Source organism: Pelmatolapia mariae, linkage group LG7 (genome assembly GCF_036321145.2).
Source record: "Pelmatolapia mariae isolate MD_Pm_ZW linkage group LG7, Pm_UMD_F_2, whole genome shotgun sequence".
In the NCBI taxonomy this organism is placed as follows: domain Eukaryota; kingdom Metazoa; phylum Chordata; class Actinopteri; order Cichliformes; family Cichlidae; genus Pelmatolapia; species Pelmatolapia mariae.
The window spans coordinates 62,009,836-62,071,504 of record NC_086233.1 but is presented as its reverse complement, the minus strand read 5'-3'; the positions used below and the strand labels follow the sequence as shown (position 1 = coordinate 62,071,504).

Sequence of the window (61,669 nt, the reverse complement as noted above, 5' to 3'; positions counted from 1 at the left end):
TGTATAATATAATACAGATACATAAAAATACACTCCAAAAATAGAAGAGTCCTTGAAATGAACAAATGTACAAAATATTAATAAAAAAATATATAAAATGGAGGCAACTTTGCCTATGGTACAATATATACAATGTATGAAAAGATCTTTACTGCAGATACTACTATGGCTCTGCAGATTTTTTTCTTTTCTTTTAACCTATGTGGCCTCACCTTGAGGTTGGCAAATCACTTTTGGTGGTCAACTCTCTCAAGCAGTTTAACAGTTTCTGTTTTGCCTGTCACTGTTCCCTGTCTGTTTTCTTACCTGGTTCTTCCTGACCTTTCACTTTCTCCTCACTTTCCCCTCTTTCCTCTCTCCCTCTTTGGACTGACAATCATACATAAATAGATTGTATTCAATTAGATGAAAAAAATACATTAATATGAAAAGAAAATACTATTAAGATCACTAATAAAAAAGTCCTCTCTCAGTGTACTTTCAAACAAAAGGCAAATAACCAAACCACATGTACATCTAATAAAAGATATGAAACACTGATCCAACATTATCCTTTATTGACGGATCATTTGTTCTTACACTTTTACCTGAATGTGGCTCCTGGGTTTAATATCAGCACAAATGACAAAATAAGCAGCTTCTATCGTTCCATTTCAAACAGGACAGTGGTAACAACAGTAGGCTACGGAAAAATTTTAAGTTTTAGATTTTAAATAGGCTGTATACATTTCAATGGGAGTAATAGGACAACGAAATGTCGCTGATTTCACTACAGAGCAGGACGGATTGTAGGGTAGCAAACATCGTCGGAAAACACGTCTTCAACACTGCAGGTTACCTGGATGTAATTTTTTTCAGCTAACAAGAAACATGGTCTGACTCCTACCTAACTATATAAAGAGTAACTGAAGGTTAAATGCAGCTAATATGTCTTGTTTTAAGCCAGGCACCAGGTATCACAGAGAGAAGTAAAGCAAGTGTGTAAGTTCATCTCTGAATGTTTGTAAAGCATTCCAGCGTTAAGCTTAACAACCGATATATGGAGACTGCCTCTTCTCTCTCCCTCCCTCTCCTGCTGCTACTTCAATCATGAAACTGATTAATGATCAGCTGATCGGCTTTTCTGTCGCGAGTCCGTCTCTCTTGTTTGTTTATCGCCCACTTTGTGCCAGAAAGAGGAAACCAGCGGCTGAACAACAGCAGCACGTTTAACCTTGATAAGCTGTTGTTAGAATTTATTTAATATTACTTTCTACACCAGGATCCTTTTCTACGTAGCTGACGGCTGGTAACTGTGCAGGGGCGGATCTAGCAAAGTTTAGCCAGGGGGGCCGATAGGGCATGAACAGGGAAAAGGGGGGCACAAAGACATACTTTTCTTTCTTATTCTCTTTCTTAATCTGATGTAAAATGTATAGAAGTCCATTACTGTATATAGTAACTATTAAGTCTAATATACCCTAGTAAGCTATAGTACTTTTTCCTTTGGGAAGGCACCATATGTGCAGTCTGCAGTTCTGTTGAAGAAAGATGTTGAATCTATTTAATTATTCTTGAAAAATAATTGATTTCTGTGCAATTTGTGTTCACACTGTATCAAATTAAAGTTGATTGCGTTGATTAAGCATCATGAGGTGGTGGGTGATTCCCTATTTTTTCTTTTTTGCTTGGAGTTTGCAACCCTATTAGTTAGGTTGCTTACTCTTTAAAATACCAGAATAGGGAGGATAGAGTAGGTTTAAGTTTATTAGATTGATCAGTATTGCTGAACTATGAAATATTTTGGGTGCAGTGTATTTTTTGCATACAGGTATAACAGAATAGCTTTAGTGTTTTTTTTTTTAAACTTGAGTTTGAACTTATACAAAATGCAGCAAGATATTAAAAAAACAGTTTTATTGATTAAAAAACACACTTTATCGGATTCATATCGGTATCGGCCGATATCCAAATTTATGATATCGGTATCGGACATAAAAAAGTGGTATCGTGCCATCTCTAGTAATTTGGTTACCAGTCTGGCAGGTATGATGGTATCGAAACCCGGTTCTTGTTGAGAACCGGTTCCCACTGTTTCAATTCCTTGGAATTGGTTGCCATTTTTGCAAACGATTCCCTTATCGATTCCAGTCGCCCCAAAAGACGTCACCGCGTTGCGGCGCGTCATTTACCTGACAGGAAACATGGCGGCTCAAACGCTAAAAAGTTTGGTCATACTTTACGAGAACGGATGACAACAGGGCAACTTGCAATACTTGCAAAGTAGATATTTCATTTAAGGGAGGAAACACTACGAATATGCAAAAGCATTTGCTCACAAAACACGCGATGAATGTCGTGTTTTTAATTCCGCTCCGGACTCGTGAATCTCAACCCAGCAGCAGCGGTAACGTTTGCACGTCCTCTCCCGTTAATGCGGCAGGTAAATAATCAACTAACAGTGCATATTATGTTAGCGCGATCTGCCTTATTGCAAAACCTGCCATTACTGTGCATTTAGGTGACCATGATGAGAGAGACAGACAGAGTCTGGCTGGCTCAGATGCTGGCAGTTTTCGCTGCAGTCTACCGGTAGCGTCTCCTTTCAGGCCAGAATGTCACCGAGCAGTGACTAAGTTTGTGGTTAAAGGCATTTGTCTACGGTGGCCCTGAAGTGCAAATCACACCAACAAATTGCTAAACACAACAACAAAATTGAGAGGCCCTGAAGTGCAAATCACACCAACAAATTGCTAAACACAACAACAAAATTGAGAGGCCCTGAAGTGCAAATCACACCAACAAATTGCTAAACACAACAACAAAATTGAGAAACACAAAAACAAATGGAGAATCACAAAACAAAATTGAGAAGCACAAAAACAAAACTGAGAATCAGAAAATCAAATTAAGAAGCACAAAAACAAAATTGAGAAGCACAAAAACAAAACTGAGAATCACAAAATCAAATTAAGAAGCACAAAAACAAAATTGAGAAGCACAAAAACAAAACTGAGAATCACAAAATCAAATTAAGAAGCACAAAAACAAAACTGAGAATCACAAAATCAAATTAAGAAGCACAAAAACAAAATTGAGAAGCACAAAAACAAAACTGAGAATCACAAAATCAAATTAAGAAGCACAAAAACAAAACTGAGAAGCACAAAAACAAAACTGAGAATCACAAAATCAAATTAAGAAGCACAAAAACAAAATTTAGAAGCACAAAAACAAAACTGAAAATCACAAAATCAAATTAAGAAGCACAAAAACAAAACTGAGAATCACAAAATCAAATTAAGAAGCACAAAAACAAAATTGAGAAGCACAAAAACAAAACTGAAAATCACAAAATCAAATTAAGAAGCACAAAAACAAAAGAAGAATCACAAAAACAAATTGAGAATCACAAAAACAAAATTGAGAATCACAAAAACAAAACTGAGAATCACAAAATCAAATTAAGAAGCACAAAAACAAAATTGAGAATCACAAAAACAAAACTGAGAATCACAAAATCAAATTAAGAAGCACAAAAACAAAACTGAAAATCACAAAATCAAATTAAGAAGCACAAAACAAAACTGAGAATCACAAAATCAAATTAAGAAGCACAAAAACAAAAGAAGAATCACAAAAACAAATTGAGAAGCACAATTACATTAAGAAAACCGGAAAGGGTAGGTACCAGTCGGCAACAGGAGACATCACTGATTGGATGTCCGCGCTGTTCGTCTTTAGAACCGGAAGTTACTCTGCCTGTAGCGCATTTCGTTTGAAGAAGAATGGCGGAATGTTTTGTCCTAGCTGTGGGAAAAAGCTGGTTGAGGAGTCACCGAACTTTTGCAGCGACTGTGGCGAGAGGCTTTATCACGCATCTTGCATCGGAGACACTTCACTCCCATTGAGTAAGTTAATAAGCATAATAAAATGTTTGTTATTTATTGATTTATTAGCCTAGCGTTAGCTGTTTCCAGACCATAGCAGACCAGAGGGCTGTTCCACTAAGCGAGCTCAGAAAATCGAGGCTCATTTGAAAATGCACGCAGCTGTCAAAATGACTGCTCAAGACCTTTCTAGTAGTGAAGGTTTGAGGGCAGTTCTAGTGTTAACAAACCTCGCAGCTAGGGTGCCACGGACCAGACTTGTCCACAAGCATATTGCATAATGAATGAGCAGAAAGACTGCAGGTTAGCCTCATTCCTGGAACCGAATTTGGGGCAATCGAGCCTGGATTTTCAGAGTGAGCCTGGCTTTTGGGATTAGCTTGCTTCGTGGAACAGTCCTCTGAGCATTTCCACAACTGAAACGATAATAAATTAGTTCATTTATTATGTTTGGTTAACTTTAGGAACTAACACTATTATGTGTCTATACATTAAAACTTACTGGTGTAGAATTGTATTGGTCAATAGTATCAGTTACAATGTCATTCCTTGGTAGAAATTTTCTAGTGAGATTATTCAGTGTTGTCCTTATTTGCGTGTTGTGTGGACAATGGAATGTCACATGAATGAATGTCTTTAATGTGTGACATTGTAGTACATTTTTCCTTTGTTTCCCTTTAGCATCACAGACTACCTCAAACTGCCCGACTCCAACCTTCAGCACCTTCTTAGAATACAGAAAAAAGAAAAATGAAGAGAGGCAAAGGTTTTCTGAAGGGAGGAAGGGCTTAAAGAAAAAGGAAAAACGAAAGGTTCAGGTAGTTTGGCTAGCTCTGTCTGAAAACAAGTTGAGGTTAATTTTCTAATGACATTCTTTTGTTATTCCTTAGGGGAGTTGTGTAAAAATGTTCAGTGTAGTAAAGCTATCCAGAATAAGAACAATTGTTTACGAGTAATTGTACATTTAGGTTGTCAGGAAGATCCCTCTTTTGCAGTTAATAAATATTCAAGTTTGAATAGATCTGCTTAGAGTCATATTAGTATCTACTTGGCCCATTGTTCATGTCTTTTTCCTTACAGATAAATGTCGGCTTGATGACCATTAAAAAGGGTGGTTTGAAGCCATACCGTGGAAAAACTATTTTCCTAACAACAGACCCTGACGCTACTGCCACAAGTCTGCTCAATCAAGCTGTTAAAAAAATGAAGGACTTTAACAAAGATCTAAAAGATGGACCTTTCCTTCTTCTGTATCCGGATGGCACTGAGGTCATTACTGTCCCTGGAACACAAAGACCATTTACACTTGAGGCTTATAAGGCTGAAGTTGGCAAGCCTTATCAAAGAATCACTGTTTTCATCTGCTTGAAGAGTGACTTTGAAGATGGTAAGCTGCTAATGTTTGTTTGGATTTTGACACACATTCCCTTAGTTTCAACAACTGCTAATTTTGAAATTGTGAAATGATAACATTACGCATAAAGCACCCAAGTCAATAGCATACCTACATTAAAATGGTGAATGGCCTGTATTTGATATAGCACCTTCTAGGGTTCTACAACCCCCCCAAGACACTTCACAACAAAACCAGTCATTCACCCACACACATTCACACACTGCTGGTGATTAGCTACAATGTGGACACAACTGTCCTGGGACTCACTGACTGAAGCAAGGCTGCTGTACACAGATGCCACCTATCCCTCCCACTACCACCACCTGGCATGGAGGGTGAAGTGTCTTGCCCAAGGACACAACGACTGTGACAGACTGAGCAGGGCTCAAACCTTCAACCTTTTGATTACAGGGCGGGCTTTTAACTCCTCTGCCACCATTGTGCCCTAAATTAGCTTGTATATGTTATGTTTCTTCCTGGAAACATGAAATTCAGCCATTTTTGGATCTACTGAGTCATGAGTTTTCAATGCTAACTTTATGCCTTTCGTATTAATCTATTATTGATGATCAAATAAAGTTTCATACATTAATATGAATTTAGTTAGCTTAGCTTGATTTGTTTTCATGTTTTGTAGTTGGAGAAAACTCAGACTTGTCTGACTCTGACCCAGAGATTGTTATTAAAAGGCCCTCTGAGTTTGATCTTGCTGATACACTGGTAAGTACAATTTAAAATTTTTATAGAGTTTTCTTGTTGTTTAGCCACCACCATTTGCCTCAGTTCAGTAAAACAGTTAATAGTTATATGTGAAATACATTTTGTGTGTGTGTGTGTGTGTGTGCGTGCTCGCGTGCGTGTGTTTGTTTGTTTGTTTGTTTCAGCCATGGGAACTTCAACATGAAAGCAGTCCTTTTCAGAAAGCGGCAGAATATGAGTAAGTGATATTTTAAGAACATGTAATCTTTTACTGTTTTTTGCCTACACTTTGTATTAATGAGATATACACTTTTGTCATTCATTCTGTATATGGTTTTTGGAACATGGACTACAATACTTGTATTGCTTGTTTATTAATCAAGATGCTTAAATATTTTCAAAGTGTCAATTAATATTTTCACAGTACACAACAAAAATGCTTTTCTTTGTTCTCTAAGGAAGGGTGCTGGGGATCTTGTGCTTGCTAATGAAGTACAACAGGTAAAAAACTATTTTATTAGTAAAACAGTGCAGCAGACAATCTCCACCGCCTTTACTTTGCAATTAGATAACGATTCACTGTTTGCTTATTACATTCATTGTTATTATACAATGCATTTCACATCCTCAATTTTCATACTATCAATAGATTATAACATCCACCTCTTAAAGGTACAATAAGTCATACCGGTACATGAAATAATCACAAAGCAGTCTAATGTCTCAATCATGTTGGAATTATTGAGATTTAAATTTATAATCTGAATACGTACTTCCTGGCCACATTATTTTATAGAAGAGAAGGTCTAACTTTAGGCCTACAAGGTCTTGACAGGAAATACAGGCTTGTGCAGAGTATGCTTTGCAAAAGTGAAACTGAAAGCAGAGTCTGAGTGCAAGTATTTTGAGCAGGTTATTTTATTATGCATTTATATCTTTGATTAAGCTTTGATTAAGTTTTTAAGTTTTAAGAGTTAAGCAGTCTCGTTTATATTTTGAGTAACATCATTTGAGTGTGACATTTAGTCTAGAGATTACACATACAGTTTCAGTTGTGTACGTGCTGGCCTTCTGTCTAGTGGAAAGGTTACAAGGTCTAGCTGGGGAGCTGAGAGGTGAAACAAAGTGCAAGCAGAGGCTGACACATACACACACACACACACATCGTAGATAGACTCAGTTATATAGGTAAAAGTTAATCTTATGTTTTGCTTGCAACTGCAAAATTGTGCGTGCATATGTGACTGTTTGATGAAGAAGCAGGTGCAGGATGTTCCAGAGACAAGCGACAGCGAAGGCGAGCTGAGGGGAAGCACCTGGATGGAGACGCAACGATGTTCTTTTTAAACTATGTTAAAAGTCATTGTGGTTTTGGACTGACGTATGTTTTACTGAATCTGCTTGGCAACAGAAGGGGGGCTGTACTGTTTCACCCCTATAAATATTGGGTTCTGACTATTGTAAGAGAGTTCAACACTGAATCTGTACAGTGTTGGCTCCACGCTGCGTGTATTCATTAAAATGTCGTCTAATTGCACCCGGCAGGATCAGTGGTCATTATTTTGGTCTACCTCCTCAATTTCTGAACCCTTAACATTTGGGGGCTCGTCCGGTGAAAGGGGGAATTTTGGAGGTGTAGACGGAGAGATCCGGGGTCTGTGGTGATTAGACGGGCAGACGCTAGTCAGTGGTGAAAGTGAGGAGGCATTCCCCGGGGCATTTAAAGGTAAGACACTGCCTGTTGAAATATATTTCCAAAAGGTGTCACATTGGGCATGTCAAATTAAAGCCTAATCACTGAAATTACTGGTGAATGTCTGTTTTGATTTTGGTGAAAATCTCATGAGAATTGAAATTGAAATAAGGATAATGAAAGTGATAAAGTACAGTACTGAGGTTTGAAAGCAGTTGGACTGCTAAGTGTATTTAGAGTGTTAGGGAATTTGGTCATTGTGTGGGTTAGAGTCCCATTGGTCATACAATCCTGAAGAAGTTTCTCGGAGGTGACGCTCCCTGCTGGATAGAGAAATTTATCCTTCACCTAGCGGCGACTAGGGATCGTTTCGGGCAACATCCGAGGAGTACTGGGGAATCTCCGAAATTGTTGGGGATTGTCCTCAATCTTAATTCTGGTTCGGATTTATAGATTGTTGTTCAAATTACTCTAAATTGTTCTAGGACGACAGCGGCGTCTGTTAAGAAGCGCATTTTCTCCTTGGTAACGCTTGCGCCTGGGCAGGACGCTGACCCTTGACCTACCGGCGAGTAGGGATAGTACCGTCGACAGCGGGGAAGGAATGTTGGGAACCTTCAAAACTGCTAGGAGTTAAAGTCTCCTATTTCTGCGCTTTTTTGGGTACTGGTAAATTAAGTTAGGGCTAGAAATCTGGACGGAGCAGTTAAAGTCTGTTCTGGTGAAGTGGATGCAAAAAAGTCTGGGACTTGATCGGTTGGACCGTTAGGTTATATTGTCGAAATTTGTTAGGAACCACGAGGCCTAAAATCTGTGCAGTTGTAATTATAAGACGTCTCTGTAATATAAACTATGAGATCTTTGTCTGACAGGAGTCTCTGTGTCAGCAGTGCACTGCCGGATGTGCACTGATGGTGTGTGTGTGAGAATGCAAATGAGGAGCCGTGACGTGCAGGAACATGGTTGCTTTCGGTTTTGTGTGTTATCTAGCTTGATAACTATTGTTTGTAGATGTTTTCAAAAGCCTGTGACTGAGATGTTGCTCACCAGAATTGTATAAATAGAGTGTGAATTGATTACTGTAGATGTATAGGAGTTGACTGACTTTTGATAGATATATATAGATTGAGTGCATTGTACAGTACCTAAGACCAATATATTATTTTAAAGTAGTAACCTATCTTGAGCCACAAATGCTGGTGTGTTTTATTTTTTCAGTTATGTGTGTGCTGTGAGAATGATTAGAGGTTTAAATTGTTTTTCTTTGACTTGCTTTTATGATTATGAAAAGCATGTCTAAAATACTCCTAGGAGAGTGTATTTTGAGTGATTTTAACTGTGTGAATGATGTAAGTATTTGAGTGACTGTGCGTGATTTGTATAAAATAAGTAAATAGGTAATAATAACACTCAGGAGGTTGATAGTAGAGTGAGTGAAAAAGTGGAAGTTTGAGAGAAAAGGCAGTGTGTGTGAGACGATTCATGATGTCTGAAAGAGGTTAGAATATTTAAAAGTGTGCAGGAAATAAAGGTGTATTTTAGATTAAGATTTAGTAGAATTAAAGAGGGTCTGTAGACTATAAATACGATGAAAAACAAAAGAGTTAGATTAGTCTGAAGAAACAGGAAATATGGCTCTGTGTGCCTGTGTGTGTGCGTAACCGGGGCTGCATGCCCATAAAAGGAACGGAGTGTGTGAAGAGAGAACCCAGAGAGAGAGACGAGTTAAACTCTGGGTGGAGAAAGCACAGAAAAGAAAAGAAATGAAAAGGATATTAATTGTATGCTTTAGTGTGTTAATACAGGTGGAGTTCTCTCAACCTGGAACCCTGAGTACAGCAGCAAAAGCATAGATCAACACAATTGGGAAAACAGGCCAGTTTTTTGGCTAAAAGTTGATAGCTTCACCTGTCACTTTGTCCGGACTCTGAGAAGAAGCTCAAAGGCCAGTTAATCTCCTGATGAAGACCGATAGAACATCGTGGATCAACAGCAGACAAAAGGAACCGAACCATTAACACTGACGACACCAGCATCAGCATATAAGAAATTCACCTGATGACAACATGTACTGTGAATTACAGGCTGGGCAGTTGAACAGTGGGATAAAGAACTGTGGAAAAGCATTGGGCACTGAGTGTCATGTTTGCCATGCTTGAAGTAATTTTGGAAGAGAAGACTGAAAAGATGACTGGAGAAGAACAACAGAGCAAATGAAATTGACGGACGACTCCAGGAGTAGAATGAGAAAAACCACGGGATAAAACATGCACGGGGAAACTGGAGGTTGGTAAAGAGCAGTGTGACTGGACTGGGGGGCACTGAGTCGAAGGCACTGAACGTGATATTTTGCCAGACTGGAACTTAACTTAAAAGAAGAATACTGAAACATCAAAACAGAGAAGAAACAGACTGTGTTTGTTGGAGCTTTGAAGCCCGGACAGGACGTCGCCTCAGAAGCTTTTCTCCCCCAGCGTAGCTGCTAATTATCACATGGCCAGATTTATAGTGGTAATGTGAAGAGAGGGACCGGTGTCAGGTGAAGCAGGACAAGTTTGACTGCGAGAATACAGGATATGATTGGGTTGAAATTGAAGGCTGGACTTGTGATGGTTTAGGGAGGTCCACCACGTCACAACAAACAGGTAAATAATAGAAAAGGTAAAATAATGAAAGTAAATAACTGACAACTATATTAATGAATAGAAAACACACATGCACAAATTGTTACATGTGAAATTATTTTTGGAGAGAAGCAGAAGTGAGATAGTTTGACTCCAGAACTCAGAGAAAAGACGCATGAATTAAACCTGATTATAACGTAAGATGCAATGAAGAAACAGCTTACACTGCATTTACATGACCACATAACGCAAGGAAGAACACGCTTACATACATGACATAAGTTGGTATTTCTGACTAGAGGAAGAGAAATGGGTCGTTTAGGTACCCGTGATAATAATGAAAACGTCTCAGTTTTGTTATTTTCAGGAGCAAAGCAGACCTGGACCAATTCTCCACAGCAGCGGTCGGGAGAAATTATAGGTTAACATCAATGGATATGTTAAGGCAAGTTTCTGGTTGAATTGTTCACAGCATGATGTGTCCAGGAACCTGAAAGCAAGCCCTAACTCCTGGCTGAAGACCAGGAGGGCTGTTATTTAAGGTGGGAAATCGAAAAGTTTGGGCTAGTAATTCGGGGAAGGAGAAAACTGACTGTTTAACTGGAGAATTGTGAAGGAGTCTGAAATACTGCAAAGCAACATATGCAAAACCATACATACAAACAGAAAATGCATTAATCTTAAGAAGACAAAGACAAGCTCGTGAAGATTAACTGATTAATGCAAAGATAGTGATTAAACTTGGCTAAAGTACACAAACATATGCAATTTAATCAGCTTGCTAATTGTATGAGTGATAGAATGGTGTGAATGTTTAATAAATAGACTTAAAGCTTGAAGTTGACTCAAAAGAAGTTAGATGACAAGGGAGTGAGCGAAGACACTTCCTGTGTGCGTGTGTGTCGGAGGCTTTCAGTTCAGGAAACAGAGCGGTGACTGTGGAGGATCATTTGGTGAAATATATAAGGGTAAAGTAACAGGATAATTGATTACGGTGGTCAGGTCTGTTCAGGGGGGCAGATTTGGACAGGAAATTTATAATTTAGTGATGATACGTTGTTGTAAAGGGGACTATTGTTGTGTGGAAAACGGTGCAGCTTTTGACGGGGTTTTCGGTGTGTTGAACGGGTGACATTTGGGATTGGTTAAGATTTGTGAGGTTGCTGTTTTTATTTTAATAGAAGGAGTTTTAATAAACATGGACATGTCGAAAAGGGCCCATAGTTTTTGTAGTAGTGCACTTAGAAAAAACCTGTCAGGTGATTTTGTTTTGTACTTTGATGAGCTAATAAGCAGCTCTCTTTTTCTCATTTTTTGTTCTGAAGCAGGCCTGGAAGAGGGTGAGCAGCGCTGACAAAATTCTCGGGAGAACAAAATATAAGGTGGGCTTCTCCGGATTATAATTGGCTGAGGAGAGGGCTCCTTCTGGAGACCTGATTGGTTGTGAGTCTTTGTCTAAAAGGATTGTAGCGATTCAATCCAGACAAAAGCATAAAGGACTATTTTCCTAAAAAGGACAACGAAATAAAACAAATGATTGAGCTCATTTTGCTGATGTGGAGTATCTGATTATTTGGAGGCTCGAGATCAGCAAACATCATGTGTGAATGCGTGTGAGTGAATGTGAGTGACTGGACCAAGGTGGGGGTGAATAAATGTGGACAAACAATTTACCATGCCAGGAAGAGAAATGGGATGTTTTGTTTTGCTTTTGTCATAAGCAGGACGAGTGGAAGACTTAATTCTGGGGATGCTGACTTTTGAGTTGCTTTGAGGGAATTTCTGTTCTACTGACTGGGGTTAGATTTTGGTATTACATTATATTGTTGGGTGAAGGCTTGATGCTATAGGGGAAACATCTTTTGATATAACTCATGTTACCATTAACAGAAGAAACACGTTTCATATTTTGCTGCTATTTCTGCTGCTATTTTTTATAATCTATTTGTTTGATGATTGTGCTGTTTTGGGGTTTCTTTCTTATAACACAGATTGGATCATAAAGGGGGAGAGTTGGTTATGAAATGTAAAGTACAGGTTTTTGTTTCCAGGAAGTTCCAAGGATCCAGACTTTGCATGGAGCAAGGAGTTTGAGAAGATTTGACATAATGATTAAATTGATTTTATACAAGGCGAACTCCTAACTCTTGAGCCACGATCACCCTGACATTTTTATGTCGTCTAATTGCACCCGGCAGGATCAGTGGTCATTATTTTGGTCTACCTCCTCAATTTCTGAACCCTTAACAGAAGGAAGGTTACATTGAAACTAACTGTGTATGACTCGTCTTTGTCATCTAGAATCTTCTGGCGCTGATCCGTAGCCATGAAACTCATGGAACGGGAGGAGGGAGAGTCACTCGTTTGTTTATAAAGATAGACTGCAGTACACAAATTTGACCACAGGATGTTCTTCTTATTTCATTCTTACTTATTGTACCTTTAGATAATCTATTGGGATAGGGAACCTAAGGTACATCCATCTACTTCCGGACCATGGGTCCCCTACTGCTAAAAAAATAGGAGTCTATGAGCCAATAAAAATTATTTTCTGATCCCGTTTGATGTGTGCCATGGATTTAAAATATGATGTCCGTGAAGTATATAAACACATTTTGATGCCAAAAAGTGCTTAAGCGACAGGTGGCAAAGGTTATTTTAGGTTTTGTTTGAAAAGACGTGGCGAAATGTAAATGTTCGTCTCACAAAATTGACATCATCGAACCAGACACAGAGAAGAGGAAAAGCTTAGTTTTGTTTAGCGAGCTTCGAATCCTTCTTCCAGGATGATGTGGAGAAAACCACTATAAATCTGGCCATGTGATAATTAGCAGCTACGCTGGGGGAGAAAAGCTTCTGAGGCGACGTCATATTTGCGACATCTGACTTGTAGTCATTTTAATGACGAATTTTTACAAGCTAACAAATCTCAAATTACATTACAGACATAGTCGAAACACAATTATTTATTATTTAAATTGAAGTACAACATATGTGTGATTCAGAGAGTAAGGCAAAGCAGACCAGAAAATAACTTTTATAGCTCCATTCACTTCCATTCATTTTTCTTTTGTTCAGGGACCCATGAGCAGACCAGAAGGGGAGGAGACTTAGGCTCCCTATATTAAAATAATTATCAATTGGTCAAATATGAATTTTCATTCATCCTCATTTCTGTATTTCCAGGTCATAGATTTGGAAGAAGAAAACGATACAGGCACTACTGAATGCCTCACTGTCGAGAGCTCCTGTTACAGGTGCGTTGTATCTTGAGTAATTATTCCAGAGGGTTGCACAAAATATATACACACAATTATTGTAAATGTATGTAGTTTGACTCTTTTACATTAGATTCTTCAGAAAAAAAAATAGTAGAATCGTTCTATAAAACTGGAACTGCATGTTTATGCATTTGTCTTTTTGCATCTACTCTTTGTGTACATGTTTTCACTCTGCAGAAACTACACACAGCTGTTTGATCCGATTGTGATTGATGATGAAGATCCTACTCCTAACGAAGCCAAAGCTGAGCCCCCAGAAGAACCTGTGTTAGTAATTTAAACATTTGAATCCAATTAACCGCCATCTTGTTCTGTACAAGACATCATGCAATCATGAGAGAAGTATATACACCTTTAAAAAAAAAGTTTCCCTTTTTTTTAGAGACACCAATTTGCAGGCACATGAAATTATTGCAAATTTGGCACTGGAACTTGACCACAAGAAGGTCAGCAGGTTCAGTATATCAAGGTCAGCTGTATGGGATGGAGCTGTTAGAGGATTTCGACGCAGCACATACTCTGACAACTACGACATGTTCATCAAGTTTAATGATGATGCTGGCAGCTTTGAAGAAGGTTTGGATACAAGTGGCCCGAGGCGTGAATTCCTCACACTTCTTATGGGCAGTCCGAGAAATCGCCCCATCTTTGATGGACCTCCAGAGAGCCGTTATCTTGTATATAATTCAAGAGGTGGATGTTTTCTCCGTAATTATTACAATGGAAATTTTAATAAAAATTGGCTTATTTTTTTCATTAGCATATTTAATAGCAATTAACCATGATAATTATGTGCCCTGTCTAACAGCTGCCAGGCAAGATGAGTACTTTTTAGCAGGAAAGATGATCGCTGTATCCATTGTGCATGGGGGACCAGCACTACATTTCCTCTCCAAGAACCTGGTCAACCACATCACAGGGAATCAGAGTTTCAGCGCCACTGTAGAAGATGTGCAAGATGAGGAGATCACAAAAGTTCTACATCAGGTAGAAAATTACCTAGGCTCAGGGAATGGGTTTACTTAGAAGACACTTGGGGCCAGTTTAAAAGATTTAATCAGGATAAAAGTTGTCCGGGTTGGATCATATCTTGAAAGTAGGTTCAAGGTAGATTCTGTAATCTGAAAGGACAGATTTCCACCTCCCAACAACACAAGTGAAATAACAAATTGATTATTTTTTTAATCCAATGTTTGAATGAATCGTAAAAGTAGTGAAAATTATATTTTTGTTTTTCTTACAGTAAACCTTTTTTTTTTTTTATAGGTCCTGAAAGCTGAATCAGAGGAGTCTTTGCATGATCTTATTTTGCAAAACAGCACAATCTTCCAAACTGCTGGATGCCTCAGAAACGTCAAGCCTTGTGAGAAACAAGCATTTGTGGAGGAGTACCTCAGATGGTACATCTTTGAAAGAAACCAAAGTGTCATTCAACGGTAAACTCATTACTCCTTTTAAATTCAGGATGGCCAGTTGCTCATCACAGCAGCCACTGACATTTTCAGACCTTCAGATGTATATGAAAAAACTGATTCAGTAGCATCCGTGTGATCTGATGAACAACAAGTTAATTCCTGAGCCACTGTCGCACGCTATTAACCTTTTGACACTAGAACTCTAATTTAGTATACATTTATTGTTCACAATGACCCATAATAATCATAGTCATGCAACATGATTAATTTTTCAGTTATTTATAAAAAGAGGTGATCCCTTGTTTGACACACTTGTTTATTCCAGTGTGAAAGCACTATTTTTTTTTAAATGCTGAAATCCCAATGAGCTCTTCTTTTTTTGCTGTCACAGTTAATTTCTGAGCACTATGAATTGTTTTTGTGTATGAGTGATTCTATGCATTTGAAATCTGTCCAAATTTATAATGAAAGATCTAGTAGGTAAAGACATTTAAACACAATTTAGAAGACTGCAATAGTTATAGCTATAAACCAATTATTAATTATTTGTCTATCCTTTGCAGATTTAAAGATGGACTGGAAAATCTGAATTTTTTTAAGTGCACTGCAACAACATTCCAGTGTGCTGGCCCCACTCCTATGCTTCTCTGCCAAGGCCCTGACTGCTTCAGAACTGGAGAGCATGTTCAGACCAGATCTCAGCCCAGCAGGAAGCAACAAGCGGCATAAGGAGGTCCTAACACTTGGCTTTTGGGCAGATTATCTCCTTGATTGTGAAGGTTTGAATGGCCGTTTTTATTTGTTTATAGTTTTATGAAAGGAGAGGTAAGGAAATAAATTTTCTGTAATGTACTACAGTGTTTACTTTCTTCTTTCAGAGAAGGCAACAGCAGTGTGTCTGGAAGATTTGATGATGTTTGCCACAGGGCTGAGGGCAGTTCCACCGGCAGGAATGGCACCACCACCATGCATCCAGTTTTTAAGTGATTCGCCTTTTCCAGTTGCAAACACCTGTGCAAATACTCTGAAGCTACCCATCTGTGACTCATACAGCATCTTTAAGGCCAACATGGACTTTGGAATTCAAAATGCTCCAGGATTTGGATGTTCTTAAATCAGCAAGGTCATCAAGTTACAGTTACTGAGTTACCCTGTTAGTTCAGCTGCCGTTGGCACACTACTTAACACATTCATGTGACAAGCAACTTCCATATTGTTAAACATTTAGTTGTTTTAGTTGTTTTTTCTGAATATTGTGTATGTTGGAAAAGTGACAGAAATGCTGGACACTATTTGTAAATGGTTTTATTAAAGAAAATTTTAAATGTTTCCTTGTGGTTAAATGTTAATATTTAAATCCATGCCAGTTGCTGTATATTATGAACAATATTATATTCAATTTAGCAAGAGGGAAAGGAAACACTACTAACATTAAAAAATGAAGGAAAAACAGAAGGGCTGGAGCACTCAAGTAAGTCCAAAGGTTTTATTAGGTGCAAAAAAAGGAAAGAAACTAACGTTTCGACACCGTGTGTGTCTTCGTCAGAGTAACTCTGACAAATGTCATTACAAACTGAAGTTCAGTTGGTATCTAAAACCCAGCTATGTCCTTCAGTGCCAAATACAGTTCTGTGGCCGATTCCCAGTCTTGTGGCTGCTGCAGTGTGTTTTGTTGTACAGCCTGTTGTAAATATTCCTCAATGTTTGGATCACCACACAATCCAACCGGTAGCCCCTCCTCGGGAAACACATCCAGTTCCCTCTCCTCAACAGCAAATCCACAGTCTCTTGAACCATATCTGCAAAATGAAAATAGAACAGTGAAGGATTTTTTGCTGACAATATGGAACTATATAAATCAACGCATGCAGTGACATGTTATAAACTGCTCTATCATACTTATGTGTAAAATTATGAATATATATTAACCAACTTAAGCAATAACACCTTGCATTTAGTTTGATGCAAAAGGTTAATTAATTTTGTTAAGAACTCAAATACCTGTGAGGCAAGAGATAGAGTTCTTTTGGAATCCCCCCTGGACACGATGCAAGTCTGCTTGACCGGATCCTGTGTTTGTTCCAGAGGTCTTTGCATTCATCCAGGTCTTTCTGTAGAACCCCTCTGAAGCAGAATCTCAGCAAGCATTGGTGTTCGTGGCTTCCATTTAAGTTTCCAGAGTCTCTTAGGTCTCCAAAAAAGTCCATCCAAAACTGAGACCTGGGTATATAATTAATATTTAAGAATCAATTTAGCTTTGTTCTTGGTCATTTTATAGGGTTTGTTACATTTTGGTCCCATTTAAAACATGCCACAAATGGATGTCAAACAAAGTAATGCATATTAGTTTTCCATAAATATTGTAGCGACCCTGCAGTAATGTTCTTGTTAAAAATGCTGTATTCTTTTCACTCTGTTCTGTGTGTTGATTGTGAGGAGTGGAGAGTTTGGTCTGAGTTTTTCATTTTGTATTGGCGTCATTAAATCTAGGCAAGCATGCTCATTTCGGCACAACAGCTGACAGTGACCATTTTGAGTTGGTATCACACCAAGACTCTTTACACAGTTTATATAATTGTGAGCTATAACAGCCGGGTTGTTGTTTGTTGCTCCACACACAAGCCACATCAGTCTTCTTGAAAAGCCATCTATACATCCTGACAGGGCCAAGCCAAAGGGTTTCAGTTTATCATAGCCATCTACATGCCATATGTAATTGGGCCCCATGGAGTGATACGTGCGTCTTGTGAACCTCCTTCGAGTTCTCAAAGCGATTCCTTGAGGATTTAGTTGTCTCAGCAGCCTCATAACTACATCACGCTTGACACGCAGCTTGTGTTTTTGTTTGAGAACTTGCCACATGGTCCGATATCCAAACAATTGTCCTGGTCCTCGAAGCTCGGACAAAATGGCACGCCTCACCTCAGGAAGTGGAGAATAGTTGCCTCGTCTGTACAGTCCAGATTCTTTTAAATGCGTTTTCAGTGTACGCATACTAATTGAAATGTCACGATTACACTTGAGCATATCCAGTATCACCTCGTATGTATGTCCTGAATCAAAATATTCTCGAATAGCGACAGCTATGTTTGGGTCACCGCTAATGTTCATGTTTGAAAAAAATGCGCTACAGGCAGAGTAACTTCCGGTTCCAAAGACGAACAGCGCGGACGTCCAATCAGTGATGTCTCCTGTTGCCGACTGGTACCTACCCTTTCCGGTTTTCTTAATGTAATTGTGCTTCTCAATTTGTTTTTGTGATTCTTCTTTTGTTTTTGTGCTTCTTAATTTGATTTTGTGATTTTCAGTTTTGTTTTTGTGATTTTCAGTTTTGTTTTTGTGCTTCTCAATTTTGTTTTTGTGCTTCTTAATTTGATTTTGTGATTCTCAGTTTTGTTTTTGTGCTTCTCAGTTCTGTTTTTGTGCTTCTTAATTTGATTTTGTGATTTTCAGTTTTGTTTTTGTGCTTCTCAATTTTGTTGTTGTGTTTAGCAATTTGTTGGTGTGATTTGCACTTCAGGGCCACCGTATTTGCCACACCAGATGCCCCCGATTTTCGGTAAGTGAATGTGTTTAATTGTAGGCAGGGACATTACTGGATATTCTTGTGTAATTGCTACAGAATAATTTATGTTATACTTTGTTATTGCTACAGAAGAATATTTATTTTATTATTTTACATTTACAATTCTTTCCCCGGGGACCCTGTGACACCCCATTGAAGAGCCATAGGCTGTGGATCTCTTAAGATCTCACTGTTGGGTTTGTAAGGCCATGTTACTCCTAAATTTCTATCTTGTTCAAAGAGAAGATATAAAACAAAGTTCTAAGCTAATCGACCTTAGTGTTCTCCTTTTTTAAAAAGAATCGATAAGAGAATCGATAAAGAATCGAATCGTTAAACAGAATCGAAAGTGGAATCAGAATCGTGAAAATCTTATCAATACCCATCCCTAGGTATGATGGTGTTAAAAGCTGAGCTAAATCGCTAAAGAGAAGCCTGATATAACTGTCCATTTGTTCTAAGTGAATTAATTGTTGTATGGAGGGTTATGGCTATGGCATCCTGTGTTGGTCTATTCTTCCTGTATGCGAACTGGTAGAGATCAAATGTGGCTGGGAATCCTCAAATGATGTGAGTTCTGACCAGTTTCTCAAGACACTTCGAGATGACTGGAGTAAGACCCACTGGCTGGAAATCACTTAGGCACTGGATGGTAGTTTTCTTTGAAATGGGGATGATGGTAGAGGACTTCAGGCAGGGTGGAATGGTGGGCTCTGTTAGGCACAGGTTGAATATTTTTGTAAAGACCCCTGTGAGCTGGTCTGCACAGTTCTTTAGCACCGTGCCAGAGACGTCGTTGGTTCCCCTTAGTACACACCTCACATCATGCTCCTCAACAGTGGCTGATAATTGCCTGGTGGATGTGATGTAGCTGCTTCTGGTGTTTTCTGTTTGAATCGGGCGTAGAAGCAGTTCAACTTCTCTACGTCCACAGCGTTGGTTCTGGGTTTGTAGTTGGTGATGCTATGGACTCCCCTCCACACCTGCCTTGAGTTGTTACTGTGGTGGTGATCCTCAGTTTTGTTTTTGTAGTCCAGCTTAGCCCGTCTGATGGCCCTGTTCAGGTTTACCCTAGCTGCACTGTACAGTTCCACATATTGAGACCTATAGGCAACGTTTTATATTTGTTCTTTTGGTTCAAGTGGGTTGCTAAATTTTTTTGAAATGTAATTTTTATAGATCATACGTCTGTTATCAGTTGAGGGATTGCTAATCCAAGGACTGAAACTGATATGTTTACATTTTTTTCAAATACTGGAATACTTAGAAATAAAATGAACTTATGAAAGAGGCTAATGTTTATTTTTAAACTCAGTATAGGTTCACCCCAGAATAGACTGTGCTGCAGTTGCAGAAAGAATTCATTTATTTATTTATTTTAAGTAAAGGATTGTACTAGAAGCAGGCTTTATTGGTCCGGAAACTATCTGGATGCATGCTCAATCATCCAGGTAAGGAAATCCAGAAAGTTGATTCTGTTCATCTGAATGTAATGATTTCAGTGTGAGAAACATTTCTTGACTCATCTTCTTTAGTCACTTGAGACTGATCATCAAGTTCAGGCAGCAAGCCAAGGAGATACAAGGATGCCCACCCATGCCTTTTATCACTGTGGGCAAACAGAGTCCAGTTGCTCTTCAGAAGACGGAACTCAAGATGTGTGTTGAAGTTGACAGATCGCATTACACATGTTGGGTTTTGAGACTCCTCATGTTGCCAGGTTAGCTTAGATATAGATGGTTTTTAGTGTCTTTTCCCTCTCATAGATAGACAATGGTACCAAGCTGTATATTAGCTTATGAATCTGCAGATTTTTGTGAGGATTTCTGTGTTTTGTATTTGCAACCACATAGTTGCATTTTGTAGTTCTATTTTTACGTCCTCACATGGTCCACTTTAATGTGTCGAACATCCTTTGTGCATGCAGTGAGTGATGATTACATTCAGTGGCATTCAGTTTTCTTTTATTACCTGTTATAATGTAACAGGTAGTTCAATTGAGTTCAATTCCACCATCAGGACGGGGTCTTTCTGTGTGGAGTTTGCATGTTCTCCCCATGTTTGCATGGGTTCCCTCTGCATACTCTGACTTCCTCCCAAAGTCAATCAATACTTTATTTATGTAGCGCATTTAAAAGACCAGAGGTACTCCAAAGTGCCTCTCAATAATAAAATATGAAATAAAATTAATTAAATATGGGTACAGATACACAGAGTACAAATGCATTTCCAGACAAAACAAAGCACTAGTTAACCCGTGAGTACTATGTTAAAGGAAATATTTCACACTTAGTGTAAAACTTGGGTAAAATCAACACAGAAATATCAACTGGAAAACCCAGTAACACAATAGGTTAAAATTACATACAAATGCAATAAAAACACAAAGTGTACATCCAATAAATCATTAATTAATCTAAAATGCAAGATCAAATGAATAAGTTTTCAATCATGTTTTAAAAGACTAAATAGATTCTGAGGCGCGCCAATATCAGCTGGAAGACTGTTCCAGAGGTTCGGTGCAGCAGTGGCAAAGGCACCATCACCTCTGGTTTTCAGCCGGGACCTAGGTTGCAGACATGCAGTTTGTGGGGATAGGTTAATTGATTCATCCCAGAAACGATGTGGGCTTCATAGATAATTGGCAAACCTTCTGGAGGAAACCTGGTCTTGCTAGGAGAGACGGCATCCATCCCACTTTGGATGGAGCAGCTCTCATTTCTAGAAATATGGACAAATTTATTAAACCCCCCAAAATATGACTATCCAGAGTTGGGACCAGGAAGCAGAGTTGCAGTCTTACACGCCTCTCTGCAGCTTCTCTCCTCCTGCTACCCCCCCCCCCCCCCCCCCCCCAAAAAAAAACAACCCTATCTCCATTGAGACTGTGTCAGCTCCCAAACAGACAAAAAACAAACTAAAAAACAGCAATAAACAACTTAAACATAAAAAATCACAAAGAAAGAACAATACAGAATGCACATCTGAACCAAAGAGTAAAACAGTGAAATGTGGATTATTAAATATTAGGTCTCTCTCCTCCAAGTCTCTGTTAGTACATGACTTAATAATTGATCAACAAATCGATTTACTCTGCCTTACAGAAACCTGGTTGCAGCAGGATGATTATGTTAGTTTAAATAAATCAACACCCCCGAGTCATTCTAACTACCAGAAATCTCGAAGCACAGGCCGAGGGGGCGGTGTGGCAGCAATTTTTCACACCAGCCTATTAATCAACCAAAGACCCAGACACACTTCTAATTCATTTGAAAGCCTGATGCTTAACCTTGTCTACCCCAGCTGTAAAACTCAGAGACCAGTCTTACTTGTTATCATCTATCGTCCACCTGGGCCTTACACAGAGTTTCTGTCTGATTTCTCAGACTTTTTATCTGATTTAGTGCTCAGCTCAGATAAAATAATTATTGTGGGTGATTTTAACATCCATGTAGATGCTAAAAATGACAGCCTCAACATGGCATTTAATCTGTTATTAGACTCAATTGGCTTCTGTCAAAATGTAAAAGAACCCACCCACCACTTTAATCACACTCTAGATCTTGTTTTAACATATGGCATAGAAACTGAACATTTAACAGTGTTTCCTGAAAACCCTCTGCTGTCTGATCATTTCCTGATAACATTTACATTTACAATAATTGATTACACAGCAGTGGGGAGTAGACTTTATCACAGTAGATGTCTTTCTGAAAGCGCTGTAAGTTTAAGAATATAATCCACCCACTGTTATCATCTTCAATGGTCTTTACCAACATAGAGCAGAGCAGCTATCTGAACGCTACCCCAACAGAGGTTGATTATCTTGTTAATAATTTTACCTCCTCACTCTGGATACTGTAGCTCCGGTGAAAACTAAGGCCTCAAATCAGAAGTACCTGACTCCGTGGTATAATTCTCAAACACGTAGCCTAAAGCAGATAACTCGTAAGCTGGAGAGGAAATGGCGTGTCACAAATTTAGAGGATCATCATTTAGCCTGGAGAAATAGTTTGCTGCTTTATAAGAAAGCCCTCTGCAAAGCCAGAACATCTTACTATTCGTCACTGATTGAAGAAAATAAGAACAACCCCAGGTTTCTCTTCAGCACTGTAGCCAGGCTGACAAAAAGTCAGAGCTCTTTTGAGCCAACCATCCCTTTAACGTTAACTAGTAATGACTTCATGAACTTCTTCACAAATAAAATTCTTATCATTAGAGAAAAAATTACCAATAATCATCCCACAGATGTAATATCGTCTACAGCTACTCTTAGTACCATTGATGTTAAGTTAGACTCTTTTTCTCCAATTGATCTTTCTGAGTTAACTTCAATAATTACTTCCTCCAAACCATCAACGTGTCTTTTAGACCCCATTCCTACAAAACTGCTCAAAGAAGTCCTGCCATTAATTAATTCTTCAATCTTAAATATGATCAACCTATCTCTAATAATCGGCTATGTACCACAGGCCTTCAAAGTGGCTGTAGTTAAACCTTTACTCAAAAAGCATCTCTAGACCCAGCTGTCTTAGCTAGTTATAGGCCAATCTCCAACCTTCCTTTCATATCAAAAATCCTTAAAAGAGTAGTTGTCAAACAGCTAACAGATCATCTGCAGAGGAATGGCTTATTTGAAGAGTTTCAGTCAGGTTTCAGAGCTCATCGCAGCACAGAAACAGCTTTAGTGAAGGTTACAAATGATCTTCTTATGGCCTCTGACAGTGGACTCATCTCTGTGCTTGTCCTGCTAGACCTCAGTGCAGCGTTCGATACTGTCGACCATAATATCCTATTAGAGCGATTAGAGCACGCAGTAGGTATTACAGGTACTGTACTGCAGTGGTTTGTATCATATCTATCTAATAGACTCCAATTTGTGCATGTAAATGGAGAGTCCTCTTCACACACTGAGGTCAATTATGGTGTTCCACAGGGTTCGGTGCTAGGACCAATTCTATTTACATTATACATGCTTCCCCTAGGCAGCATCATTAGAAGACATAGCATAAATTTTCACTGCTATGCAGATGACACCCAGCTCTATCTATCCATGAAGCCAGGTAACACACACCAATTAGTTAAACTGCAGGAATGTCTTAAAGACATAAAGACCTGGATGGCCGCTAACTTTCTGCTTCTTGATTCAGATCAAACTGAGGTTATTGTACTCAGCCCTGAAAATCTTAGAAATATGGTGTCTAACCAGATTCTTACTCTGGATGGCATTACCTTGGCCTCCAGTAATGCTGTGAGGAACCTTGGAGTCATTTTTGACCAGGACATGTCCTTCAAGGCACATATTAAACAAATATGTAAGACTGCTTTCTTCCATTTGCGCAACATCTCTAAAATTAGAAATATCCTGTCTCAGAGTGACGCTGAAAAACTAGTTCATGCATTTATTACTTCCAGGCTGGACTGCTGTAATTCATTATTATCAGGAAGTCCTAAAAACTCCCTGAAAAGCCTTCAGTTAATTCAAAATGCTGCAGCAAGAGTACTGACAGGGACTAGAAAGAGAGAGCAGATTTCTCCTGTTTTGGCTTCCCTTCATTGGATTCCTGTTAAATCCAGAATTGAATTCAAAATCCTGCTCCTCACATACAAGGTCTTACATAATCAGGCCCCATCTTATCTTAATGACCTTGTAGTACCATATCACCTTATTAGAGCACTTCGCTCTCACATGGCAGGCCTACTTGTTGTTCCTAGAGTATTTAAAAGTAGAATGGGAGGCAGAGCTTTCAGTTTTCAGGCCCCTCTTCTGTGGAACCAGCTTCCAGTTTGGATTCAGGAGACAGACACTATCTCCACTTTCAAGATTAGGCTTAAAACTTTCCTTTTTCCTAAAGCATATAGTTAGGGCTGGACCAGGTGACCCTGAATCCTCCCTTAGTTATGCTGCAATAGACGTAGGCTGCCGGGGGATTCCCATGATGCATAGAGTTTTTCCTTTCCAGTCACCTTTCTCACTCACTATGTGTTAATAGACCTCTCTGCATTGAATCATATCTGTTATTAACCTCTGTCTCTCTTCCACAGCATGTCTTTATCCTGTCTTCCTTCTCTCACCCCAACCGATCGCAGGAGATGGCCCCGCCCCTCCCTGAGCCTGGTTCTGCCGGAGGTTTCTTCCTGTTAAAAGGGAGTTTTTCCTTCCCACTGTCGCCAAAGTGCTTGCTCATAGGGGGTCATATGATTGTTGGGTTTTTCTCTGTACCTATGAAGCGCCTTGAGGCGACTTTTGTTGTGATTGGCACTATATAAATAAAATTTAATTGAATTGAATCTAAATTGTCCATAGGTGTGAATGTGGGAGTGAATGTGACCGTGAATGGTTGTCTGTGTTTTTTTTTTTTTTTTTTTTTTTTTTTTTAAACCTGTCCCGTTTGGTTCTTTTGCCATCAGAATTATTGTCTAAAGGCGAAGAAAGATGCCCAACGGATTTACTTTACCAAATGGACCATCCCATCCTTGCCATAATGGTCCATTTGATTTACCTTTTATTGTTTATTTTATTTTATTTATTTATTTATTTTTTTTACTTGCTAGATACGGGACAGGGGAAAAGAAAAGGGAGAAAGAAAGAGGGGGAAGAAAAAAAACAGCGAAGAAGAGGGACGGGGATAAAGGGCAAAAAACAAAAACCAACAAAATAAGCAGACAAAAAATACATATATCGATCACCTGGATCACCTGTTGGGAAAGAAAAAAGAAAACAAGCAGAAGAAAACGAGAGTAATAGAATAAACAACATCACAATGATATATGGGAATATAACGCTAAATACTTAATATTAAACATTATTGTGCAGCACGTAAGATCGACAGTGCACAGTGTGCTTTGAGGTAGGAGCCAAAAAGGGTGTAGTTTGTGTGTGTGATCACCTGTGTGTACACCTGTGAGCATGAGCGCGCTTGTATTTAAAAGGTTCCTTAATGTAATGATCTGCTAGAGGGTGTGGGGGGCCACAGTCCCATCCTCCAGGGCATGAAGCAGGTATGGAGGAGATCAAAACTCCAGACATCCAGAGGCCCCCAGAACACAAGAGACCAAGGAAGACCAACAGAGGGGCAGCCGCGCCACTGTCCCAGAAAGAGCTGAGGAGAGTCCCAGATGAGGGATCACTCAGCAGCCGCGGAGCAGAAGCCAGGGGGGGTTGCAGTGACGTGCCCGTGAGCTCCGCCGGCAGCCAGCTGTGCCTGAGTGACCGAGCCCCAGGCCGAGAGGCCGAGGGCACCCCACCCCCGAAGTGGCCCGAGCGAGCCCCAGGTTCCAGGCCCCGATAAGCAGCCACCAAGGAGTGAGCCGGTGTGTACCCGGACGCCCACCCCCGGACACAAAGAACCACCAACGCATCGATGTCTGAGGGCGTCTGCCACCGGCAGGGGAAGTGGTGGGGGGAGATAGGCCTCCAAACCTTGGAGGGCCTGAGATGTCCCCAGAGAGGTGGCGTCTGATACCCAACCTGACATATAGACACAGACATACAGGCACACTCAAATACAAACATCCATTCCCACCCTCATGCTCTCATAGGCAATTACTCCACACTCAACCAACGTGGAGACAGACATAAAGAGACGCTGTACACACAATCACACTCCCCAAGCATACTCTAAGAACCGGGTCTAGGTACCCTTGCCCCTGGAGGGGGAAACTGCACCCAGACCCAGGTGGTGTTACCCTTTTCCCTGCAGTGGGGAGAAGCAGACTGCCCCGACTCCGCAGCAGCAGGGAGGCCCCACACACCAGACCCCAGTCGGACGGCCAACTCCTCCTCCTAGCCCCCCCGCTCCAGCAGGCCGCAGAGACCGGGGGTGTGAGAAGACTCCAAACCTCCCTCTACCCGCTCATATGTAGTGTTGATGTATATGTGTTCTAAGGTGCAATTAAAACCCAGGAGGGCATGGAGCTACCTGCCAGAGAGCAGCAGGTAAGCGTATAGCCCCTCCTGATAGCCCTCAATGTCTACGTGTATTTAAAATTGAGAGGTGGGCAACGACGCCAGGGGTGAGGTGTACACCCTGATGGTAATTTGGAGTCCGTGTTGTGAGCCCACCCCCAAGATCCTATATGTATGTGTTATGAGAGTGTGAGTAATGTGAATGTCTAAGTTGTGAGATAAAATTGAGGCAGAGGCAGCCAGAAGGGGACAGAGGGGGGGGATGCCTCCTCTGCACCCTGGTGACACACCCCTACCCCAAGGCCCTGCATGTGTGGGTGATTGTGGTGGAGCGGGAAGAGGGAGGCAGCTGGAGATGGGGAGGGAAGAAAGGGAGGGGCAAGTGACCCCCCCCTGGGGCCAGCTCCCCCGCTGACCCCAGTAGGCACCCCCATGCTCTGCAACCCGCCAGGGAAAGGGGGCCCAGGCCCATCCGGACCAGGGCCCAGTGCAGCAGCGCCGCCTGGCCCCACAGAGCCCGGGACAGCCCACCCGACCCCACTACAGAGAAAACTGCACCCACCCCATCATCCACTCGTCTTCCAAACTACACAAGACAATAGACGCCCAGGCTGAGATCTTCCTCCACCTCTCCTATATCTCCCCCTCCTGCAGAGAGAATTCCTGAGGAGAGGAAAGCTCCTGCAAGATGTGACAACCTCCCCCACCAGTTGAAGAGTCCCCCAGGTGGCTCGATGCACTGGCGGCGCCCTGCGCCAGGACTGGGCCCCCATATACCCACCCGCCCACAACCCCAGCAACACACCAACCAGGACCCGAGCCCCCGAGGCCCGGCCAGGGCCCCAGCCCAGAGACGGAGCGCCCCCAGAACCTCACGCCCGTCCCGGACCCACCCAGGGGCAGCCAGGCTACCAGGTCAGTAACCCACGTCCATCAGCACAGACCCTCCCCTAGCCCCGCTGCACGCAGCCACGAGGAAACCATCACCTAAGAGCCAACAGAGCCCCTAATTGGCCATGACCGCTACCCCGGGTTGAGCCCCCCAAGGAAGATGCTCCTGGGGAACCCCCCGACGCCCTAAGCCTGTCCCTACCCCCACACCAATCACAACAGTGAAGGTGGGACCAAACTATGACCCCCCACCCCCACTAGGTGATGGAGCTGATCAAAGGAGCCCAGAGCAATTGATCTGATGTGGTGGCAGAGGCTGTATCAAGACTAATGTAATCTAATAGATAATTTCTATACTGGTTAGAATTAAGATTATTTTTATTTTTCCAGTTCATGAGGACTGTTTTCTTGGCTATGCATAGGGCAGTGAAAACCATGTGGGCTATATTCTTTTCTGAAGTGACATTATCTAAGCTGCCCAACAAACACACTAAAGGGGAAGTTGGAATGTTACATTTCAGACACTTCGATAAGTCTTCACATATCTCACGCCAAAACTTCTGAACTGGTGGACAGAACCAAAGAGCGTGGATATAATTGTCCGGTGAACTGGTTTGGCAGTGTGAGCAGTTGTTGGTAGACGTAAAGCCCATCTTGAACATCCGATGACCTGTATAGTGCACTCTATGTAGTATTTTGTATTGAATTAATTGAAGACTGGGATTTCTAATTAGATGAAAGGTTTTTAAGCAAATCTGAGACCAAAAGTTTTGGTCTAAGTTAACTGATAAATCCGCTTCCCATTTTGCAATAGGAAGTGATATTGATTCATCTATTTTAGAAAGCATTCTGTATATTTTGGATAGTAATTTGGGGGTTTTAAGAGTAAGAAATTGAACCACACTTGGTGGTGTTTGTAGTTCAACTTGACCCGGTTTAAATTTCTTTTTTACTATGGATTTAATTTGTTGATATTCTAAAAATCTTTTCTTGTTGATCCCATATTGTGTAACTAGTCTGTCAAATGAAATAAATTCTGTTCCTTCTAGTATATGTTCTAAATATTTGATTCCTTTACCACTCCAATCTGAAAAGTTTATCATATTATTGTTTTGTAATATGTCAGGGTTGTTCCAGATAGGTGTACGTTTGCATGGGATTAATGAAGACTCTGTCAACTTCAGAAACTCCCACCATGCTGTCAGAGAGGAGCTAATGTTGACGCTTTTGAAGCATTCATGTCGTTGAATGTTTGAGCTGATAAATGGTAGATCTGAAATCTCTAGATTATTGCAAAGTGCTTGTTCTACATCTAGCCAAGGTTCATCTAAGAGGGTATGTTTTAGCCATCCTGAGATAAATTGGAGCCTGTTGGCTAAGAAGTAGTGCTGAAAGTTAGGTAGTTCTAATCCTCCTTTATCCTTGGTCTTTTGTAGTGTTTTTAAGCTTATACGTGGGGGCTTATTTTTCCAAAGGAATTTGGACATATATGAATCTAGAGATCTGAACCAATCTTGTGGCGGTTTAGTTGGGATCATTGAGAATAAATAATTTATTTTTGGTAAGACCATCATTTTTATAGCGGCAACCCTTCCCATGAGTGATATGGGTAGACATTTCCACCTAGCCAGATCGCCTTCTACTTTCTTTAAAAGTGGGATATAGTTTAATTTAGTTAGATCTGCAAGCTTGGGAGAAACATTAATACCTAAATATTTTATATTTCCCGATTGCAGTGGAGTAGAAGAGGAATTATGGAAGGAGCAATTAATCGGAAGGACTGTAGATTTTGACCAGTTAATTGAGTAATCTGATATTCTTGCAAAAGAGTTTATCAATTCAATCACCCCAGAGATATTGGTTTGTGAATTTTGGAGAAAGAGTAGCACATCATCCGATTTTATGTTCCACGTTCTTGCATTTTATGCCCTTAATTACTGAATTCTGTCTAATTGCTGCTGCTAGTGGTTCAATAAAAATTGCAAACAGTGAAGGGGAGAGTGGGCATCCCTGCCTGGTGCCCCTCAGGAGACAGAAGCTGGAGGATGTCTGGTCATTTGTTCTGACACAAGCTGTTGGGGAATTATATAATATTTTTAACCAGCTGATGAAAGAAGATCCAAAACCAAATTTGTGTAAAGTTGCAAATAGAAATTTCCAGTTAACTCTGTCAAACGCTTTTTCTGCATCTAAAGAAAATATTGTAGTTTCAAGGTTTTTACTGTATGAGTAGTCTATCAAATTAAGTAATCTACGTGTATTTGTTGATGAGTGCCTACCTTTTATGAAACCAGTTTGGTCAGGATGAATTAAGAGGGGGGTTATTTTCTCTAGTCTCTTCGAGAGAGCTTTGCAGATTATTTTAAGGTCTACATTTATAAGGGATATTGGACGATAGCTTGAGGGATATACAGGGTCTTTGCCTGGTTTTAGCAGGAGATTAATGTTTGCAGAATTCATATTTGATGGGAGTCTGCCATTTTCTTTGATTTCCAACAGCGTTCTGTAAAAAATTGGGGCTAAAATCGTCCAGAATTCTTTGTAGAATTCTGCAGGAAAGCCGTCTGGACCTGGAGCCTTATTATTGGGCATACTTATCAGGGCTTCCTGGAGTTCACCTGGTGTCAGTGGCGAATCCAATGCCATTGCTTGAGAGTCTAATAATTTTGGGAGAGTTATGTTGTCTAAAAACTGATCAATTTCCTTTTTAGATGGGTTTATTTGTGGTGAATACAACGTTTTATAGAAATCCCTGAAGATGTTGTTTATTTGTTTCGGGTCATATACTGTATTCCCAGATGAGTCTTGAACAGCACATAGAGTTGTTTTTTCTTTATTTATTTTTAGCTGGTTTGCTAGAAATTGACCGGATTTATTACCATGTTCATAATTTTGTAAGCGTAGTCTTTGTACTAAGAATTTTGTTTTTTTATCAATTATCTCATTTAATTCTAGTTTTGTTTTGCGTATTTTGTTCAATGTTTCCTGATCTTGGTCGGACGCATAGGCTTCTTCTAGTGATTTGATGGTTTTTTCTAATTCCTGGATATTTTTGTTTTCTTTTTTCTTTTTATGTGATGAGAAAGAAATTATTTTACCTCTCATCACAGCTTTCCCTGCTTCCCATAGAACAGAAGCTGATGTTCCGGGAGTGTCATTAAAGTCTAAATATGAAGTCCACTCTTTTTTAAAATATTTAATAAAGTCTTCATCTTTAAGCAGTGATGTATTAAATCTCCAGTTTTTACTAGGCGTAGTATTATTCTTGTGCATTAGTGTTAAAGATACAGGAGCATGATCGCTGACAGCTATAGGGTGAATCTCAGTGTCTGAAATGTCCCTCAGCAGTGAGCTGCTGACCAAAAAATAATCCAGACGAGAGTAGGAGTGATGGACATGTGAGAAAAAAGTATATTCCTTACTGGTGGGGTGAAGGGAGCGCCATGCATCGCAAAGACCAAAGTCGCTCATATACTGTTTGATTATATTTATGGACTGCCAATTACGCTGAGTTCCTGCTGTATTGAGCCTATCCATTTCTTCATTTAGTCCAAGGTTGAGGTCGCCTCCAAGAACAAGTGTGCCATCTAAGTGTTCAGAGAGTGCACTGAAAAAACCGTGAAAGAATGAGGGATCATCAACATTTGGACCATATACACTTACAATACATAGCTTTTTATCAAGTATAGATAGTTTAATGATTAAGAATCTGCCCTCTGGATCTATAACTGTATCGAGTACTGTGAAATTAATTTTTTTATGGATTAAAATTGCTACTCCCCTTTGTCTAGAATTATAACAAGCTGAGAACACATTAGGAAACTCAGGTGTTTTAAGTTCATTCGAACCTCTAAGAGGTCTGTGGGTCTCTTGTAAAAGGACAACATCTGCCTGTAGTTTTTTGAGTTGGTTAAATATTTTTAACCTCTTTTCTCTGGAGCCAGCTCCATTTACATTCCATGTAACGAATCTTAGTGCACCCATAGATGTCTGTGTATAACTAGGGGTGTGCGCTGTGTGTGTCGCTTAGACAGGTGGAGAGAATACATCACTTGTTCGTAAATAAAAAGAGGGGGAGAGAGAAAAAATGTGTGGTGAGATGCTCCCTGAGTCTGACTATGTGTGTGCATATTTACTAATATGAGTACGCTTGGTTTAAGTGTGTGTATCCTATACGACTGTGTGCGCTGTCTGATGTAAATGTGCTGCCGTTGAGCGCATGGCTGTGCGTGATCGTGCTGTGCGTATGTGTCCAAATAAAGGATGTTGTTTGTGGATGAGTGTGGAAGCAGGTGATCGAAGCAGTGAAAGAAAGAAAAAAAGAAAGAAAGAAACCAAGGACAAGGGTGAGCAGCATAAAAACAAGAGGGGGAAAAAAGAGAACAAAAAACGAGAAGAAAAAAAAAAATCCGGAAACATTCCGATCAAACCATTGACGGAGAGTGACGGTGTTAATTCTGCTATGAAATCACACCTAAGATGTGATTTGATACTAGTAAGTTAAACAGATGTTAATGCAAGTTAGTGGGGGTGGGTGGGGAAAGGGTGTAGCGGATTCTTATCTGGTGTGAAGTTAATACAGCCACGGAATGATGTCGGGGTCGCGGTGGAGCTGTCCGTCCACGTACAGCCGGTCGACAGCGATGACAGCGCGGGAGCCCTTCTGGATAAAGCTGCGTCGGATTGGGAAGAGGACCCTGCGTCGTTCCAGGATCTCTTTGGGGAACTGGTCGTTCACGCTGAAGTCCGTTCCTTTTAATTCCCTGCCGCAGCTTTTCACCTGTTCCTTTTGTTTGTAGTGGCCGAATTTGGCCACGATAGGACGTGGTCTCCCGGCTGCAGCCCGAATGGGGCCGAGGCGATGCACCCTATCAAAGACTATGTTCTTCACCGTGTCCTCCGGCAGCTTCAGGTGGGTTTTGATGAAGCTTTTTACCGTGGTCTCCGCGTCCTCTCCAGCGGCTTCTGGAATACCAGAAAATACCAGATTATCACGCATGCTACGAGCTTGTAGATCTATAACTGTTTCTTTTATTTTTTTATTTTCTCTATTTAGCTGAGTAACATTGTCTGTGAGACATTTCACCGACTCCCTTAGCGTGGCATTTTCAGCAGCGAGCGTTTCCACCTGCTGCTGGCTGAACTCCAGGGACTCTCGCAAGGATTTAAATTCCCGGTGAAGAATCTCCACCAAGGACAGCCTTGCATCGAAACTGGACAGTCGTTGGTCGATTGACTCCAGTATGTCGACAATATCTTTGCCGGCTGGCGATGTTGTGCCGGGGGAATCTGCCGGGCGAAGTCTTTTCGACGACGGCGTCTCAGGTTTGGCCGGGGAAGCTGCACTCTGAGCCTTCTTCATCACGAGATCCTGGAAGTACTGATCAATGTAATCTTGGAGAGCCTCTAAACTCTCCCCGTTGTTCTCCAGGGTGTTGGAGATGATTTAGACAAATGTTGTTAGTTATAAGACAATTGATAAGTGTATTTGGTTATACTGAAGCTTAAAGGAATTTATTCAAATCTAAACTACCATTTGCTTTAATTTTCCGCCAAAATCTCCGGCGTCTGACGTCAGTTACAACATGAGTCGCTTACCTTGTCCATCAATTCAATTCAATTCAATTCAATTTTATTTATATAGCGCCAAATCACAACAAAAGTCGCCTCAAGGCGCTTTATATTGTACAGTAGATAGCACAATATTAAATACAGAGAAAAACCCAACAATCATATCATATGACCCCCTATGAGCAAGCACTTTGGCGACAGTGGGAAGGAAAAACTCCCTTTTAACAGGAAGAAACCTCCGGCAGAACCAGGCTCAGGGAGGGGCGGCCATCTGCTGCGACCGGTTGGGGTGAAAGAAGGAAAACAGGATAAAGACATGCTGTGGAAGAGAGACAGAGATTAATAACAGACATGATTCGATGCAGAGAGGTCTATTAACACATAGTGAGTGAGAAGGTGAAAAGGAAAAACTCGATGCATCATGGGAATCCCCGGCAGCCTACATCTATTGCAGCATAACTAAGGGAGGATTCAGGGTCACCTGGTCCAGCCCTAACTATATGCTTTAGCAAAAAGGAAAGTTTTAAGCCTAATCTTGAAAGTAGAGATAGTGTCTGTCTCCCGAATCCAAACTGGAAGCTGGTTCCACAGAAGAGGGGCCTGAAAACTGAAGGCTCTCCCTCCCATTCTACTTTTAAATACCCTAGGGACAACAAGTAGGCCTGCAGAGCGAGAGCGAAGTGCTCTAATAGGGTGATATGGTACTACAAGGTCATTAAGATAAGATGGGGCCTGATTATTTAAGACCTTGTAAGTGAGGAGCAGGATTTTGAATTCAATTCTGGATTTAACAGGAAGCCAATGAAGGGAAGCCAAAACAGGAGAAATATGCTCTCTCTTCCTAGTCCCTGTCAGTACTCTTGCTGCAGCATTTTGGATTAGCTGAAGACTTTTCAGCGAGTTTTTAGGACATCCTGATAATAAAGAATTACAGTAGTCCAGCCTGGAAGTAATGAAGGCATGAACTAGTTTTTCAGCGTCACTCTGAGACAGGATATTTCTAATTTTAGAGATGTTGCGCAAATGGAAGAAAGCAGTCTTACATATTTGTTTAATATGTGCCTTGAAGGACATGTCCTGGTCAAAAATGACTCCAAGGTTCCTCACAGCATTACTGGAGGCCAAGGTAATGCCATCCAGAGTAAGAATCTGGTTAGATACCATATTTCTAAGATTTTCAGGGCCAAGTACAATAACCTCAGTTTTATCTGAATTAAGAACCAGAAAGTTAGCGGCCATCCAGGTCTTTATGTCTTTAAGACATTCCTGCAGTTTAACTAATTGGTGTGTGTTACCTGGCTTCATGGATAGATAGAGCTGCGTATCATCTGCATAGCAGTGAAAATTTATGCTATGTCTTCTAATGATGCTGCCTAGGGGAAGCATGTATAATGTAAATAGAATTGGTCCTAGCACTGAACCCTGAGGAACACCATAATAGACCTTAGTGTGTGAAGAGGACTCTTCATTTACTTGAACAAATTGGAGTCTATTAGATAGATATGATACAAACCACTGCAGCGCAGTACCTGTAATACCTACAGCATGTTCCAATCGCTCTAATAGGATATTATGATCAACAGTATCGAATGCTGCACTAAGGTCTAGCAGGACAAGCACAGAGATGAGTCCACTGTCAGAGGCCATAAGAAGATCATTTGTAACCTTCACTAAAGCTGTTTCTGTGCTGTGATGAGCTCTGAAACCTGACTGAAACTCTTCAAATAAGCCATTCCTCTGCAGATGATCTGTTAGCTGTTTGACAACTACTCTTTCAAGGATTTTTGATATGAAAGGAAGGTTGGAGATTGGCCTATAACTAGCTAAGACAGCTGGGTCTAGAGATGCTTTTTGAGTAAAGGTTTAACTACAGCCACCTTGAAGGCCTGTGGTACATAGCCGATTATTAGAGATAGGTTGATCATATTTAAGATTGAAGAATTAATTAATGGCAGGACTTCTTTAAGCAGTGTTGTAGGAATGGGGTCTAAAAGACACGTTGATGGTTTGGAGGAATTAATTATTGAAGTTAACTCAGAAAGATCGATTGGAGAAAAAGAGTCTAACTTAACATCAATGGTACTAAAAGTAGCTGTAGATAATATTACATCTGTGGGATGATTATTGGTAATTTTTTCTCTAATGATAAAAATTTTATTTCTGAAGAAGTTCATGAAGTCATTACTAGTTAACGTTAAAGGGATGGTTGGCTCAGTAGAGCTCTGACTTTTTGTCAGCCTGGCTACAGTGCTGAAGAGAAACCTGGGGTTGTTCTTATTTTCTTCAATCAGTGACGAATAGTAAGATGTTCTGGCTTTGCGGAGGGCTTTCTTATAAAGCAGCAAACTATTTCTCCAGGCTAAATGATGATCCTCTAAATTTGTGACACGCCATTTCCTCTCCAGCTTACGAGTTATCTGCTTTAGGCTACGTGTTTGAGAATTATACCACGGAGTCAGGGACTTCGGATTTGAGGCCTTAGTTTTCACTGGAGCTACAGTATCCAGAGTCGTACGTAGTGAGGAGGTAAAATTATTAACAAGATAATCGACCTCTGTTGGAGTAGCGTTCAGATAGCTGCCCTGCTCTATGTTGGTACAGGGCATTGAAGATGATAACAGTGGGTGGATTATATTCTTAAACTTAGTTACAGCACTTTCAGAAAGACATCTACTTTGATAAAGTCTACTCTCCATTGCTGTGTAATCAATCATTGTAAATGTAAATGTTATCAGGAAATGATCAGACAGCAGAGGGTTTTCAGGAAACACTGTTAAATGTTCAGTTTCTATACCATATGTTAAAACAAGATCTAGAGTGTGATTGAAGTGGTGGGTGGGTTCTTTTACATTTTGAGAGAAGCCAATTGAGTCTAATAACAGATTAAATGCAATGTTGAGGCTGTCATTTTTAGCATCTACATGGATGTTAAAATCACCCACAATAATTATTTTATCAGAGCTGAGCACTAAATCAGATAAAAAGTCTGAGAAATCAGAGAGAAACTCTGTGTAAGGCCCAGGTGGACGATAGATGATAACAAGTAAGACTGGTTTCTGAGTTTTACAGCTGGGGTGGACAAGGCTAAGCATCAGGCTTTCAAATGAATTAAAAGTCTGTCTTGGTCTTTCGTTAATTAATAGACTGGTGTGAAAAATTGCTGCCACACCGCCCCCTCGGCCTGTGCTTCGAGGTTTCTGGTAGTTAGAATGACTCGGGGGTGTTGATTCATTTAAACTAACATAATCATCCTGCTGCAACCAGGTTTCTGTAAGGCAGAGTAAATCGATTTGTTGGTCAATTATTAAGTCATGTACTAACAGAGACTTGGAGGAGAGAGACCTAATATTTAATAATCCACATTTCACTGTTTTACTCTTTGGTTCAGATGTGCATTCTGTATTGTTCTTTCTTTTTGATTTTTTATGTTTAAGTTTTTTATTGCTGGTTTTTGGTTTGTTTTTTGTCTTTTTGGAAGCTGACACAGTCTCAATGGAGATGGGTTTTTGGGGGGGTAGCAGGAGGAGAGAAGCTGCAGAGAGGCGTGTAAGACTGCAACTCTGCTTCCTGGTCCCAACTCTGGATAGTCATATTTTGGGGGGTTTAATAAATTGGTCCATATTTCTAGAAATGAGAGCTGCTCCATCCAAAGTGGGATGGATGCCGTCTCTCCTAACAAGACCAGGTTTCCTCCAGAAGGTTTGCCAATTATCTATGAAGCCCACATCGTTTCTGGGACACCACTCAGACAGCCAGCAATTTAAGGAGAACATGCGGCTAAACATGTCACTCCTGGTCTGATTGGGGAGGGGACCAGAGAAAACTACAGAGTCCGACATTGTTTTGGCAAAGTTACACACCGATTCAATATTGATTTTAGTGACCTCCGATTGGCGTAACCGGGTGTCATTACTGCCGACGTGAATTATGATCTTACTGTATTTACGTTTACCCTTAGCCAGCAGTTTTAAATTTCCTTCAATGTCGCCTGCTCTGGCCCCTGGAAGACAATTGACTATGGTTGCCGGTGTCTCTAGCTTCACATGTCTGAGAACAGAATCACCAATTACCAGAGTTTGACCCCCGGCGGGTGTGTCGCCGAGTGGGGAAAAACGGTTAGACACATGAACAGGTTGGTGGTGTACCTGGGGCTTCTGTTTAAGACTATGCTTCCTCCTCACCGTCACCCAACCGCCCTCGTTCCCCAGCTGCTTGGGGTCTGCCGGGGGAGAGCTAGCGGGGCCTACGCTATCGTCGGCTGCACCAGCTACAGGGGCCTGGCTAGCTACGGGTGAATGAAGGGTGCGAAGCCGAGTCTCCAATTCAGTAATCCTGGCCTCCAGAGCTGCAAATATGCTACATTTGTTACAGGTATCATTACTGCTAAAGGAGGCCGAGGAGTAACTAAACATCTGACACAGTGAGCAGGAAAGTGCAACAGGGACAGGTGAAGTAGCCATGGTGCTAACGAGTCGGCTACGAGCTAAGCTAAGCTAGCGAAACAGTAAAGAGACAGTGAGTGAATACTTTGGCTATAAATTAGGTAGTGAGCACACAGAAAGGGTGATTCAGATGAAGCACGTTAAGATTATACTATGAAAAAGGGATGTATCAAAAGATTTCAATTAAATTGCTAAGCAGAAAAGCTACTCAGAAACACCACTTGAGCAGGAACAGGAAGTGATACTCTACCACAAAGCGAGCGAAACACCAAGTGACAGCGCCACCCACAGACCAGGAAGTCTCCAACCAGAAGTCACTTCCGTCACTTCTGGTTGTCTGTGTGTTAGCCCTGTGACAGACTGGCGACCTGTCCAGGGTGTACCCCGCCTCTCGGCGTATGACAGCTGGGATAGACTCCAGCACCCCCCGTGACCCTGAAAAGGATAAGCGGAAGCGAATGGATGGATGGATGGAGTGTTGTTTAATAAAATACGCTAGCATTAACACTTTGAGCCTAGTGTTACGTAAAGCAGTTTCACCCCAGTTCTTTTTTTATTCCTTAGGCCTCTAGAGACAACACCAGACTCAGAAGTCATTTCACAACACCTTTACTCATCTTCAGTTACGCATGCACCTTCCAGAAGGGGAGATGTACAGGGCCGGTGTCCCTCTGCAGATCTTCACTTCTTTGTTTGTTACAACCAGTTTTATAGAAGCGACCCCATCGTAAAACCCACATGGTGTGTTGAAAACCCCAAACTCTGTATGTATGTGCGAGCATGTGAGTGCCTGTGTGTGTGCGTACCTGTGTGTGTGTGTGTGCAAGTGAGTGAGTGTGTGTGTCGTAACAGTTAAAGCACTGTGTGTGTCTTTGTGTATGTGACTTCCTGCCAGTCATAAAGAGGGCCATCTCACCTCACCCAAGCTACACCAAATTCCTCTACAAAACGTATAAAACATATTACAAGCACTGAGACCCCCACACTGCATCCACTGGGCCATTGGCCTCTTGTTGTCTTACTTTTGCAGCTAAGCATGTGGAGAGTCTCCTGAAAACCTACTTCTAAGTTATGACAATTATGAGCTTTATTACATTCAGGGACAATGGGTAACAGACTCCTCCTCTCTTTCGTATCTGTTCCATACAGTCCTAGCATCCCCCAACTGTAGCTTCCTGTCTCCTTTTATGACAGGCAGACCCCCAGTGTCAATAAATTCCTCTTCCTCTACACAATTACACACACTCTCAGGCCTATAGTGTCATGGCCTGGGTCTGATGACCCAGAGCTCATGTATTGTTTGTATATGTTTTTCCGTATGTTGTGTTTTTGGTGGTTTTCTCTCCCTTTGTCCTTTCTCCCTGTGTTCTCCCGGATGTTTTGGGGTCGCTGAGGGGACCGCGACCCGGAAGTGTTCCCGCATTGGAGGCTGCTGCACCTGACGCTCATTAGCCCTCACCAGCTGCAGCTGATGGCTTCATGGGGAGCGTCTTATTTAAGAAGGTGACGGAGCTCCAGTCGGCGCGGGATTATACTAAGTCTAACCTGTTAAGTACCTCCGTAGATTCGTGTGTGTGAACGGCTTCGCTACCAAAGGCTGCCTGCTGAGCTGTGTGTGTTTTTGTGTCACCAGGAGTCGGGAGTCAGGAAAGTCGTCACGAGGGGTAATCACGGAGTGGAATCGGGTTGTTGGAGTTGTCACCTTTTCACTGCTATGGACACGTGCACTGTGTGGGATTCACAGAGGAATCGCCACTGGAGTCACAGTGCTTGAATTGTATATAGTTGTCACTTTCTGTCCACTCACCATCAATAAATCCACTGTCCGTCACTAGAGTCTCGCGTTTGAGCCCTACTTTCCATACAACTCCACGGTCTGCCGTCGCAGCCCGTGATATATAGTTAAACCAAACTAAAACACACAGACATTCACAAATCCTTCCCTATTTCTCTGATCTACAGCTGGACCCTCTCATCTAAGCAAATTTAAGCACCTTATATTCTAATTATGTTTTCTTTACTCACACTAGCTACAATAAAAATTGAATATAAATTCTCTGACCACCACCAGTAGGCAACGAGTGAAGTGTCTTGCCCAAGGACACAACAACTGAGACTGTTCAAGCCGGGGCTCGAACCGGCAACCTTCAGATTACAAGGCGACCTCCCAACTCCTGAGCCACAATCTCCCATAATAAGAAAATGATATGGCAACACGTGGGATTCAGTTGTCTAGGACACGGGGAAAGTTTTTGGGAGTGACGGCTGCAAGACAGCGAGCGAGATTTAGCATGTTTGGAGTGCAGTTAGTGTGTAGTGTTTTTATTGTGTCAGTGAGCGTACAAGTGAATGTCACAGTTGCTGCCAAAAAGCCACTAAAGGCATATTGTAATGTAAACACTGTCTGCAGTGGAAAACAGGAGTGATACACCTGCTGTCAGGCCAGCAAGGTTTATCTCTGTGGTGTTCTCCTCTGTCTTATGGCTGACAAACAATTTTTTGGACAGGCATTTGGCTGCATTTTTGGACAATTAGCTGTAGGGCTGGGCCATATCATACCATTCACGGTAATACCGGTGTAATGTTAGGCAACGATAAGAAAATGAAATATCGCGATAGAATATGGGTAAAACGTGCCTGCGCAGTGCCTTTGTTTACATACGCACATAGCGGAAAAAGCACGGCGACGGAGAATGAGAAGGGCGAAAGCGGATCGTTGATTGAAACGGATGAACCAGAACTGGTTTGTAAAAATGCTGCAACTTCAGTGGTGTGGAACTGGCTTGGCTTTCGTCCGTCAGATACACAACAAAGCACTATTTTTGGTAGAGCATGCTAGCGCGCCGTCGTTATTACCGTGTTTTTTGGAAAATAAGGCACACTTAAAATCAATCCTTTGATTTGACTGAAAATCGACAGTGGCCCTTATAATCCCGTGTGCCTTATGTATGAACTCTGGTTGTGTTTACTGACCTCAAAACGATTTTATGTGCTACACGGTGCTCGAAAATCTGTCAAATGTTTTAAGTACGACTTTGCTAAGCTACGAACCCGCACCGCTTGATGGATTGTTGGAGCATTACGGCTATCGTAGGCAGGAGCCTCGTGGAGTGATACGTACTGTGCTTCAACGTAATATTACCATATTGTGTGTGTATAACCTCTTTTTACGTTTTGTGGATATTATACATGGTTATGCTGAGGATTTGTCAGCCAATTTCCACTGGAAATGCCTTTTGGTTAAATTGTCAGCAAGGAATTTGCATTTGCTCTGATAAATTTTTATATAACTCTAATGCACATAAAAAAAACAGCTGCTTGTTTAAGTGAAAATGCATTGATTTATTTTTTGCACTAATAAAGTTGTGGAGTTGTAAAGTATTTTGTCTAGTGTCAATTATATCGTCAGTTATATCGTTATCGTAAATTTTCAAATGTATATCGTGATAAATATTTTTGGTCATATCGCCCTGCTCTAATTAGCTGTACAGACTGCAAATGCTGTCTCCAGGTAGAAAACAGGAGGAGTAATACACCTTCTGCTGTCAGGCCTGCAGGTATCAGGCTTGTGATGTGCTCCTCTGTCTTAAAATGGACAGAAGTAAGTTTTTGGAGTGACACAAATAATTTGTGTATCTTCATATTTAATGCAGAACACCTTGTTCTGTAGATAGTTTTAAATGTTTATTAAAAAAAAAACGTCTTGGCTGCATTTTTAGGTAAATAGCTGCATATAACTTTATTGTTTGAAAAACTTGTGGATAGGTTTTTAAAATTTACAATTTATATTTACCTTTTTTAAGTTATGAAAATGAATCCTTAAACAGTTTGTGATTGTTACAGTAAGAAATATAATTTTTTTCTACTCAGATGTTATGTTTTTCGTCTGAATTTACATCAATTGTGTTGATACAATATGTCAATGAAAAAATAACTGTAAATTCAGATGTGAGGTTGCACTGAAAATAATGATCCCAAACAAGGCAAGGGAAAATAAAATGTAGTCAAAAATGGTCAGTTGACATGTTACCTTGGACATGTCTGGGTCGGTGACTCAGTGTTTTGATTTTGTATTATTATTATTATTATCATCATTATTATTGTTGTTATAGATCTTTCATTGTGGTTTATGTCTTCTAGTATTTTGGTTTCTGTTTTGTATTTCTAGTGCTCAAGTTCTTCTCTGCTCTTTAAATTCTAGTTCTTGCGTTTAGTTCAGTCTTCATGTTTATTATCTTGTTCCCCAGTCAGTCTTGTCTTATGTCACTCTCCCCCATCTGATCTGTGTAATTGGTGTCTGTCATCGTCCTGGGTGTTTCCCAGTTTTTTGTGCTTAAATTCTATTTCCTGATTATTGGTTATTCATGGTTTTGTTCTCTTGATGTTATTTGTTATTCTGGTTTCTAGTTTAAGTCACTGGCTGTGTCCCAATTAAGAGACCGCACGCTTGAAGTACGCATTTTGAGTGCGATTACGTCACCGCCACGCGACGACGGCTGTCCCAATTCGAAGTGTACTTCAAATGCGTACTCCAAATGCGCCGTTGATTTCCCCAAATATCAAGCGTGGTCCGGTGCACGCTTCGTGGTCCCATATATTCCACAATTCATAGCGCGGCGGTGGGTGTGGATAATTTTGCCGCAAAATACGGCAGACTGCAGAAGGGAGCAGCCGAAGAGTAAACCTTCAAAAGTAAGTACTGAATATCATGTCACTTATTTATGTGCGAATATTTAATAACGAAGAACATTAAAACATTACTGTTGGCCACATGTCGGCAAAGTTATGTGACATTAGTGATGTTTGTACTTTAAGCTTTAACTTGGTTTTAAAGCCTCTACTTCTAAATATATATATAGTTGACCTTAATCTTACAGAGAATGTGATGATTTTATGGATAATTAAAGTCAGTCATATATCCTGGGAAAGAATGTCTCGGACTCCCGGACCATCAGCACCGGCTCCCCTCAGGGCTGTGTTCTGTCTCCTCTGCTCTTCTCCCTGTACACCAACTGCTGCACCTCCACCCACCAGTCTGTCAAGCTAATCAAGTTTGCAGATGACACCACCGTTATTGGACTCATCTCGGACGGGGATGAGTCTGCCTACAGGAGGGAGATTGAACGTCTGGTGTCTTGGTGCAGCCACAACAACCTGGTGCTGAATGCCCAGAAGACAGTGGAGATTATTGTGGACTTCAGGAAGCACACAGCCCCACTCCCCCCAATCATCCTGACTGACACCCTCATCACCTCTGTGGACTCATTCCGCTTCCTGGGTACCACCATCACCCAGGACCTGAAGTGGGAGCCCACCAGCACCTCCGTCATAAAGAAAGCTCAGCAGAGGATGTACTTCCTGAGGCAGCTGAAGAAATTCAACCTGCCAACACGGACGATGATGCAATTCTACTCTGCAATCATCGAGTCCATCCTCACCTCCTCCATCACCGTGTGGTACGCTGGAGCCACTATCAAGGACAAGCAGAGACTGCAGCGTGTTGTGCGCTCTGCTGAGAAGGTGATTGGCTGCAGACTCCCATCTCTGCAGGACCTGTACACCTCCAGGACACTGGGGCGTGCAGCTCGGATCACAGCTGACCCTTCTCACCCTGGACACAGTCTGTTTGACCTGCTCCCCTCAGGCAGGAGGCTCCGGTCCATTCGGACCAGAACCTCTCGCCATAAGAACAGTTTCTTCCCCTCTGCTGTTGGACTCATGAACAATAACCATATGACTGTTCCCACCACTAACACATGACCCTACACTGTGTTCACTGCATCATTCAATGTTTGGCACTGATCACCACCTGCACTCATGTATATATCCATCTACTTAGCACTTTTAATTCTTTAATTCTTATTTTTATGTCTAAGCGTTATATGACAGTATGTTTGCACTAAGTACCGCAGCAATTTCCTAATGTTGTAAACCTGCTCAACATTTGGCAATAAAACCCTTTCTGATTCTGATTCTTTCTGATCCACAAACACAGCAAGCTGAAAGTCAGTGATGCTGCTCGGTTTGCAGTCCTGATCACGGCACAAGCAGGATTCACTGCACTGTTAATGTTAGCTATGTTATATTGCTGCCTCTGTTCGGTTGGTGTCGAGCCAAACGGACTTTAACGTGTGTTTGAACGAGCTGACGGTTCACTCGTTAAGCTGAAAGAAAGATGCTTTAATCAGAGGAGTCACACATGTGTCCACTATACCATCTGGGAACTCTTCTTGTTTAGCACTCGTAATAACACAAACACTAAATCCTCCTTCTCTTGTGCTGTTTTGTAGCAGTGTATACACCTGAGACTGTCACCTGTCTGTCTGTCCTGCACTCTCTCTCTGTTTCTTTCTCTCTGATTGTGGAATAAAAGCATGAACATGTATTTATAAGTTACACTTGTGTTTGAATCCTGCAGCTTATCACACATTTGATTTCCATGTGTGACAACTGCAAGTGTCCAGAGTGAGGACAGACTGAGGGACCCACTGCTGCACATCATCTGTGAGGCTTTGCACCCCTGATGATCCACCAGGACAAACTCAGCAGTGTGTGAGGAAGAGGAGGAGGAAGAGCCAGCAGCAGCTGACAGATGGAGAGAATAGACAGACTGTTCCCTGTTTGTGAAGGACTGCTAGAAAAGTTTAAAATAACTAATTGTCTGTCCTGAATCAGTCTCATTAGGTAATGTTCAAATAATGTTATCATTCCAGTGTTTTCAGTGTGGGAGAAAGTACTCAGGGCCTTCAAGTTACACACTATGAAAGGCAGCAACAAGTTTAATATTCAGAAACCTAAAGTATGTATCAGCAGCAGAATGGAGCTAAAAATAAATGTTTGTTTCAGTTCTATGAAGCTTTGAGTATTTTGGATTAGTAGTACTGCTGTGTTTGTTGCATCATATTGCTGTAATTGTTTATATGCTTTATATGTTCTGAGGTAAGTTGATCTATAGTGTTACATCATATTCTATAAGGATGTTATGTGTTTGTATACTTTCTGCCCAGTTTGGCCCATTTAGCAGAAGTCAGCCTGTTTAAGGCTCTGATATCTATTCTGTATGACTTAAAGCAGTTATGACATGGTATGATTTTCTCACCCAATAAAGGAATATTTAATATATCAGTCTACTCTTCATTCTATCAGAAACAGTTTTCACAGCTCGTACATTTTGTTTTTACACATATTTGTAAGCATTGAGCCAAATGTAATAATGCCAACATATTAAACGAACAATATTTGTCTCTTATGTATAATACATCTATATATATATATACTGTCAAAGGTACTTGTCTTGTGAAGATTTAAGGTGATAGGAAATATAAATAACTACAACTTGAATCTTTGACACAGAGTTCAAGCTCACTGCTGTAATATATATACTACACCCATCTCTGCCCCTGCGGGCGGTTTATCCTTCAAGCTCGGGTCCTCTACCAGAAGCCTGGGAGCTTGAGGGTCCTGCGCAGTATCTTAGCTGTTCCCAGGACTGCGCTCTTCTGGACAGAGATCTCCGATGTTGTTCCCGGGATCTGCTGGAGCCACTCGCCTAGCTTGGGAGTCACCGCACCTAGTGCTCCGATTACCACGGGGACCACCGTTACCTTCACCCTCCACATCCTCTCCAGCTCTTCTCTGAGCCCTTGGTATTTCTCCAGCTTCTCGTGTTCCTTCTTTCTGATGTTGCTGTCATTCGGAACCGCTACATCGATCACTACGGCCGTCTTCTTCTGTTTGTCTACCACCACTATGTCCGGTTGGTTAGCCACCACCATTTTGTCCGTCTGTATCTGGAAGTCCCACAGGATCTTAGCTTGGTCATTCTCCACCACCCTTGGGGGCGTCTCCCATTTTGACCTCGGAACTTCCAGGACATATTCGGCACAGATGTTTCTGTATACTATGCCGGCCACTTGGTTATGGCGTTCCATGTATGCCCTGCCTGCTAGCATCTTGCACCCTGCTGTTATGTGTTTCATTGTCTCAGGGGCATCTTTACACAGCCTGCACCTGGGGTCTTGCCTGGTGTGATAGACCCCAGCCTCTATGGATCTTGTACTCAGAGCTTGTTCTTGTGCTGCCATGATTAGTGCCTCCGTGCTGTCTTTCAGTCCAGCTTTGTCTAGCCACTGGTAGGATTTCTGGATATCAGCCACCTCCTCTATCTGCCGGTGGTACATACCGTGCAGGGGCCTGTCCTTCCATGATGGTTCCTCGCCTTCCTCCTCTTTCTTGGGTTTCTGCTGCCTGAGGTATTCACTGAGCACGCTGTCAGTTGGGGCCATCTTCGTGATGTATTCGTGGATGTTTCTTGTCTCATCCTGGACTGTGGTGCTGACACTCACCAGTCCCCGGCCTCCTTCCTTCCGCTTAGCGTACAGCCTCAGGGTGCTGGACTTGGGGTGAAACCCTCCATGCATGGTAAGGAGCTTTCTTGTCTTTATGTCAGTGGCTTCTATCTCCTCCTTTGGCCAGCCTATTACCCCAGCAGGGTACCTGATCACGGGCAGGGCGTAGGTGTTGATGGCCCGGATCTTGTTCTTACCGTTCAGCTGACTCCTCAGGACTTGCCTGACCCTCTGCAGGTACTTGGTGGTTGCAGCTTTCCTAGCGGCCTCTTCATGGTTCCCATTCGCCTGCGGGATCCCCAGGTACTTGTAACTGTCCTCTATGTCTGCAATGTTGCCTTCTGGTAGTTCAATCCCCTCAGTTCTGACTACCTTCCCTCTCTTTGTTACCATCCGACTACACTTCTCCAGTCCGAACGACATTCCAATGTCATTGCTGTATAGCCTGGTAGTGTGGATCAGTGAATCGATGTCTCGTTCACTCTTGGCATACAGCTTGATGTCATCCATGTACAGGAGGTGGCTGACAACTGCTCCGTTTCGTAGTCAGTATCCGTTGCCAGTCTTGTTAATGATCTCACTGAGGGGGTTCAGGCCTATGCAGAACAGCAGTGGGGACAGAGCATCTCCTTGGTAGATCCCGCACTTGATGGTGACTTGTGCTATGGGCTTGGAGTTGGCCTCTAGTGTTGTACGCCACATCCCCATTGAGTTCCTGATGAAGGCTCTTAGGGTCCTGTTGATCTTGTACAATTCTAGGCATTCCAGTATCCAGCTGTGGGGCATTGAGTCATAGGCCTTCTTGTAATCAATCCAGGCTGTGCACAGGTTGGTCAGTCTGGTCTTGCAGTCTCGGCTGACTGTTCTGTCTACCAGTAGCTGGTGGTTTGCGCCTCTGGTATTCTTGCCAATCCCTTTCTGTGCCCCGCTCATGTATTGACCCATGTGCCTGTTCATCTTAGCCGATATGATGCCTGACAGGAGCTTCCATGTAGTACTGAGGCAGGTTATTGGTCGGTAGTTGGATGGGACCGGTCTCTTCTTGGGGTCCTTGGGGATCAGGACCGTCCGACCTTCGGTTAGCCATTCCGGGTGTCTCTCGTTAACTAGCAGCTGGTTCATTTGTGCTGCCAGACGGTCGTGGAGTGCAGTCAGCTTCTTCAGCCAGTAGGCGTGAACCATGTCGGGCCCTGGTGCTGTCCAACTCTTCATACTGGAGACCCTTTCTTGGATGTCTGCCACTGTGATGGTTACTGAACCCTGTTCAGGGAGGTCGCTATGGTCTGCCCTCAGATCCACTAGCCACTGAGCATTGCCGTTATGGGTTGCATCCTTCTCCCATATGCTCTTCCAGTATTGCTCTGTCTCTAGCCTTGGTGGGGCTGTTCTCTTATTGTTCCCTTGCCACTGAGAGTACACCTTTGCTGGTTCTGTGGAGAACAGCTGGTTTATTCTCCTGCCTTCTATCTCTCTGGCCAAGGCTGTGAGTCTTTGCTTGGCAGTTTCCAAGGCCTCAGGTATGGACAGCTTGCTGTATTTCTTATTCACCTTCTTTGTCGCGCCTTTCTGCAACTCCGTTAGTTGGCTAACCTCCCTCCGTGCTACTTTGATCTTGCCCTCTGGCCTCCTTCTCCATGGAGGGTACTGCCCCGGCTGCGGTGAGTGCTTTGGACACTAGTTCAGTTGTTTCTGACTTTGGGACAGTTTATTCAGGGACTGCGTGTTTTGCGAAACAGGAAAATAATTACTGTGGTTTCCCCACTTGATCTGAGAATGAAATCACAAGGATTGTTTTTCACAGTTGCTACTTCACAGTTAAAGGACTGTTCCTCACCTGCTCCATTTCAGTCAGTACAACCAGTACAGCCAATATTTCAGTCAGGCACTCAGGTCTTTACTCAGTCAGCTGCCCAGCCAGTAGCTCAGTCATTTACTCAACCACCTGCTCCATTTCCACCACAACCGTCACTGAAGTCAATAGCATCACTCATTGGCACGATACCACTTTTTTTATGTCCGATACCAATATCATAAATTTGGATATCTGCCGATACGACATGAATCCGATATAGTATATTTTGGAATCAATAAAACTGTTTTTTTATAAATATCTTGCTGCATTTTGTATAAGTTCATACTCAAGTTTTAAAAAACAAAACACTAAAGCTATTCTGTTACACTTGTATGCAAAAACTACACTGCACCCAAAATATTTTATAGTTCAACAAAACTGATCAATCTAATAAACTTAAATCTGCACCATCCTCCCTACTCTGGTGTTGTATAGAGTTCTTAGCAGAAATATTAAATAACCTAACTAATAGGGTTGCAAATTCCCAGCAAAAATATTAGGGAACCACCCCCCACCCTCCACCTCACAATGCTTAATCGACATAATCAACTTTAATTTAATGCACATGTAAAACAAATGCACAGAAATCAATTATTTTTCTACAATGTGAGGAGCAGGATTTTGAATTCTGGATTTAACAGGGAGCCAATGAAGGGAAGTCAAAACAGGAGAAATCTGCTCTCTCTTTCTAGTCCCTGTCAGGACTCTTGCTGCAGCATTTTGGATTAACTGAAGGCTTTTCAGGGAGTTTTTAGGACTTCCTGATAATAATGAATTACAGTAGTCCATCCTGGAAGTAATAAATGCATGAAGTAGTTTTTCAGCGTCACTCTGAGACAGGATATTTCTAATTTTAGAGATGTTGAGCAAATGCAAGAAAGCAGTCTTACATATTTGTTTAATGTGCGTTGAAGGACATGTCCTGGTCAAAAATGACTCCAAGGTTCCTCACAGCATTACTGGAGGCCAAGGTAATGCCATCCAGAGTAAGAATCTGGTTAGATACCTTATTTCTAAGATTTTCAGGGCAGAGTACAATAACCTCAGTTTTATCTGAATTAAGAAGCAGAAAGTTAGCCGCCATCCAGGTCTTTATGTCTTTAAGACATTCCTGCAGTTTAACTAATTGGTGTGTGTTATCTGGCTTCATAGATAGATAGAGCTGGGTGTCATCAGCATAGCAGTGAAAATTTATGCTGTCTTCTAATGATGCTGCCTAGGGGAAGCATGTATAATGTAAATAGAATTGGTCCTAGCACTGAACCCTGTGGAACTCCATAATTAACCTCAGTGTGTGAAGAGGACTCTCCATTTACATGCACAAATTGGAGTCTATTAGATAGATATGATACAAACCACTGCAGTGCAGTACCTGTAATACCTACAGCGTGCTCTAATCGCGCTAATAGAATATTATGGTTGACAGTATCGAACACTGCACTGAGGTCTAGCAGGACAAGCACAGAGATGAGTCCACTGTCAGAGGCCATAAGAAGATCATTTGTAACCTTCACTAAAGCTGTTTCTGTGCTGTGATGAGCTCTGAAACCTGACTGAAACTCTTCAAATAAGCCATTCCTCTGCAGATGATCTGTTAGCTGTTTGACAACTACTCTTTCAAGGATTTTTGATATGAAAGGAAGGTTGGAGATTGGCCTATAACTAGCTAAGACAGCTGGGTCTAGAGATGCTTTTTGAGTAAAGGTTTAACTACAGCCACCTTGAAGGCCTGTGGTACATAGCCGATTATTAGAGATAGGTTGATCATATTTAAGATTGAAGAATTAATTAATGGCAGTACTTCTTTAAGCAGTGTTGTAGGAATGGGGTCTAAAAGACACGTTGATGGTTTGGAGGAAGTAATTATTGAAGTTAACTCAGAAAGATCAATTGGAGAAAAAGAGTCTAACTTAACATCAATGGTACTAAGAGTAGCTGTAGACGATATTACATCTGTGGGATGATTATTGGTAATTTTTTCTCTAATGATAAGAATTTTATTTTTGAAGAAGTTCATGAAGTCATTACTAGTTAGCGTTAAAGGGATGGTTGGCTCAAAAGAGCTCTGACTTTTTGTCAGCCTGGCTACAGTGCTGAAGAGAAACCTGGGGTTTTTCTTATTTTCTTCAATCAGTGACGAATAGTAAGATGTTCTGGCTTTGCAGAGGGCTTTCTTATAAAGCAGCAAACTATTTCTCCAGGCTAAATGATGATCCTCTAAATTTGTGACACGCCATTTCCTCTCCAGCTTACGAGTCATCTGCTTTGGGCTACGTGTTTGAGAATTATACCACGGAGTCAGGTATTTCTGATTTGAGGCCTTAGTTTTCACCGGAGCTACAGTATCCAGAGTGAGGAGGTAAAATTATTAACAAGATAATCGACCTCTGTTGGGGTAGCGTTCAGATAGCTGCTCTGCTCTATGTTGGTAAAGGCCATTGAAGATGATAACAGTGGGTGGATTATATTCTTAAACTTACAGCGCTTTCAGAAAGACATCTACTGTGATAAAGGCTACTCCCCACTGCTGTGTAATCAATTATTGTAAATGTAAATGTTATCAGGAAATGATCAGACAGCAGAGGGTTTTCAGGAAACACTGTTAAATGTTCAGTTTCTATGCCATATGTTAAAACAAGATCTAGAATGTGATTAAAGTGGTGGGTGGGTTCTTTTACATTTTGAGAGAAGCCAATTGAGTCTAATAACAGATTAAATGCCATGTTGAGGCTGTCATTTTTAGCATCTACATGGATGTTAGAATCACCCACAATAATTATTTTATCTGAGCTGAGCACTAAATCAGATAAAAAGTCTGAGAAATCAGACAGAAACTCTGTGTAAGGCCCAGGTGGACGATAGATGATAACAAGTAAGACTGGTTTCTGAGTTTTACAGCTGGGGTAGACAAGGTTAAGCATCATGCTTTCAAATGAATTAAAAGTCTGTCTGGGTCTTTGGTTGATTAATAGGCTGGTGTGAAAAATTGCTGCCACACCGCCCCCTCAGCCTGTGCTTCGAGATTTCTGGTAGTTAGAATGACTCGGGGGTGTCGATTTATTTAAACTAACATAATCATTCTGCTGCAACCAGGTTTCTGTAAGGCAGAGTAAATCGATTTGTTGATCAATTATTAAGTCATGTACTAACAGAGACTTGGAGGAGAGAGACCTAATATTTAATAATCCACATTTCACTGTTTTACTCTTTGGTTCAGATGTGGATACTGTATTGTTCTTTCTTTGTAATATTTTATGTTTAAGTTATTTTTTCCTGGTTTTTAGTTTGTTTTGGATGCGGTTAGTATCTGCATGAGTTCAGCACACAAGTTACTAGGTGAAAAGTCATGTAGAAATATGCTTCAATGATAAATATAAAGAATACATTTCATGTAACTGATCAAAACATAATTATCTTCTGACATCCGGCCCTGTTTATCAGAAAAATGAAATGTACAATAAGTAACTACTTGTCTTTCACATTCTCAGTTAGTACATCATTTGTCACACTTCACCTTCATGATACAAACAGGAAAAGAAGTCTTCATGATCTTCATAGATTTCAGTACATCTGCGTATGCTGTGAATGATAAACTTATCATCTGTGAAATTACAGCTTTTAAACAAGGAATAACTCAAATAAAGAAAACAAAATAAAATCAGGAAAAGTCCAACGATGATCAACAGTCTCTATAGCATCTGAAGGCATGTTTAAAGAATGTACATTACATCTGGTACGTAGGTGCAGCATGTGGTGTTGAATAAGACACACAATCCTCCTCTCTCCAGGATCATGTGCAGTGCTACACAATGTTGCATTACAGCAATTCTGAGAGCGTCTATTTCTTGATGTTGTCCCTCGTTGACCTTGCAGGATGCTTTGAGAAACAAGCCGAATCTATAGTCCAGTATCTCACTTCTGAGAGCATGTTTTCCAACTCCTGCCCACAGGAAGAGTGAGTTGAGTACCTTTTGTCCACCTCAACCTTTTTGCAGTGGCTCTGATGTATCCAAGATGGTCTCTCTGCAATTTTACAGACTATGGGTGTTGTCAATAGCACTTGGTTTCAACCTGCAAGAGACTGGAGAAGAGTCTTACGGCAGTTTATTGTTCAAAACAATATCCTTATTTTCTAGTAGTTCTGCCAGAGCTGTCTCTCCGACAGATTTTTCTAAGGGTCACTTTTTGCAACTGAGATTGCATCTGCTTTTTACACTAGATAAATCTCTGGCCATTTTGTGAAGAAATCTATAATCACTAGAGTATAAAAGTGTGTATTAAGGACCTGGACTATCCGCCCTGAGGACACATGGGTCACCCCGTGTGTCACTAATGCTGCTGTTCTGCACAGGGACTTGGGGAGTATCGGTTTACCTTCACAACATCAAATCATATTATAGTTGTGCTCCACACTTTAACCATGTCTTCCGTTCTGTAGTTGGCGCTGCTCTTTGTTCATATTTGCATAATGGATGCAGACATTAATGCGTCTACAGTTTGTTGTTCGGCTAACTTAGCTGCTTGATCTGCAAAGTTGTTACCTTTAGTTATTTCGGATTTATCTTTCTGATGTGCAGCACATTTACACAATGCTAACTGTTTTGGCAATGTAATCACTTCTAATAGTGTCTGTAGAATATCTCCATGTTGTACTGGGTTTCCAGTAAATTTAATCATTCCTCTATGCTGCCAAATGCAAAACGATGCACTGCTAAATAAAAACAAAAAAAAACATACTGACTTTCTGTGCGTCTCTCTGTCTGCTTCTTAGACACAGACAGCTCCTTTTATGGGCATGTAGTTCCTGTTACACACACGATTTCCTGTCACAGACACACCACAGGCACACATATTTCCTGTTTTTGCATTAGTTAGTTTTTGCAGACTAATCGAACTCTCTGTCGAACTTTCCATATAGCGACAATAAGTGTAAATTGAAGTCACTGCGTGGGGTACTTGAATGATCAAAGTGTGGCCTAAAACAATGTCAGCTGACTTTTTTACTGCCTCTGCTGCAGCTGCACAGGCCTGCAAACAACAGAGTCTAATTTGCAGGAGTAAAATGCAAGCGGACGTTGTTTTTCACCAAATGCCTGTGTTAAAACTGCTTTTATGTAACCTGCACCTCCATCTACATGTAAGTAGAAAGGCTATTTTCAAGTTACTGAATGCTTCCTCTGATTTCTTTTCTTTGTAGATGCAAGACTCCATTTTGACTTAAGGCATTTAGGTCATTTCTAATTTTTTTTTTTTTTTTTTTTTGTTCCCAAAGAACTCACACATCTTACATATTTCAAACTTTTAACTCAGGAAAAAACTTTGCATAGCTCACAGCTCTAAAACTAGGCATTAGTGAATCATGTGCCTAATCATTATGTGTCATTGTGATCCACAAGTATGATCACAAAGTTATTTTTCAAACCAACAAAACAAACAAACAAAAACAAAAACAAAATGCCGATGTCAGTAAGGCAAAAAGAGAAAAGAAAAAGTTGCTGAAAAAACTAAGCTCACAGACAGCTGCATGTGTGAGCTTTAATATGCAGCTTCTGCTCTAAAAGACAAATGAAATAAAAAATAAAAAGTGTATAACTTGCTCATTAGCTTAGTAATATCCACATATTTAATTCAGCTTTTCAAACCTGTAGTCTTAGCTGTTATATACAGGGTTTTGGCGTATTAGTTGTTAGTATAGGATTGCTCTTCATCACAACAAAGTCTCATCTAGGATGACAGGTTTACAAGCAGGTCAAGTGTCTCTATGCACTTGATTAGCTTAGGTATTTTCCTTATTTTCTTCATCTCATATATCATTGTACTGTGTTTGAGCAAACCTTAAGCGTAAATCAGACTACTTTTTACAATTATCCACCTCACATCATAACTGACTGAGGTGCCTCTTATTATTTAATATTAATATTATTAATGTTATTATTTTGTTGTTTTTTATAACAGCAATAGTACATTACAATATTTATTAGTATATTAGAATATACAACTATACTACTAATATACAATAGTTTATTATTTTATATTTTATTATGTATCCATCGAGGGCTGGGGGTGATCTGCAGTTTCACCCCTCCCAAGCTGGAGACATCTACCTTTTCACACACTTTCCTTGGCTGAACAATGACGCAGCCTTAATATACCTTATGCATCTCTCTATTTTATTTTAAAATGTTCTTGTGTGAATTATCTACTTTCATTCATTCTATTCATTCTGGGCATGGTTATTTAACCAATTTTGTTTCATTTGGTAATGCCAATTTACAGGTTGCTATGCTCCCTATTATTAGTTTGAATATAGTAGAGATAAACTCTAATTTGATTTAATACTTTTGTTTATTCCACTTTATTCCTAAGAGTATATATATATATATATATATATATATATATATATATATTCAGTTGGGTCTGTATCCAGCCTTTTTTAAACTTTGATCTCTAATCTTTAATATGACCAGGGATTATTATGTTCTTCCTAGTCTGAACTGCTTCTTTGTTTCTTACAGTCACGTACAAAATGTCCCTCTTTTCCACACCTCCAGCATATAGTAATAGAGTCACTTTTTGGTGTGTGTTTAGGTCTACCTCTACCTCTTGCTGTTCCACTATGCATTCCTCTGTCTTTCTTTCGGATTAGTCCTACTCTGGTTTGTTGTTTTTCTAAACATTTCTCATCAGGTGTTAATTTTGCTTGTTTATTCTCCATACTCAAAGATTTTGCTGGGCCGTCACTGGCACGCTTGACTTCAGGGTGGTGGCTGACACGCCCTTCTACTCTGCACACGGAGCGGTGTCTCAACCTTCCCCTTTATCGCCAGTACGTGAGCCTCAGCAAAGAAAACAATAAAAAACAAAGATCAAAAAACAATGGAAGTAGTTCAGCAGCGCAGTGTGCTGTAAAATCAACTTACTTCCAAAACACAACACAAAACACATATACATACACACAGATAGACATTTGCGCGCTAATTTGTCACGAAGTATTTCACGGCCACTTCTAAAACCACTCTAAACACAGTTCCTTGTGGCGAACTTAAACCTTATTTGTCACGAAGTATTTGACGGCTACTTCTAAAACCAATCTAAACTTAGTTCCTTCCGGCGAACTCAACCTATTTCACGTGTTTTCCGAAGTAATTCCGGCTACTTCTAACCTATTTTACACGTATTTCGAAGTAATTACGGCTACAGCAAACCTTTGCGCATTTCCTGAAGTAATTCCGGCTACTTCTAACCTATTTTGCGCATTCTTCTAAACCCTTCGGGCGGTTTAAGACCAAAAAGTGTTTTCTCACCCTCAGTCGTCTTTTGCTGGTTGTTCAGGTCATCTGGCTGGACCCCAACGTCGTGGACCAGGCCCGGCCTGGATACGAATTTACGCCCAGGGCTTTCACCTCTACCTGGAGAGGGCTGTCGACAGACTTCGGTTCTGGCTTTCCCACGACGTCAGGATGCAGCAATCAGACCTTATTGGAGTCACAGAAACGTGTCTGGTGTTTCCATCTCTAGGCTCGAAGGACCAATTTAAATGACAGAGGATTTCTTTAAATCACCCTGCCGTTCTTCAGCTGAGACGTCTGAGTCAGAAAACACACAAACACTGCAGAAGTTTTTCACTCGCGAGGGGCAGTCATGGAACGCACGAACTGCGCCCCACGACTGTCTGCGACCTTTATTTATACAAGATTGATTTGTGTGTGCGTGTGTGTGTGTGTGTGTGTGTGTGTGTGTGTGTGTGTGTGTGTTACAAATATAACATCACTCCAGTAGCGGGACTTCCCCTTTTCTATATCTGTATGTTCTCGTAAAAGAGCTAGATGTTCAAAACAACAGGATGCGGTTAGTATCTGCATAAGTTCAGCACACAAGTTACTAGGTGAAAAGTCATGTAGAAATATGCTTCAATGATAAATATAAAGAATACATTTCATGTAACTGATCAAAACATAATTATCTTCTGACAGTGACCTAGATAGATAGATGGATGGATAGATAGATCTAGATATATATATCTATCCATCCATCTATCTATCTATTAGGGGTGCAACAATACATGTATCAGTATTGAACCATTCGATACAGTGCTTTCGGTTCGGTACGCATATGTATCGAACAATACAAAATTTTTAATTTATTTTATCAACTTTTCTTCTGACGATGCTGTGTGTATTGAGAGGTCAGTGGATCTGCGTTCCACTACTCTACCTAGGCTGCACTATCGAGCGCAGATCCACTGAGCGCAGCGCAAGCTCAACAATTGCCTCAACGCTACCCGAAATTGAGCCTCCCCCACCCTCACTCAGATCTGGCGTTTGGAACTATTTTGGTTTTCGTGTGAAGCATGACCCTGATGGTAAGCGCGTCATGGACAAAAGTAAAACAGTATGTCGGATGTGCCACGCAATGCTCAATTACATTGGTGGGAACTAGTGCGTTAGCGCAGTTAGCTCGTTAACGTGTTGACGCCATCCAGCCCCACGCACGGGGCGATCCGCGGTAACTCATTAACGGAGATTTGCCGCGTTATGGCGTTAATGTCATTTTAACGAGATTAACGCTGACAGCACTAATGGGAACACAATGAATATGACTCCACATTTACACCGACATCATCCTAGTGCAAAGACAAGTGGAAGCAGACAAAAACATCAAGCACGCATGCTACAAACTTTACCCGAGTCATTTAGACAGCCGTTAGCACATGATTCTCCTTATGGGGACCTGATATGTTTAATATGCTGCTGAGAGTATACCCCAGAAGAAGCGTATAGTATAGCTTTTATTTTGGAAAGAGCCATTTCTCTGTAATAAACTCTCTTTTCCAAAGATGAGTGATTTCTTGATCAGATAGATTTATTTATTTTTATTATTATTTTCTTGTTTCAGCAACATTAAATTTAAAAAAAAGTACTTTGGAATTAAACTATATATTTATAATTTTAATAAATGACAAATTAAAAAGGCATGAACATTTTTTGTATCGAAAAAAATATCAAACCGTGACACCAAAGTATCGAACCGAACCGAACCGTGAATTTTGTGTATCGTTGCACCCCTACGATCTATCTATCGATCGCCAAATTCGGCCACAATACGATGTGGTCTCCCGGCCGCTGACCGCATGGGCCAGATGTAATGCACTCTTTCAAACACAATATTCTTTACGGTGTCCTCCGGCAGCTTCAGGTGGGTTTTGATGAAGCTTTTCACCGTAGTCTCCGCGTCTTCTCCAGCGGATTCTGGAATACCAGAAAATACAAGATTATCTCGCATGCTACGGGCTTGTAGATCAATAACTGTCTCTTTTATTTTTTTATTTTCTCTATTTAGCTGGGTAACATTTTCAGTGAGACATTTGACCGACTCCCTTAGTGTGGCATTTTCAGCAGCGAGCGTTTCCACCTGCTGCTGGCTGGACTCCAGGGATTCTAGCAGCGATTTAAATTCCCGGTGTAGAATCTCTACCAGGGACAGCCTTGCATCAAAACTGGTCAGTCGTTTGTCAATTGACTCTAGGATGTCGGCAATATCTTTGCCGGCTGGCGATGTTGTGCCGGGGGAGTCTGCCGGGCGAAGTCTTTTCGATGACGGCATCTCAGTTTTGGCCGGGGAAGATGCACTCTGAGCCTTCTTCATTACTAGATCCTGGAAGCACCGGTTGATGTAATCTTGGAGAGCCTCTAAACTCTCCCTGTTGCTCTCCAGGGTGTTGGCGGAAACACTACATTGTTGGACAAATGTTGTTAGTTATAAGACAATTGATAAGTGTATTTGGTATAATTGAGGCTTAAAGAAATTTGTTCATTTCTAAGCTACCATTTGCTTTAATTTTCCGCCAAAATCTCCGGGCTCTGACGTCACTTACAACATGAGTCTCTTACCTTGTCCGTCACTTCCGTCACTGCTGGAGGTAAGTGACGGAAGTGACACCCATCATGGGGTGTATCTAGGATGATCAGGAAGAGTAAAGGAGTCTGGTGAGGAACTTTGTTACATGAAGTCCCACAAACCACCTGCAACTCAACACCTCAAACACCAAGGAACTGGTTGTGGCCTTTGGGAGGTCCAGACCAGGTCCACTGCCAGTTCGGATTGAGGGAGAGGAAGTGGAGGTTGTCAACACGTACAAGTACCTTGGGCTGTGAGTGGACAACAAACTAGACTGGTCATGCAACACGCAGCACTTGTATAAAAAAGGCCAAAGCAGACCGTACTTCCTCAGGAGGTTGAGGTCTTTTAACATCTGCAGGAAGCTCCTGAGGATGTTTTACCAGTTGGTGGTTGCAGGAGTACTTTTCTATGCTGTGGTGTGCTGGGGAAGCAGCACAGCAAAGAAGTACTCATCCAGGCTAGAAAAACTAATCAGGAAGGGTGGCTCTGTGGTTGGCATGAAGCCTGACACTCTGGTGACAGTGGCTGGAATCTGAATTTCCCGGAGGAACCCAACCGAGGGATTAATAAAGTTTCATCTAATCTAATCTAATCTAACTGATGGACAAAAACAAATGGTCGACTGTACCCTCATACACACGATAATAGCATGGATGGAACCACCATTTACAACCACTGGCACTTTATTTAACTACTGTATAATTTGTTCATATATGTCATGGTCCGGGTGTGTGCTAGTGTGTCTCCCTCCGAGCCGGCATCTCCACCCCTGGGAGGGGCCTCGGTGTTCTGCTGATTGCTCGCACCTGTGGGTGATTAAGCCGGGGACTCATAAGGCCAGCGCACTCAACCTCTCTTCGCCTGATTCTCAGCTAACCCTTGTTAGTGCAGGCCACCACTGTGTTTTTGTACACACCTAGAAAACTACCCTGTCTCATTGTGTGTCTTTCTTTCATAGCCACGCACCAAGCTGCCGGACGCAAACCTCTGCGGAAGAGCTCCCATCCGGACGCTGGACCACCTGCCAGTCCCATGGGTTGTTCACCCCGTTCACCTGCTTGCCTCCCTGCCTCAACGCCAGGAATTTCAGACCACACACTCGGACCACTCACCCCTCCACGCCACTACAGACCACCCGCAGCAAGTAAGCAGTACTCAGGAAGATTCAGAACTCACAGATTGCCCATCTTCCTTCCAAACCCTATCTGAACGTCTATACTCTATTTTCAGTGACTCTGACCCTTTCCCCGGACCCAGGTTGACTTTCCCTCCAGTCCAAACCTCGGAGCAGCTGTTTTCCACTTACGAATGACCAGATTGCTCACTTAGCTCGGGCTGCATAAACCACTAACCAGGTTTAGTTGTTGTATTTTGCATTTGTGAGACTCACATTCCAGTTGTGAACACTTGTGGTGAAAATAAAAGTTGTCACTGAAACTACTTACGTGCTGTTCGGCGCCCAGCAATTGAGTCCTTTTCCTTTTGAGACGGCCTCAGTCGTGACAGTAGACTCTGGCCAGAAGCTTAGCGGGGGCCGGGGATTGGTGAGTGTCAGCACTACAGTCCAGTTTGAGACAACGAGCATCCAAGAATACATTGGGAAGATGGCCCCAACTGACAGCGTGCTCAGTGAATACCTCAGGCAGCAGAAACCCAAGAAAGAGGAGGAAGGCGAGGAACCATCATGGAAGGACAGGCCCCTGCATGGTATGTACCACCGGCAGATAGAGGAGGTGGCTGATATCCAGAAATCCTACCAGTGGCTGGACAAAGCTGGACTGAAAGTCAGCACAGAGGCACTAATCATGGCAGCACAAGAACAAGCTCTGAGTACAAGATCCATAGAGGCTGGGGTCTATCACACCAGGCAAGACCCCAGGTGCAGGCTGTGTAAAGATGCCCCTGAGACAATCCAGCACATAACAGCAGGGTGCAAGATGCTAGCAGGCAGGGCATACATGGAACGCCATAACCAAGTGGCCGGCATAGTGTACAGGAACATCTGTGCCGAGTATGGCCTGGAAGTTCCGAGGTCAAAATGGGAGAATGACCGAGCTAAGATCCTGTGGGACTTCCAGATACAGACGGACAAAATGGTGGTGGCTAACCAACCGAACATAGTGGTGGTAGACAAACAGAAGAAGACGGCCGTAGTGATCGATGTAGCGGTTCCGAATGACAGCAACATCAGAAAGAAGGAACACGAGAAGCTGGAGAAATACCAAGGGCTCAGAGAAGAGCTCGAGAGGATGTGGAGGGTGAAGGTAACGGTGGTCCCCGTGGTAATCGGAGCACTAGGTGCGGTGACTCCCAAGCTAGGCGAGTGCCTCCAGCAGATCCCGGGAACAACATCGGAGATCTCTGTCCAGAAGAGCGCAGTCCTGGGAACAGCTAAGATACTGCGCAGGACCCTCAAGCTCCCAGGCCTCTGGTAGAGGACCCGAGCTTGAAGGATAGACCGCCCGCAGGGGCGAGATGGGTGGGTATTTTTTTGTTTTTTTTTTAAATGTATATGTGTGTGTGTGTGTGTGTGTGTGTGTGTGTGTGTATATATATATATATATATATATATATATATATATATACATACGTGTGTGTGTATATAGACAGACACACGCACACTTGTGTTTTTTACATTTTGCACACCACAGTTGCTTGTGAAACTTGCATACAAGAATTTCACTTACATGTGCTTTACCAGTGTACCAATAATGTGATGTGACAATAAAAGTGGTTTGATTTGATTTGATACATTGAGCATTATGTTAAAATTAAGGCTGCCAAATAAAGACGCATGTAAATACTTTCCTCTGCTTCTTGATGTTCCACCCAAAACATGCTATATGCAATGGAAAGGAGGTACAAACCAGTCCATCCTGTCAGATCAGTAGCTGAGCTTATCTCGTTACGCAATCTATGAGTTATCATTATGAGGGTAGTGTGGATAAACCAGCTATCGTTCTTACTTGGAATCATTCTTAGTGGAATGTAAGTGCACGACAGTCGGTACAACTACTCAATCTCTCCAGTTCAGTAGGTTCAGTAAGTTCAATTTATGTCTAAGTGTGTCTGAAGTTTTATTATCCGAACAGAAGGTCAGTGTGTTATCACTATGAGGGGAGTGTGGACAAAGCGGCCATTGTATTTACTGGGGACCATTGTGGGCCTCTTCTTTTTGGGCATGTTTCTGAAGAACGGATACCAACCTGGTGTGGACACCGATAAAGATTTGGATGCACCACATAAGATTAAGAGTTTTTCCAACCTGGAGGCAAGCATCAGCAATCTAAGTGAGTTCAGTCACATATTAATATAATTATGATTTCATGGCAAAGGGAGTAAAGGGTATTGCCCGCACATACAGTGGCTTCCAAAAGTATTTGGCCCCCTTGAACTTTACCACATTTTTGTCACATTACAGCCACAAACATGAATCGATTTTATTGGAATTCCCCGTGAAAGACCAATACAAAGTGGTGTATATGTGAGAAGTGGAACGAAAATCATACATGATTCCAAACATTTTTTACAAATAACTGAAAAGTGGGGTGTGTGTAAATATTCAGCCCCCTTTGGTCTGAGTGCAGTCAGTTGCCCATAGACATTGCCTGATGAGTGCTAATGACTAAATAGAGTGCACCTGTGTGTAATCTAATGTCAGTACAAATACAGCTGCTCTGTGACGGCCTCAGAGGTTGTCTAAGAGAATATTGGGAACAACAACACCATGATGTCCAAAGAACATGACATTGAAAACATGACAACAAGTTGTGAGAATCTTTATTATTAAAAAGAAAGAAAGAAGGTGGTTCTGGTGACATCACCCCACCGAATGGCATCCTAACGTGGTAGCTCTCACTCATACTTAATTCTTTCACCCTGTAAAACGTCAAATTTAAGTACAGTAAAGGTTTACGCGGGGTGATGATGAGGAAAAGAGACAAGCAGAAAGGTTTGACGAAGGAATGTACAAATGAAAGAAACCCTGCAGCGGTGTCACAACCTCGAAGCTAATGCTATGGCTAACGCGGAGGAAGATTCAGCTCTAACCACGACAGTGGAAGAAATACATGATTTTCGAGTTCCAAGATTCTAAATCTGACTTGATCAATGTCAACAATAAGATAACTGAAGCAGAGACCCAAATTGCAGAAGTGGAAGACAGAGTGCAAAACGCAGAACAGGTGATGCTAAAGATGCTAAAAATCATTAGC

General features: G+C 41.5%; 1 protein-coding gene and 1 pseudogene across 1 annotated transcript in view; both read left to right on the top strand.

The window, feature by feature from the left end:
• The first annotated feature begins 3,780 nt into the window (after nucleotides 1-3,780).
• LOC134632504 (G2/M phase-specific E3 ubiquitin-protein ligase-like) lies at nucleotides 3,781-16,275 on the top strand (annotated as a pseudogene).
• Nucleotides 16,276-60,567: 44,292 nt separating this feature from the next.
• The window catches only part of LOC134632503 (probable polypeptide N-acetylgalactosaminyltransferase 8), a 20,443-nt gene continuing 19,341 nt past the window's right edge, over nucleotides 60,568-61,669 (top strand). The window contains exon 1 of the mRNA XM_063481235.1: nucleotides 60,568-60,745. Coding sequence (XP_063337305.1) covers nucleotides 60,568-60,745 — 178 coding nt within the window. The remainder of the gene's footprint in view (nucleotides 60,746-61,669) is intronic.